Source organism: Sander vitreus, chromosome 20 (assembly GCF_031162955.1).
Source record: "Sander vitreus isolate 19-12246 chromosome 20, sanVit1, whole genome shotgun sequence".
NCBI classification, from domain to species: domain Eukaryota; kingdom Metazoa; phylum Chordata; class Actinopteri; order Perciformes; family Percidae; genus Sander; species Sander vitreus.
Genome location: NC_135874.1, coordinates 15,819,316 through 15,891,404, shown reverse-complemented (window position 1 = coordinate 15,891,404; position 72,089 = coordinate 15,819,316).

Below are 72,089 nucleotides of genomic sequence, written 5' to 3'. Positions count from 1 at the left end.
AAGCAGCTCGCTAATCTAACCACAGTAACTGCCTTGCATGTGTAAATTTCTTTTTACAGTCTGTCAGGCTTTAGCAAGACGCTTGGTAGCACAACTTCAGAGGAACTCCATGATGGCTGTAATTCATCTGCTGCAGTTTTCAAAACCTCATAGTTCACCTTGCTCCTCTGATCTGGACCCGGTATGGCACGTATTATTTAACAGGGAGATGAATGGCCGATTGGGCGTTGCTCATGTGTCATGGCGTCACTCATGAGAAATGACAGGAGTAGACTGACCGATCACAGGACAGTAAAGAGTAGAGAGATCAACACAAGCTCAACCAACCGCAATGTAATTTTGCAAGTCGTTAAATCACCGCCAGAGAAATATGAGTCCAAGGTTATTGAGCGCAGTGTGAGTGATGGAGACTTGGAGTGGTCCACAAGGCTCGAGTTGCTGCGGAAATGAGATTTAACATTGTCATGTCACAGACCTTAGCCGAGCAGAGAAGAAAAACATTTGAGTGGAACTGAATTGCATCTGTTGATGCAATGCTTGGGATGTTTAGTGGGTTTGTATTGGTAGAAATGATGAACTGAAACTCTATCTAATCTAAAAATGAATCAACCCACTAATGTTTCACCAGCGTTGCGTATTCTCTACAGCAGGGCTTTTTTTTATTTACAAGGATGTTGTGTTTATTCTGATGAACAGTACCCATCTACTACATAATGGGGAAAGGGAGGCAAGGAAGGGTGAGGTGATAGAGGTTGAAGATGTTAGGTGGAGGGGGAGTAGGTGGGGTACTCATCCAATTTGTGATGGACCAGATGCTGTACCCCCAAGCGAGGTATTTTACCCCAAACGGTACCTGTAAAAACTCCATCTGTTGAAATGGGCCCTGGAATATGTCAGCACTAGCTGAAGGCTCTCTTGCTGTGCTCAAGCTGGCTCTGAGGATCATGTGTTGTCAGCTGTACCCCATGGGCTGAGAGAGGGAGAGAGATGCTGCTATGGCAGTCTGACAGCAGGGCTGCCGCAGCCTGTACCATCTCTCCGAGTGCCCAAGAGGGGAAGAAGGGGGGGCAGAGAGAAAAGAGAGAGAGAGAGAGAGATCCTGTCATAACATGGAGCCCATGTTGTTGAATGTCAGTGTGGTGGAGAGATTGCAATTCATTTTTTGTGAATGTCACAAAAGGTGCCATATGCATACAGCTGCGACATTTGCTCTGTTGAAAATAATAATGGTCAGCAAGCTTCTGGACACATATGTCACCAGCTGATGTGTCTCTGATGCTAGAAAAAAGCAAAGTCAATAGGTTCACGGTCCATGGGAGTTTTACAGGGGCAGAAAAGATGTTTATGCCTGCACATGTATGTATTTAAATTGGCCTACAGGTTTTGAATTATGTGGGCTTGTCTTAAAACCCTCCTTTCAGTGTGGTTATGGGGTTAAAGTAATTCAGAGAGCATAAGTCCTGAAACTTGCTCAGAGGAAGCCTCAGGCTTAGTCTCATATTGTATGACGATGTGAGTTCTTGTAAACCGTGCAGTTAATGGGAATATGCCCGCATAAAATTACAACCATCTAATTCAGTCCTTTTTTGTGCTTTGTATATTATCTTGATAAAATATGTTCTCTTGACATTTGTCTTTGTCAAAGCCTAAATCTGTAACGGCAAGCAGAGTTTGACTAGTTGATTAAGTGCCTTTTAATCATTACCTTTCAAATAAGGCGTGGTTGAAGGCTGAGATCTATTACTCAGCAAAGGACCTGAAGGTGAGACTGAAACAAGAACCAGTCTGATCAGTTACTCAAGACTCAAGACAGAATGATCACGCTCACACCACACGTTCCCAAGCCTACACTTCCTCTGCATGGGGAGGCAAAACATTGCCTGCAATTTTCCATCCAGTCTTACGCAATTTAACCTCTCAAAATGTCCATCTTTATTTTTATGATTTTACGATGCAACAACTCATGTGGGGTAAATGTGCTTTCCTCCCTGATGCTGCAGTCATAAACTGGTAATCTGTGCTGTGGTTCTGTGTCACCCCACAGTAATCCAGGGCTAAGACTTTGGTTATTGCCAGATATCTGTCCTCTGTCTGTGTTTAGAGAACATTTATACCCCCACTAGCAAATAATTTACTAGGTTTGATTTGCAAATGAGGTGAAAAGTAGGATGAAACCTGGAGACTGTACAATGTCTACATTTCACTTTCATTTTGTCTTTATTTCCTAAAATTGAAACACTTCTCATTGGAACTAGTTTTCACACCTGCAGCAGTTCTGTGCATGTGTGTTTGTGTGGAAATAATCAATCCCCATAGCAGTAATCAATGGTGGGAGAAGTATGCAGTAATTTTAGTTAATTAAAAGCTGGGGGCCATCAGACAAGACTGGGTGTTAGATCCCCATTTTAGAGGTGGCATAATTATGTGTTAGCCATTTTGTAAAATGGCTGATGGGGATTTCCTGCCTGGGCAAGATAACTGAATATTCATCAAGCATTGTTAAATGGTGTTTGTAGACATATTACCACTTCGGGATCTTTACCATCGCTCTTCGGTTACTCATCCAAAGACGCATTAGTGGAGAACAATTCCATGGGCCGCAGTGTTAAACATAGTATTGTGCGTACATGTTAACAACTGAACAGAAGCATGTCTTGTAGACATTTAAACAAACAATAAATGAGAGGCTCCAGCAATGTGGCAGCCATCCTGGCAAGAAAAAAAACACCAATTAGCAGTGATCTGTTGAAGCTAAGTGGATTTAGAGTGAATGCCCAAATCAAATAGGAACACGAGGGATGAATTCTCTCTAATTTGAAGTCATTTTGATGGGCAACCTGAGCATGATGGAGCATATGGCAGACAATTCCAGTGTGTTTTGATAGTGTTCATAAACGGAGACCATTGCCATGCTTCATTTCAACCCAAGCACACTTTGCTAAAGATAAATGCAGCATAGAAAAATTAGGGGGTGTAAATTGGTCTGTAATTGCAGATTTCTCCAGGGAAAAACCTGCACACAAATCTTGTCCCAAATACACTTGCTCTGTAACACCTACACATATGTGCAAGTTATCTACACAATTTGCATTTGAGCAATTACATGCAAATGTCAATCCTTCTCCACTACAAATACACCTCTTAAACTGTTTAGTAGGGAAATGGTTTGCTCAGAGATTGCGGATATGCTTACTAAGTGAGTGTCTGCCTTTATCAGAGTTTAACCACACCAATCAAACTAATGCTGGTATATGTTCCAGTTTACATATTTGGTGTCCTAGATTACTGAGGCATAATGAAAGCTATAGCTTATTCAGTTACATACAGAATCATCTGTTTTTACAGTGACCTTAATTCATTACACCTGGTCTTGACACAATCTCAGCTGAACCAGGTTGTGAAATTTACTTGGACGTGTCTTTGGCTACGTTCAGACTGCAGGCAAAAGTGGCCCAAATCAGATTTTTTTTTTTTTTGGGGTCAAGTGACCAGGTCAGACTTCTTCAGAAGTAGTGTGAACACTCAAATCTAGCCCAGATCAGATTTTTTCAAATCAGGTTCAGGCCACTTCCATATGTGGTCCTGAATCAGACCCAGATCAGATTTTTTTCAATGCGGCCGCAGTGTGAACAACCAAGGCGGATTTGATGCGACTTTTACCTCAATAACCCTCGCTGTGCCCTCTCTCCCCGTGGGGAGGGGAGGGGAGGGGCCCCCTGCTCCCGGTGCAGCTGTCAACCTGGGTGGACTGTCCTCAGTGTACCCCAACCGCGTCCCGTCGCCAGGGCGGGGGATCGGCTCACATAAAAAAAAGGCGATGTCGGCAACCCACCCAAGCCGTCTTCAAACACGGACCAAGGAGTTTAACGCGCGCGCGAGTCAGAGGGTCGCCCCGTGGCGCCGGTTGAGGTGGGATCCCGGTCCCTCGGGGTCGGGCGCACCACCGGCCCGTCTTGCCCGCACCGTCGGGGAGGTGGAGCCTAAGCGTGTGCGAGGGCGAAGCCAGAGGAAACGTGCAAATCGGTCGTCCAGTCACACAGACCTCTATAGTAAATTTGCAGCCATAACCCCACAAAAGGCCAAAATAGCCAATTTGGCTCTCTTTCTCTTCATTCTTCTCCTCCTCAGCACCTGCTCATTAATGTTACGGCTGCCTTTTGAAATAAAAGTGAAAATGCTTACTTCCTCCATAACCTCCCTAACTTTAGTGCAACAGCGTGCTGCGTCTGATGTCATTGTTATTGTTCTTATGCGCATGCGGGTCATTTCAAAACCGCAAACGGTTCACACTGGATTCTGATATAGGCCACGTTTTAAAAGGTAATGTGAACAGCCTAACAAAAAATCGGATCTGAGCAAAAATCAGAATTAGGCATTAAGACTTGCGGCGTGAACGTAGCCTAATAAGACCTTGATTACAGCTCTAATTGAAATCCATGATGATAATTATGTGACATAATAACTACATAGCTTGTTATAAACATTTACACCAATGAGCGTACAAAGTGCCATTTCTGTGACTGATTCAGGGGGCTCCGTCTCCACGAGACGGTCTGAATTTACATGTGGCTGTCGCTCTCTGTTTGAAATGACCATAAAAAATGATATTGTAGTTCTTCTGTATTCAGCTTTAGCAAATTTGTTAAATATTGTTTGTTTGCCTGTGTACTAAATGTTTGCTTGGTACTAAGGGAGGGACAGCCGGACCAGCCGTTTCTCCATGTCCTCGCTCCACCCCGCAGTGAAGTACTTCTTTCATGTCTTGTCTTATCACATCTCTGGCCCGGCAGGCCCTGTGCATCCACTCCGGTTTGATGCTGGGCTCGACCTGGTCTTCTAATGGAAAGAAGGGGTGTTACACACATGGTACAGTCCTACTACAATGTTTTAATTAAAAGACCTTCTTCAGAGGAGGGAGGCTCAGACGGTGAGAGGTGGACCATAGGGTGAGAGACATCTGCCCTCACAAGCACAAAGACAGATGGACACCTTTATGGGGTCCTTTCATGCTAATTAATATGAAGATGAAAATGTCTGTCTTATTAGTGACCTAAAGTATGAAGGTGTATGATTGCCAGTTCCTATCTGGTCTTAAAAGATAATGATGGTGATATTATATATTTCCGTTATTGTCAACAAATCCCATGAAAAGATCAAAACCAACAATGTGTTTATCTGTCACGGTCCTTTTATTGGCCCCAAGCACATTTATTTCTTCTAGCAACGTAAATCTTAAATACAGGTCACAAATATATTTTCATTTTTATAGAAGGCTAAACAAAAATAAAAAAAACAGGTGGGCATTGTAGTTTTCAGAGACACACAAGAGTAAATTGTGTATTTGTTGGGGACTATTTTCACCTGTGTGAAGCTGGCCCCCCATGTCATCCAAAAATTATTAAACACTGCTATTTGTTTGTGCCGTAAAAATGATCGTTTGTGTTGTTAAGGGTTTTAAGTAATTAAACTTTACATTTTCTGGCCAGTGATGTCACCCAGCCCCCCATTTATGTCCAAATCTCCCCAAAATGGTCGCAATTGTTTGTGCTACGTTTGTGCTGATTTGTGCCGTTAAAAGAAACATTTGTGCTACTTTGGTTTTTACGTTATCAGGCTTTATTTGTTACACGGCTACTGTTTGCGCTGCAAAGGCTTCTGACACCAGAGGCCTGTACTACGAAGCAAGATTTGGCGTTAACAAGGGAACTTCAGGTTCAACCCAGGGTTTTCTGTATCATGACGGTGGATCAGTTGTTACCGGGTACAATCGCCGTGGTAACTTATGCTGAACACCTAATCTGCTCGGGAGCAGGTTATGTTGGAGATTAGAGATCAACCGGTGTAACCGGTGTCTGCACCGCCTACTGACTAATCAATACTCCATTGATAACGGCATCACCGTTCTTAGAAGATCTGGTGGAACTTGGTGTGCAGAGAGAGAGAGAGGGGTGTGCTCAGAAAAGTTAAAACATTTAGAGACCGACAACCCCGTTAACATTCCCTGATGGGTATTTTTATGAAAGATATAGATTTTCAGCGGAGGGAATTACATATAGGCTATTTATCGGCTTGTTGAGCCGTGTGTTGCCAATGCGCACATCGGTTTGAATGATGTTTTTATATTTTTTATTTGCTCTCAAGATTGCTTACTCAGTGCCAGGGTTGCAACTGACATAAAAGGCTAAAGCAACGGCAGTTTATGGAAAGTTATTAATTAATTAATTAAATTATGGTCAGATCTAGTGCCTGACTGCTGGGGAAGTGATATTAATAAGCGTTGTGATTTACGCATCTACAGCGTCAGCTATTTTTTTGCCAGCTTTCCTTCCTGTTTTAGGAAGCAGCGACTGTATTGCGTTTTGCCTGCAAAACCATGTCTGTGTTATTCATATTTATGTAGAATTATAGTTTGCTCTTCTTATTTAAAATATGCGGCTTAACCCTGGGCTGATTGAACTAGTTGTTAACCACGGGAGTGGTAACCATGCAGAGTTTTTTTGTGATTGTTGCGGGCAAAAATCCTTGATTATGTGGCACGTTTTCTTAAAAAATGCGATGGAATATGCGGGATATTTATGCAATTTTATGCGATGATATTGCGGGAACTTGCAAAAACTGTGGTTTCATCATGGCTTCATCGCGGGGTTTGCAGCTTTTCTATGATGTTCATGTCGCGTAATTACGTCACTTCATAACGTCACTTCAGAACGTTCCCATGGCAACGGGAAAATGGCTGCTCTTGTGTGAAGTAAACGCAACATTTTTCAACTTTCTGCTAAGATATATGTGACTTTTTTGCAATGAAAATGCAGGGATTATGAAATCATGCAAGCCCTGCATATTTTGCGCGGAAATCGGGAATTTATGCGGTGAAAGTGCGGCGTATTTGAAAAAATGTGGTCCCCGCATAAATATGCAGACTTTGGCTGATTATGCATTGAATTATGCGATCGCATAATCACGTTTTTCTGGAGGGACTGGTTAGTATTTTTTTAGCAGCAGGACAGTGGTTGTAGTATTGACTAAAAATAAACTACAATGCCCATGTTCATTCTAATGAAGAAACATATTGGTACAACACTGTGACTCACTAATGTGTTTTAATAGTTTTTGCACAACAGTGGAGGTCTGTGGCACAGAGGAGTAACATGTATCAAGCTTTGTCTACACAGGCAATACTTGTTAGGAGGATCAATTAATTATTGGTTTTTGTCTTTTCATAGGATTTGTTAACAAAAAGAAAAATGTAGAATATAGTCAGACTTACCCTTTCAACGTGTGATGCTTGTTACTGTTGCCTCTGAGGACTGGAGTTTTGTTGTAGTTTTGGTCATTTACAAAGATACGGCAGGCTTACTGCCCCCTTAGAATTACAATCAATTGTACAAATAATCTCTAATTTTAAATTACTAATTTGACCTAACAAGATCTGACAAGATTTTCCATTTCAATCAAATATTAATATAGCTTTTGTGCAGCATATACTTCTCTGTTTAGAATTATAATTGTGCAAGAAAATAAGACGGTATTAGTGATAATAGTGGGTTTCCTGTTTATGATGTAAAACGTATATGGTGAGATTATCTCATTGTTAATTCATAAAATCTTCAGATGAATAATAGATCATGTCCTTTTGAGACCAGTGCGTTTGTGCCTACCCTTGTTATTGAGAGAATTCCAGATCATATCAGCCAGCATGTTTCCCTTTGGTGTCCTACTGAAAGTCAAAACTGGCCACTGATCCATCTTTTTACCTTGGTATTACACATATCATACATCATCATATACTTGTTGTGTATTTTGTGCTCCTGTCTGCTGTAATATTTGGGATGTACATTTTCTGTACAGTATGTTACAGTATGTTGCTGAATATGTTGTCAGTCCTGAATGTGTCCTCATAAAAGGAAGAATCACTGACTAGAATCTTTTTTTTTTGCTCTGCAGCAAGCTGGAATTAATTCAGTGTTTCCCTCGGTGTGATGAATCATGAACTTGATAAACATTTCACTAGTTCTACATTTAAATTACTAAGAAAATAATTACTCTCAGCCTGTATGAAATACTGTATCTGATTATCATACTTGGTAATGTTAGAATGATACACTCTGCATTACGATCTACTATTTAAAATGGCAAAAATTAAACATCTGCCACATTTCAATTATTTCCACTTGTGGGTAAGAACGGCCCCAAGCAAACAGGAGGCTGTGCCCTATGCATCTTGGGTATGAGAGCCTGAATAATCAAGATAATTATCTCCCTCAGCAACAGGATTTTTCAAAAGGAATTACCATAAAGCATTGCTAATTTTAATGGGAGACCTAATGCGACTCAAATAATTATAGCAAGATGGAATGAGGGTGGAGAAGTAGAGGGAGGCTTGAATCATTCACCCCCATTTAGAGGAAGAGGAGGGGGAGGAGATAGTGGCTTGTATATAAAAAAAAAAAAAAGGTGGGGTCAGATCTATTGTCACTAATTGATTGTGCTGAAAGGCTGTTTAGCAGGTAATATGGGTCAGTGAATGTGACCAGCTGATCACTCATCTAGTAAATGAGTAACTATTTTATAGATTCTATTTTCTCTTTTGTGATTAGAATTGTAGAGATTGCACAATTTAGCAAAATTAATATTTCCAGTTTTTCATCTTTTTCTCACACACACACACACACACACACACACACACACACACACACGGCCAAAAAGGTCAAGCAATTAATCTAACCATAAACCACGATAAATTACCAAAACCAATTTTGCAGAATAATCCATAATATCAGTACGGGTGGCCAGGCTGTAAATACAGTGGCTGTGATGCATGGCTGCTGAACACTGAGGAGGAAATAAACTCTTACTGTTGTCCCTTTGGTGAAGGAATAAAATCGGGGTCAAGTTGTTTTCATTAACCCTCTTCTTGGTCTCACTTGGTTTCTGGTGATTTGTTGAGTTTATGTTTTGTGACATGTAATGCTAATGGAGTCCCTTTTTGTTTTTCCCCCTTTCTCTCTCTGTTTTGAGTTTCACCCTGAGGAGAATTTGCACCAGAGTAGGGACGTTTTTGTCAGCCTTAGTTGGATACTGTTTTTACATGTGATCTTCTTATTTATTTATTTTTTAAGATTTTTTGGGGCATTTCCCTTTATTTGAAAGTGACAGTGGATAGACAGGAAAGGTGGGAGAGAGATGGGGGATGACGCGCAACAAAGGGCCGCAGGTTGGACCCGCACCCGGGCCGCTGCAGAGGACTCCGCCTATGTGATCTTCTTTTAACATTCTTGCCATATCTTCTTAAGATTTTACAATAGAAACCACTCTTGTTTTTTTACAAGATCAAAAGTATTTAACCCAGTCACTCATCGCTGACAGACCTGATCTTCAGTGAGTGTGAGTTCTGAGTAAGAGACAAGCTCCCAAAGGCAGCCGTTTCAGAGCTCAGCGCACAATATCAGTTCACCCCTTAATGAAGCTGCTGTAATCGCACTCGTGCAGGATGGTCGTCTCTCATTAGCACTCCGGTTGGGGAAACGCTCTGCAACTCTTTGATGTTGTCAAAGATTCTCACCACTGTGTTCAGAACAAAGAGCGTCTTCCTCTAAGATAAGGGGAGGAGGACGCTTCCTTCTGCTGTGCCGAGGATGTCAGGAAACTGTTTATGTTGGGGAACCCTTTGTTTTGATTCCAAAACAAATTATAGAAAGAAACCCTGACTATTACTGTTATTTGCTTTAGGGAACCTAATTTGAGAGGGTGAATCCTTACCAAATGTGAAAAAATACAGCACTTTACCTCATAGGCGGGAAAGAAAATAGAATGTGTTGTCCCTGTGATGGTCTAGTGATCTGTACACAGGTTGTTTACCTGCCTTTCACCTATGATCTGAATGTGAATCAGCAGAGATAAATAGATGGAGGTGAAGATAGTTGCTCACAGATGTCTAAACCACTTGTATGGCAGTTTATTTTATGTTTTGGAACCTATTTGAGACATCTGAGGCATACCTGGCATTTGATAAGGCTCTTTTCCGAGGTTGTGTTTGAGTCAGGATCTTGTTTTCCACACTTTGGCTCTCGCTTCCATGGCTGCTGTCTGGAGATAATACTGAGGCTAGATTTGCCAACTTAATGCCACAGAGCAGTTGGAGAAAGGCTATGAAATGAGAGAAGGAAAGCAAATATTGTGAGGGAGTATGGGGCTAACTTGTTTTTCTTGACTCATTTTAGATTGTCTCAGGGGCTTTGGTCACACATGGGAGCTTCCTACGTCGCTGCTGATTAAAAAGCACCACCACTCTCCTGCCTTCAGTAGAATGGCTGCAGGGAATAATACCAAACAGAGAGGCTGCAGGGAATAATACCAAAAGCTTTCCTAATTGTCTGCATACCTGTAGGGCAGTGGAAGTTAGTCAGTTAGCCACACACTGTTTACTTCCTATGTTTGAAAGGAAACAATTAAAGAAAGGGGGGTTACAATGTAGCCATTTGTTTTTACTCACTAGAAGAAAGCAAGCTTTTAATACCCTTGTGATCATCCTACAAAAGAAACCAGCGTAAAAAGCTCTTTTCAGTCTTTGGAAAAGAACAAATATTTTTAAACTATGCTTTTGTGCTGCTCCCCAGGATTACAGTGAACACTGTTTAGCCTGCTCAATAATCATTGGCATCTATCTATCTGTGTCTTACATCTTCATAATATGTGCTGTAATTACATGGCACTTACCCCAGTTCTGAAGCCAATTAGTCAGATAAAAATGTGTCATTTTAAAAGCATTAAATCACTCGTCATTTTCAGTTGAAACATCCAGTTTTGTATTTTATAAGATATACAAGATAAACATGTCATTATTTTGTCTTAATTGTGTAGATTCATGCCATTTGTTATTTTGTAGGTGCATGTTGATTATTTCCATAAAGAGAAGGAGCAGAACTTGCCATCAGCAGTCTCAAATACTAACTCTAATGACATGATTTAAAACTATTAATTGTCATAGATGGAACTCTTATCATTGGTAGTTAAGCATCTTCAGAGTGACTGTGCACTGCAGAGTTTGGTATGCTTCAATCTGATGGTAATGTTCTTGGCTACGATGGTCAGGGATCAATGCTCTCTGGATAGATCATCTGCCAGTGTCCAAACACCCCAGTGCACACGTTAGACCAGTGTAATTGTACCAGGAGGAAATCAGCTCTCAGCTGAGGGAAATCAAGGTTTTAATTTAATTAGATAAGACTGCACACGAAGACATGCAATGTGTACTGTAGGTCTTTCGGTTTTACAAGCTGGTGGCCCCGGCTTGGCGGCTCCCTTGAGGAAAATTAAACACTGACTGCTCTACTGTTAACATGGAAATCCATGGGCTGTGCCACTAGAGTTAGCGTCACCATTCAAAAGCATTACAGTGTTCACTGACTGTCTTTGAATTATCAGATGAACATAATAATCAGGATTTGGAGTGACATTGCCACAGATCTGTATTCCCTACGTTAATCTGCCTCCAGAATTTCAACCACATGGATGAGCTTTCAAACGGACTCGAAATAGCTCTATTGACAGATGGCAGGCCTTAGACCTGCCGTGAACAGAAACAATCATTATATCCCTGTGGAGAAAAAAAGCCCAATTTGAAATCTTTTTGCTCTCTCCCCCCTGCTGTGTTGCACTCAAGCAGAAATGCACACAGAAGGCAAAACTTAGACTCATGTTAGTGTTACAGTATTATGTGTATCACTTTACTCTTAAGTCTCCCTAATTAGCAGTATATAAACATTAATAAATGGTTTAACACTATAATGTAGTTGTAAGCAGATATGTGTTTCATGTATTTATCAACAAGTATAACTGCTTTTATTGTAGTGTCATAAACCATTTATTTGATGCTTGTATACTGCTTAAAAATGCTAAATAGGGAGACAAAGTGTTGCATGATATTTCCTTTGGTAGAATTTACAACCTTCAATTAAAAATGTGTATCAAATCTCTATCCTACTATCAACAATTATTTTATCCTCGCCATCTGTTAAAGAGCTTATCATTTTGAGAAACTTCACTTATGTTCATATCCAGCATTATTGATGGCATATAGCAGAATTAGCTGCTGCTGTAATGTAGCTTTCTGCTATGTAACCAGACCTTTAGAAGCAGAGTGGAGCTCTGGATTTTACAGCTCTCAGTAGACAAGCAGGCTATCGAAAGAGCAGGAGACTCCTCTGAATTCTGAGAACAGCCACATTGTGACACCTGGGGGACTGGGAAGGATGTCTTTAAACTAGTCATAAATATTCACAGCAACTTAATTGTGCATGCTGAAGTGATATAAAGACCCTGCAGCATCACACTTGGGGAATGGACGCTACAGAACGGAGTATGTTGGCACCTCACTCGGACTCGACTTGTGAGAAACTCACAGGAACAGTTTGTGTTGGTTCGTGTCATGAAAAATTCCCAGTGTACAGTCTGCTCTTACACATTCAGCCCTGCTTCCATGCCTCCTGCCTGCTGGTGCTGCCTATGCAGTGGCAGCTTTCCTGGGACTCCACCTCTCACCTTCTGCCATTGTTCCTCCTTCACCGTTACCTCCCCCAGTTTTTTATTGACCCTGTCGCTAATTGCAGCCTGCATAAACAAAGCATGGAGGGGACTTGGCAGTATAAAATGCTCGGATAATTAGTTTTGCAGGGGGGAGGACTGTGTCTGTGGACATTGATCTGATGGTTTGCTGTATTGAATGCGTGAGGGAGGGACTCCCGTGATGGTGACAGGTAGCCTGTATCATGGATCACAGCCTCTCGTCAATACTACTCACCATCTCCAGTGGTCTGCGGTGGAGCATTTTGCGGAATGACTCAGGTGCTCATTGATTTGGATTAATGCAAGGGAGGCATTTGTTGTAATTTAACGTTATTTCGGTGTGTTTTCATTGTTTTTCTATCCTGTTGTCATCTTTTGCCAGCCTTGCATCATGTCTTGATTAGTGAAAACAGAATAGCTCTTCAGTAATGACTTAGAGAAACAGATCTATCAACTGATCAACTCTTGAAAAATGTCTTCCGGTGGCATTTTCTTTAATCAGGGTGGCTTTGTATTTGCACTGTTGTACCACAAGTATTTTTTTGCAGGTGGGATGCAGTTATCAGCATGGTGTGGCACACACCAGCAGAATCTAAATGGTTCATTTTCTCCTCTGTTAACATGGGAGGGGGAAGGGTTTGTGCAATGGCGTGTGCTAGGTATAGCAGAAATAAAGATGATGATGGGAGTGTTGGGGTGCAGGTGCATGGAGAGCAGGGGAGGTGACCTTGGCCATGGTGGCGACCGCAGAGAGGAGCCAGCCATCTGTCTTGGGCCATGAGCAGGTGACCCGGCATCATTGTTTAGTCTGACGGGGTACGCTGGGGTCACTGGGAGGGCCAGACCTCCTGGGTGGAGACCAGAATGGGGTGTCTGAGCTTTATGAACACTGACGATAAAGAGAATGAAGATGTAGACCAAAAGTGTACAATAAATTATGCCCTCCATTTTTTTTAAATGTTCAAACAAACTGTTATCTAGTCTATTATTTTGAGAGAATGCAGTATGAAATATAAGAACTGCTACACATCACAATCACAAGGAGTCCACCTCTGTGGTCTCTCTTTAATCAGAATCTTTTTTTTATACCAATGAAATAGCCCTTGTCATAATTATTTTTGTCATTTTGATGTGGCACCCCATAACCCTTTACCAATTTGTGAAGCGGAATTGAAAGCACTAAGAGAAGCAATTGGACATAATTTGCTCCCTGACTCGTTTCAAAATGGGCTTTTAATCTCCATTTTATACGTCACCAAAAACTGTAATTTCTGTATCAGTTTACCCCTGTTCTCTTCAGGCCTTCAGTTGGGAAAACATTTGTACTCCTGCTCTTTAATGGTGAGTGCAGCCTGGTAAACAGTTTGGAGACCTTTTTATCAACAACAGCAAAATAATTTTGAAACATCTGGAAAGTTGCCCAGTGAGATATCGGCCTTAGAGTTGTGTCTCTTCTATCAATATAATAGGACTAAAAAAAAAAAAAGTCACTGCTGCCATCAGCATGCTAACATGCTAACAATGAGAACATGCTGATGTTTAGCAGGTATGCAGTTCATCCAATAGTTTGCATTTGTTAGTGCCAAAGTAGTGGACTGACCAACCGACTGACATTGCCATCTATAGAGCCACACTGGTAGCATAGCACAAATATTATAATTGATAATGTTAATGAAACACTTGGGCTCCAGTTTTTAGTAAATCATAGTTGTGTGATGAGTTTATTCACTTTAAGAACTACTTGAAAATCTGCATTAGCAGTTTGCATTAATCATATCATAGTAATGTATCATCTGAGGAGAAATCAGGACTTCAGTCAGGTTGTACTGCACCTTAGCTCACACAGTTATGGAATTACTCATAGAAATATAGACATTTTGGAAATTTTTTACTGAGCATCAGTTTTTTCTGTCCTCTGTGGTCTCCAGGGAAGGTCCTACGACCAAATGGTGTACTCGAACCAGACAAAGACCTTTGATGAAGCAGTCAGTCTGACAGGGACATGCAATCAAGGTGTTGAGTGATGGGAGGGCCATAATGTCTGTCCTTTCAGTTTAATCACAACCCCATAGCTCAAGTTTTACTTGGCAGTTTCAATCATCATCCCTGTTTCCTTTCACACAAGACTTGACCCTCTCAGCTTGCCCCTCTCATATTCTTCACTCTAATGACAAGTTTCACTTCTCACCTCCTGCTCATTAGTCACCTTTTGTAAGCAATAACACCATTGCAGCAGGGTCTATAAATTCACAGGAATATGGTCACATAAATGGGTAGCTTTTTTCGTAATGCTCGTAAAGCCAGCCCAGTCTGTGTGACTATGACCATGGTGCAGCTGTTTGCATGATTAGTTAAAAAGGAAAATGGAGTTATGTGTTAATTACGCCCAACTTCAAAGGCTGAGCTTTCAACTTCTGGACTCCAGCTGGACTTGAAATTCAAAGAAGAGGTTGCAAATAGCAAATATGAGAGAGGTCAGAGGTCGTGGTGGAGCTGTGTTCCGTCGGCTGCTAAGCAGATAAAGAATGACAGCGTAACAAGAGCTTCATGAAAGTCACCATAAAATAGGTTTACAGCTTTGCATATTCAAGCTGGCCTCTTCACATCTCTTTACTCCGTCTGCAGTGTAATGACATTGAGTTCTACAATACCAAACACACCAGAGCTAGATGAGAGGAAGGCTGAGCAGTTACGCCTCGCTGATATGGCTAAGCCCGGCTCATTCCTGTTACTTCCTCTGTTTTACAGGAACACTTTCTGGTTAATTGGTGCTGTGGCTCTATTTAAGTCAGAGCATTCGTTATTGAGTTTGCAATGATGTGGCCTTTCTTTGAACCACAGCACAGATTTAAAAAAAAAAAAAACTTCCTTTTCTCACTCTCATTTTTAACATGTCACAATTCATTTTTACCAGCAAGTCAGCATGGGCCCTCTCCAAAAATTAAGGGAGGGAAAATGTTAAAAAGGCTCGTTTCCAGTGTTGCTGCAAAATGTACAACAGCATATTATTTCTATAGGGTTACTACACTTTTTAAGGAATATTTCGACATTTTGGGAAATCTGCGTATTCCCTTCATTTTTTATAAAGATTAAACATATGACATAACATGCAGGGGTTTGGTTTAGATGGCCAAAGTAATCCTCCATTAGCATTGGGTGCTTGCATCTTTAATACTGAAAATAACACATCTAGATTATATAAATATTTCTACAGTGCACAATGATTGATTGTCAGCAGGTGGAATAAAAAGCAAACATAGTGTGTGTATATATAGTGTATGTTGCCTTGCGCTGCACGTTTACACTGCGGTTTAACTCAACTGGAATTTGTAGCCTTACAGGTGTGTGGAGCTGCATTGGTTTCTTTAAGCTGATATGTCTCAGAAATAGTTAATTTCATGGTTGGCCCAGTGCACCTGTATTGTATTGAATTAGGATTAAGCCTGTATAAATGCATAGGTCTTTCTGAACAGCACATACCTCTGACATTCTCTGGTTGCTCTGGGTCCAGTATGTGTGAAGTGGTGTGTGGTGAATCCCACTTCTTATTCTTTTAGCATGGCTAGCACCCCTTTTGATTTCTTAGGCTCCATTACTCTTCAATCTAGACCATGCTTAAAGGCAAAATGTATGTGAAGGGCTGCCAGCATATCAGAGAAAATGATAGTTTGGTTTTATGTTTGAATACACAGTGCCCTATGATGCTATGATGTGCTACTTTTACCCCCATAAATATGTACACCATAAAAAAGTGTTGCTTTAAATAAAATGTTAATTTAAAATGTAATTATAGTGACATTTAAAAGCAAAAGAGAAAATAAACACCTCTACACAGTAGATTGGGTCTTGATTGGACAGTTTTATGTCTTAGATTATAATTCATGACAGCATGACCAACCACATTGCAATCCAAGGCAAGTAGTAGTATGAGAGCTGCACATAGTGAAGCACACTGTTGCTATCAAATTAAAGTGTCCATGACCCTTGTGGCCAGCTCACACATGGACATCCATCCAAAACACATTGTGCCCTGTGACCGTAATCTTGACTCTTGACCAGGGTCATTGAACTTGACAGGATCCCGACCTTGTGGAAGATGGAACATGGAAGACACACTGACCCTGGCTTTTAGCACAAGTGATTTTTATATGCACTTCCACCTGACACAGATGAAGAGCTCCCTTTTCTTTTCTTTTGAGAGACACACACATAATAATGAGAGTAAGAGATCAGTCATTTAATCTTGATGCAATCTATTTGACCGTCATCCTCACTTTACCAGTTTTAATAAATATAATAAAAATTTGTCATTTAAAATTGGCAGATAGAACCCAGCAAATGGGCCACCTTCCTGACTTTTGTGTTCAGATAAAAATAACATTTGAAATGTGTTGATGCCAAACACTGGCAAACCAAGAGAGAGAACAATATGAAACAGATGCCACCACAGATGGAGGATAAACAGGCACATACATTTCTGTTACAAAGCAGAACTGTCACTCGCAGCACTAAATGATTATTGTGTTTGTGGCGAAGTAGGGATTCAGAGCCTGTTGTCTCGTGGGTTTCATGGCATTCTGTACATCTGTCTTGCTACGGAAAATAGAAAATCTTCACCATAGTCTTTGATGTAGTTAATTTGACCCACTAAGGCAGAAATGATTTTTGCCCTATGCTTTATTCTCGCTGAATCTTCAGCATGTGTAGTGGATCAAACCTTTTGGGTCTTCCAGCAGTAGTACAATGTTACTATCCAGTAGAGCATCCAACTGTTTTTGTTCTTGGACTATAATAATGATCTGCTATCAACAGTGGTGGAAAAAGTATCTTTTACTTAAGTAAAGTGTGAATACCACACTGAAAAGATACTCTGTTACAAGTAAAACTCCTGCATTGAAAATTTTACTTAAGTAAAAGTATGTAAGTATCATCAGGAAAATGTGCTTAAAGTATTAAAAGTAAAAGTACTCTATGCAGAAAAATACTCACATTTTAGAAACTGGAAATGGTCCAAAACGTTCTGTTTAATTGTCTGATCATTGCAGCTGTAATTGTAGGGCTATATATTGTTGGGTAGTTAAATTTTTAACAAAACATCGTATTTTAGAAACTATATGTGTTTTTGTGTGCAAAAGTCTTAATTTGTAAAGTAACTAGTAACTAAAGCTGTCAGATTAATGTAGTGGAGTAAAAAGTCCAATATTTCTCTCTGAAACGTAGCGGAGTAGAAGTAGTATCATGAAAAGAAAAGACTCAAGTGAAGTACAAGTACCTTAAATTTGTACTTTAGTACAGTACAGTAAGTAAATGTACTTAGTTACATTCCACCGCTGGCTATCAAAGGCATAATTTACCAGAAATTACTTTTAAGTAATGATACCTGCGTAAATGAGCATTTCTGTGATTCTTTTTGCAGAGGATCTATGCTAACTTGCATTACCAGTGCAGTTTGTGCATGGTGTGAAAGACCAAATCCAAAGATGAGCTCTTCATTTATTGAAGTACCAAGTGACAAACGTCTTTGTAACACACAATGCTCGCCTTGCTGCTAGTGTAGCACGCCCTCATACTCTGCTTCTGACTGGCTTGTAGTGCTGACCTAGGTACTGCGCATACTCCCAACAAAGACTGAACAGACGTGAGAACACAGGGTGAAAAGAGAAAACAATATTTAATCAACTCATTCAATTATCCCTAATGAGTTTATTTTACTTTTGTCCTTGTGATGAGTCTTATTATTTCTGCAAGTGAGAAACCCAATAGATTTTAATATGTTCACCTTAAAAATCCACCTCTCCTCCAGTGTGATGATTATATGCAGGAAGTTTTGATTAACTGCCAGCACAGATATGAGGTTACAGTTACTGTCATCCTGCCTCTGTATTTATTATGCAGACTGTGTATATTTTGGCCACTGTGTGTTTAGAAGGGGAGTTGTGTGGAGTAGGTGAGACGAGGTCTGGAGCTGTCACCCATTGAAAAGCCCAAGGGAGCACAGGCAGTGATTTACGCTCTGGCAGGACACCCGCAGTCTTCAGCATGGTGTGTTATGACATGTAATCACAGATAGTCTTTTGGTGTTGCTCCTCTTTGTCTCTCTCTTTTTTAGCACTATCTTTTACCCTGCATCCCTATGGCTATATGGTTTATTTGAAGCTTTTGGAGACCTTTTGTTTAATGCTATGAATAAATTTGCTATTTGCATGGCGGTTGTTATATGTGTAATGGTAAAGAAGAACCCAGGGGGGTTCCAGATGTGCATCTTTACAGTAAAAACCAGAGGCAGCACATATTCAGTTAACTGGAGGGATTATAACAGCCGGCAATTCTGGCAATCGTTCTCCACCAAACCCCTATAATAACTAAAACTTGCATACATGCTGGATTTAAATATCTGTAAAGGTAATGTTTTTTAATCTTTTCAAATATGACTTGTAATAATTTTATGTTTTGTTACAAAGGTAAATACTTATTTTGTTTCATTTTAGTCACCTTACATATTGGATTTTTACCATGTTAAAGTTGTAGTTTTGTCTAAGTTCCTATTTGTCAAAGAGTGAGTTAAAACAATGGTGATTGAGCATATGACCCACTGATGAAAGTGCGTGTATTTGCTGCTTTGCCAAGTAATACAATTTGAGTGTCTGGGGGGACTTCCCCGCCCTAAATTCACAGTTAGTGACGCTTTTTACGTTGGTCAGCACAGGTTGGTCTGCCCAAGTGGAGCTTGTCACTGCCTATTATGCTGCGTTCCATTGTACTCGGAAATTGGGAACTTCTGATTAGGAAAGATGCAAAGAAACTGTACGTTCATCTGTGCCTACATTTCATTACTGCTGACTAACAATGGCGGACCAACAGACGGAGAAAGAAGATCGTTCAACTTTGAGTCCAAAGAAAAATAAACTAAAAACTAAACACCCATAAGAGGACCGAGCTGATGCCGGCTGAGATCATGTGTCAACCTTTGCTGGTCAATGTGTGCAGCTCAGGTGGGACACAGACACCTCTGGCTCAGTCTGTCCTCCCTGTAATGAACCCCCCTCTCTCCACCGAGTCACTTTTCGGGACAAACATTCAGGAAATGATAGCCAGGGTGTAAGCCACCCGTAAAGCTTCAGAGCAGCTGGGCTCTCATCTCCGCCTGCAACAGCAGCAGCTCACCGGCTTCACTGCGGAAAAAATCGCACCTCCCTGATAGCCTCAGTGAGTAATCCCGCTAGCTGCATTAGCACTGTTGACTGTGTTAGCACCATTAGCCACATTAGCTTGCTGCTGCCTCCCCGGCTCTATCCTCTCCATCGCTGCACATGTCCCGACACGGTTCTCATCTTCAAGGATGTATTGGCTCTTAGCTCATCTTAGACTACATTGCTATCAATGTGGACTGGAGCATGTGAAGGCATCGCGCAGGCGAGAGCTGCCAATCTACCAATGTCATACATTCAACACTGTTCGTTTTCGAAAGGAACTCTGGGAGATGAGGTCCCAGAGGCCCGCCTGCAAAGCTGCCTCTAGAAACAACCTAACTCACTGACTACAACTTGAAGGGTCATAGAAATGTCTTCAAAGTTGGTGTAACGCTATAAGCAATATTGTTTTGTTGCTATGTAGCTATACTTGTCATATAGAAGAAAAAAAAAATTGTTACCTTTGGAGTGACTTATGCAGGAATATTTTCAAATACCACTGGAGTCACGGTGGTACATGAGGGGAAAATGGCTTCAGTATGTTCTGCGTCAGTCTGTAGCCTACTGCTGTAGGTGCTATGTGTCTCTGATTGTCATCTCCTCTTTACAGGTCACTCATCAGGGAGCCAAGGTTTGGCTCTGACTCTAAACACAGCCAGCACTCAACCTGAAGCCTGCCTTCTCATCTGATCTGCTGACTCACTCTGGACATAGTGGACCATTGAGTCCAGGAGGGAGGAATACCAGGAAGAGGTAAACCATGTAGCTGAAAGGCTTGGAGATGACAGGTGCAGCAGTACAGAAGCTTTGCTGTTTTTTTAAGCAGAGGGTAAGCACAGGGGTTACAAACACCCACGCACAAATATTTTAGTGTGCAGAGAAATATTTTTGTGTGTAGGAGTTTGTAACTGTAACACATACAGAGACAGAGAGAGGGAGAGCACAAGAGCATATTTTCTATTTTCCATGCCCTGGGCGTTAGACATACCAGAAGCGACAGAAATCTCGCCAAGTGGGATAAGATCATAAAACTGCAGAGGCACTCTCCTCTCATTTTCAACTAAATGGATAAAATGGTGTCAGCATGTTAGTGCGAGCCCCTCTGGATCCGAAATGCTGGCAGGACTATAAACTAAAGCAGTTACTCCATGACAGACACTGAATCCTTTCCCATCAAGAAATATTTCATTTGAAATGGTGTAGCAATTGCAAAACAATATCAGAAAATAAAGTAGGGCTGGGAAACATTGACAAAAATATTCTATTATTTTGATACCTTTGAACTGGATGCCTCAATATCAATGTTCATCAATTCAATGCAGTCAGTTAGATAAAGCACTATTCCTTCATTCCTTAGCTATACTGTCAGTTAACTGTAATGCCACCTTAAAAGCCTTGAAAAAACTAATTTAAGCTAAAATCAAATGATCTACAGCTTTGTACTGGTTGTTTGCGAGCTATACTGATCAGTAAAGCAGACAGCTGGCTTACAATGCATTGATTTTGACCAAGGCTCCCAAAGCCTCTTCTATTACTCTTGGTTCTTTGTTAAATACTGTGTTACAGCCGGTTGTTTACAATGCGACAGGGAGTTTCCATCAAGACCTCTGTAAAAGACTACTGTTTAATTCCTTTTTCTCAGTTTTGCTGATCGTGATTTCAATTACTGCCCCCCCCCTTCCCTCTGCTTTACGGGTAGAAATTGTACTGTCAGTTTTCTAAGTCATTAGGCTTTGCGTTTACCTAGGGGACCAACAGGGTCAGGTGTCACTTCATGGTCTGGGCACAGATGAGAAAGGAAACGAGTGAAAGAAAGGAGAAAAGAGTGATAATGATAAACTGGATTAAAGGACATCTAAAGGTGTTAGATTCTGTCAGATCGACTGGAGAGGTGTCAGTTAGCAATCTACACAGTTTGATGAAAAAACCTGATAGAACCAAGTCACTGGAATTGGTTTGCACTCAAATGTGAGATCATTTAAGATAAAAAAAAATCTTAACATAAGTCACTGTGAAATGGCTGTTATCAGATTACTGAAACGCATTACAGACCTCAGCACCATAAAGAATACATCCTTGATTGTCAAAACAGAGGTGATTTCGTCCACCAAATCTTCTCGCTGTGTCCTACATTATTAAAACGCCTGCACTGCTTCCAAAATCCCTCAAATACTTTTCAACAAGGGACCAGTTAAGAAAGGTTATCGTTCCCTTAAGGCAGCAAACTACGTGTCTTCGCTCTTCTCTGCTTTTCTGTCATTTTGGTTTTGACAGTGCTGAAGGCAAGTTTAAACTCCATGTGCTTGCTCTCCATGAGGCCACACAATCATCTGGAGCTTGATAGCGAAGCCTGACTCTGTCTGACACATTCTGTGTCACCATATTGAGTGTGAGAACAGGGTGGGAATGGAAGGTACCTCTCCAAAACCTGCCCTGGAGGCACAACGCAACAGCAGCACAGAGATCAGCTGCTGGTGCTTAGTGTATTGCAGTGTAAGCTGTCATGTTAGCATGAATTGCTGAAAAGACAAACTAACGTAATTTCTAGGGCTGTAATCTCCCAGTCGACTAGTCGATTTATTGGTCGATACGTTCTGGCTCGACCAAAATTCTGATTGGTTGATTTTTTGCCGTGTTAATTTCTTCTTTTTTTTAATTTTTTAATTTATTTTTATTTTTATTATTTTTTGCCGTGTTAATTTCATCAGGTGGAAAGCACTAACTGCTAACGGGGGTGTTTTCAGAGCACCCCTGTTTCACAGGTAACAGTATGTCTTCAGAACACCCCCCTTGTTTTCACTTTTTGGATCAGCCCAACCCACTGGAGACAGAATGAAGAAAGTACTAGAAGGCCTTGGTCTGGTGGTTTGCTGAATATTTATTTAATCGTGAACGTTTAATTTATAGTCAGTCCTCCTCTACCGTGTCAAAGACATCGGCAGTGTGGCATTTTACAAAAATAGATAATGGAAAAAAAGTCGAATGCAAAGTTTGCAAGCAACAGTTTGCATATCACAGCTCAACTACAAACATGGCATATCACCTAAAAACGGTAAGCTAACTTGTCTGCGTTAGGTTGCCCCGTCTGTTTTGAGTAGGCTATATGAACATATCAGAATTGGCATATTCTAATGTTTTAGTCTAATAATCGTTTAATAACTGCAGGCGCACCCGCCCGCAACTACGGTAGCATCCCCCAGGGTTATCCGCGAAGCTGAGCTCCTATGTTCAGCCTCGCTCTGTGCAAGGACATGCACAGAGCTGCTGAAATGATAGTGTCTGTCAGTTATTATAACATATGACAAAAACAATTGTCTTATTGTATATTATTGTATAGTATTATGTTGCATATTCCTCAACAGTTCTTATGCTGATATCACTATTTGACATAGTACTATTTTCGGAAATCATAGGCTATGATATTGCGGTGGTGCATGTGATGCAACACTGTCAGAGCTGACAGACAGACAGACCGACTCGAGTGTGTCATTTCAGTGCAAAATAATTAGGTTAAAAAACGATTTAATATACTGAAAATAGCCTACTAGTTTTTTATGTTTATTTATAATTCATTTAGGCGGACAAGGCTACCAAGTACTGCGCAGCTAATTAATCTAACGCTTTTTTTTTTTTTCTCTCTCTCTCGGGACTTCAGTCGACCAAGATTTTCTTTGGTTGATTACAGCCCTAGTAATTTCATGTAGACTCATTTGCTTTCTATTTTGTAACATTATCGACTTCAGCTAAAGCAGTTAACTGTTTAACTAAGCTGGATGTGAGCTGTCTTCTTTATTAAATGAAATACTGTTTTCACGTTATGCGTTTATGTGGATTTCGGAAGGATAACTGTGGAATCGTTCAGTTCTGCACCATCTGTGCCTTGAGGAAAGGGTTTGAATGGGGCTCACATGATTGAGTGGCATCTGCTTGTCAGAGGCTTGCTGCAAATATTGCTGCATTCAAAGAAGGCAGTACTCCACGTGCATGCCAATCAGGCTAATCCCCTCCACCTACATGCACTCACACACAAACATGCTTTCTCTTGCTTTCTCTCTTCTCCAGTGTTTCTTTTACAGCGTATCCCCTGTAGGTATGGACATGTATGCCCATCACAACAATCATTCATGCATTGACAACGCTTGAAAACAGGCACTAATTAAATTTTCTCTGCGTGTACTTTGCACTCAGTTTGGAAGATATCAGTACATTTTGTCAGAGGGATTGTCTTACATAAACATGGAGGTAAACTGACACTGCCGCTATTTAATGTGCGTTCACTCTCTGCATGGCTGCCAGCATTGATTTACTCACTCCCAAGTTGTTGGGTGTGTGTCAAGCAGGGTTTTGTTTTTCTGTTATTTAAAGTAGCTCACATCCACAGAAACACAGCAATGAGGAGTATTCTGTCTGCTCTTTTTAAGGCTATTGATTTACGCAAGAAATGTGAAAAGGACCTCTGCCCAAGCTTATGATCATCTTTGGTGTTGTAGGTGTAATTGCTGGAGGAATGTGTGTGTGTGATCATACAAGCATGCTCACATGCATTTGCATGACTGTCTTATGTGTATGCGCAATACCAAAAGCCTGAATAAAGGGGTTATGAACAACTGTGTCAGCAACAGTAGCTTAGCTACGTACACACAAAGCAAAAGCCCATTCTCCAGAGCATCTTCTCTGATCTCTATTTTCTCTGTCATGTCAAGACAGTAACAGGTGTCTCACCTAAGGCAAAAACACTGTATCACTGTCTTCCCCTTTATCTCTCTGTATGTGTGTGTGTGTGTGTGTGTGTGTGTGTGTGTGTGTTTGTGTATATATATATATATATGTCATGTGAAAAAATTAGGACACCCATGCTAAAGTTGAATTAAAAAAAAAAATCACCTTTTGGAAATTGATCTTAATGCCTTAATTACAAAAATAAGGAAAAATCCAATCTTTAAGGACACCCATTTTCTTTGTGAATGAATAATGTATCGTAAACAAATAAATAAATGTTCTTCCTTAAAATACAGGGGGCATAAGTAAGTACACCCCTATGTTAAATTCCCATAGAGGCAGGCAGATTTTTATTTTTAAAGGCCAGTTATTTCATGGATCCAGGATACTATGCATCCTGATAAAGTTCCCTTGGCCTTTGGAATTAAAATAGCCTCACATCATCACATACCCTTCACCATACCTAGAGATTGGCATGGGGTACTTTCCATAAAATCATCTCTCAATGCAAATCAAACCAGCTATTAGGCTAAATAAAACCATGCCAATCTCTAGGTATGGTGAAGGGTATGTGATGATGTGAGGCTATTTTAATTCCAAAGGCCAAGGGAACTTTATCAGGATGCATAGTATCCTGGATCCATGAAATAACTGGCCTTTAAAAATAAAAATCTGCCTGCCTCTGTGGGAATTTAACATAGGGGTGTACTTACTTATGCCCCCTGTATTTTAAGGAAGAACATTTATTTATTTACAATACATTATTCATTCACAAAGAAAATTGGTGTCCTTAAAGATTGGATTTTTCCTCATTTCTTTTAATTAAGGCATTAAGATTAATTTCCTAAAGATGATTTTTTTATTCCTCTTTTTAGTCAACTTTAGCATGGGTGTCCTAATTTGTTCACGACTGTATATTTTGTTGCAGCTCTCTGGGATTAAGCAGCAACATCGTACGGAATTTGGTACCCAGGCATGTCTCTGTCATGCTATTATACTCTGCCAACCTTGTGGGTATCCTCTGCGCTGTAGTTGCATTGGGATTAACCACATGGTGCTGCCTAGCTTGGACACATTCCCAGCAATGCACTCATGCTGCGCTGGCTGGATGAACAGAAGGTCAGAACAAGCCACAACATTGTGTAATGCTTGCGACAACACCCAGGCGGTGCCAGTAACTGGAGACCAGATCAGGCGCCAGTAACAGCCCTGTATCTGATTTAGGTGACTCACCTGTGTGTTTTAGTGATTTTTATTAGATTTTATCTATTTATCTATTTAAGGTATCGCACAGTGAGCCTGTACAGTGTAAATATTTTTTTGCAAATAGGATTTGCTCCGTGATATTATCTAGCATCCCTAATGGTAGATGTGAGATTTCACAATGACTGCAAATTGCATGGTGGAATGTGACATTAACATGAAAATGTGACGATAAGGAAACAGTCTGGGATTATTTTTGAAATTATTTTTTTTGTTGACAAATGCATCTCTTCCTTCCTCTGTTTACATTGTGTGCTGTATGAGTCATGTTATGTGTTTCTGCCCTTATACCTTCTAAACCCTCTTCCCTCCTCCACATCTCTGCTCTCTGAAGCAGGTAGTCACACTGTAAAACAATAGAGCCTCTCTCCCTTGATTAAACACTATATGATTAATTCACATCTCAGCGCTGTTTGACAGAAGGATGTGTCTTTCACAGGAAGCTGACATCATTATCTGTCCGACTCCTGGAGCCTCATGTTCATGTACTCGAAATGCAATTTAAGATTAACAGTTTTTGTCAACATAATTATGGACACAAAAAAGGTAATGCCCTCATTAACCATGCAACATTAGTCTATACCTTTTTTATAAATACCCCTGATTTCATTAGTAGTTATATGTCCTTGCATAAATAGAAAACAAAGCATTGAGTATGATGTCATCAAGTTTAGCCTTTTGTACATTTTGCTCCATTACAGATCTCAACGTACAACACATGCAAACACATCCATCCATCCATCAGCTGATTACTCAGTTCAGACAGAGCATCATCTTTTTTCCCTCAGTGATTTTTATTTTTTCCTTCCAGCTTCTCATTTTTACATCTCATATCCTTAATGTCCCACTGCCCATGGTTTTCCTACGGCTTTGCAAAATGTTGGATAATCTAATATTTACAAATTGGTTATTAATTACCACATCAATTGAAGAGATAAAGCTCTGACAATCGGACAGAAGAAAGAAAGCATAGCTATGCCTAAGATCAGTTAACGTCCTGAGTGGATGAAGTTAATGATGCAGTCATAACTCTTTCAAAACTGGGTAGATGGTGACATAATGATCCATGAATACACATTTCCATGTTAAGTCCATGTGTGAAAACATCTATGACAGCATATGGCTTCTTAAATCTAACATTTAATATTTGCAATGCTTTCAGATATACAGTCAATGAACTAAAGAAAGTAGAAGTGTTCAGCAGCTAGCATATACAGTACAGTGTTGATGTTATCTTGTTGCCAATGTGGTATAAAATATTAAGAAGTGTGTTTTGGACTGCTGATTGTACAAAACAAGACATTTGAAGATGTCACACTGGACTCGTTCTGTCACGTGTTGTCAATGTTGTTTTAAAAAAATATATATAAATAAGGTAATCGATTTATCGAGAAAATAATCTGCAGATTCAGCCTTATCTGAAACATTTAAATCAAGATCTGCGCAAAATGCAGGCCTACTAACTATAGGTTCTGTAATAAGGTGCAACATTATTGGGTCCTAATATTGTTTTCAGTCAGATAAACAGGATGCTTCGAGGTCATTAGACTCATAATAGCCTAAGCATGGTGAAGGCAAACGCCACCTGGCAAATGTCATAGCCAAGTCAAGTGACAGAGGGGAAGGCCATGTTTATATTGAATCAGCGGTAATTGTGGTTGATTGAGGTATTACAAACCAATTGTGTATACATTCATGGGATCCATTCTGTGCAAACTGAAGCATACTCCAGAGAAGCACTTAAGCAATTGAGAAAATAATTTTAAAAATACGCTGCCTTGCTTGTTTATTTCTGTAATTACAACCTAACTGTCAGGAAGAGAAAGTACATTTAAACAGTATTCAGAAATCAAACTAATTACACTAGGAATGGAGTTGACGGGTGATGTTTTTTGTTTTGTTTTTTTCCTAACTCCCATTTCTTCTCTGAAGCCAGTCAATAAATAATCTGCATAACTTTACTGCATCATTATTTAATGTGCCACCTAAAGGTCTCCTCTCCTACAGGTCGCAGTCAGTGTGGGTTTGATGTTTACTACTTTGAAATTCACCACAGACGCAACCAGTCCTAAGGGATTTCACGTGTGTGTGTGTGTGTGTGTGTGTGTGTGTGTGTGTGTGTGTGTGTGTGTGTGTGTGTGTGATGAAGAATGTTTGTGTTTAATATTTTCATTAGACTTTTACCCAAGTCTGTCTGTGGGTGTTTCTATACATCAGAGAGAGAGGCCTCAAAAACCCTCCCAGGCCAGTAGAAACGATCTGCACCCCTAAATTGCTTACAGTCGGTCTATCAGTGGGGAGGGGAAAATATGGGAGTGAATTTTTAACGACGAAAACAAATGAGCCAACACAGGCACACAATTAGGGGGAAGTCATGGCTATGTGTCGTCTTTAGATGAGCAACATGATGGCCTCTTTACCCCTAGCGGGGGTAAAGCCCTGCCCCAGGAGATGGCTCATTAGGGCTGAGGAGGAGAGGAGGGGCTGCTGACAGTCAAAACAGTGGGCGTGGATAGAGGAGGTCGCTGCCACTCAGGGAGAAGAGGGGCTCGGCTAAAGTCCTCTCATAACGAGGGCCATTCTGATTCTGTGGAAGACATTAGCAAACGCTGCGACTTACTGCTGCTACATCATCATGTCACACAAAGGACAGCTGCCATAAGGGCTGCATTAACTCTAGTGGCAAAATGTTGCTTCAATTTGGATAATTTGTAGTGCGGTGAATTATATTGTTTTAATCTTGCATTCCACACCCTGTGTGAATATTGTGTAATTGTATGCATTTGTGCCAGTAGTAACTGATATTTTCTGACCACAGATGTGTCTTATCAATAAAACTTACAAACCTACAGAGAATTAGCACAAAAAGAGAGAGAAAAGATTATATTATTACATTCTATTGATCATCCCAAAAAAAGAGGGAGTGTGTACGTGAGTGAAATTCAGTATGGTTGTAATATCTTTGTCGATTGACAATAATGAAAATGATGCTTAATGAATTGTAATTCAGAAATGTCACTTACAGAGTTGGTCTCAATCACCGATATGATCATTAGATGATGCAGCTCATTAATCATGATATGGTTGTCACAGATGATGCATTCTTTGAATTGGTTGCATCTGAACTTGGTGAGAGGGATTTCAGAATAACAGAACAGGAACTGTACTGCACGCAGATGCTTTATCTGATTATGTTACTGTGAGGATAAAGTGAATGTGATCTCCGTCACAAAAGCCTTTGTTCAGTGGGCGCAGCAGCTTTTAGTCCCATTATGGGACTGCACATGTAGCGCACTCCTGGGTCTTTAAAAGCTGGAAGAGTGCCACCAGATGGTTAAGAGCAGAAGTGAAGATGTCATTTGCCACTCTGCATCTTTTTTAGTGATTCATTACAGTGAGCTCTATCTCATTCTGCCAATAATGGAAGCAATACTCGCTAAATTCCATAAGTTACTAATCACAATAACGCACTCTGTATTGTGTATCTATGTTATGTATCCTAGTTGTTTTCCTGAGGAAGGCATAATGCAAACAATCAAATATATCTTACAATACATACACATTAATCCAATAAAAGAAAATGGATAGACTTACAGATAAAACATACTGTTTAAAGGTTATATGTTACTGAAGGCGAACCACTTTCAATTTTCTTGTAAATTTAAACAAATCGTTTCAATATTGGAGTTTTGAATAAATCCTGTTTGATTTACCATAGTGTGGTAACACCCGTCACAGCTCACTAGAAGTCCCAGAAATCTGTTGTTGTGGTTATAATAGCTTAAACCAAGATTTCCCTGTGGAAAAGAAGTCCCTGATCTCCTGATGCTTCAGTAATGATTTGTCAAACTTTCTCTTTGAAAATGACCGCCATGCTTCACTACTCTGTTGATCAAAGGAACTAAACCCAGACTGGTTCATTTGTTTTCAGTCTCTCTTATTGAATTACCCTGGGCTGCTGTATTCAACAACATTTGCATACTGAGTATTAGCTTTGGAACAAACTGGGCTTCACACAAACAAGTGCATACAGCTTAACTTCAGCAGCTAATTAAGAATTGAGTAAGCATCTCTAATCTGTTAAACAAAAAGAAATAGTATTTTCTCATCTAATTAATATTCTCAGTTTAGTTAATTAAAAATCCAAACGAGTATACACTAGTGAGTTTAGTGTGAAGTAAGACTGACAGGAGTTTAACACCCGCATAATCGCACCACCCTGAGCCAAGTAGAAAGTAACAATAAGAACTAATGGGCTATTATGTGTTTTTGTTAGCTGAAGTCATTTAAAGCTTGTGTTTCCAGACTCCATTGGTAAGATCTCTCATAAAGATATTACCAGACATAACTGCGGGGATTTGTATAAAGGTAAATTTAAACTGTTCAACTTCAGCACTCTGCAATTGTCTGCTTCCGACACCTGTAAGACTAATTATAACCACATTAGCTCGCCATGAAAGAGCCGCATGAAAGTGTTAGAGGCTTCTTTTCATCAAATGGATGCTGTACGTTTTTGTGACTCTGACAGTGATGCACACTGCATCAACTGTGAATCAAAGCTAAGTGCCATTTCATCAGCATTTAACGAACATGGATCTGGACGGTAGGTCTACCCATTCATCCCAGAGATATTCTTTAGAAATGAAAAATCTACTAGCTCCAAGGTCCCTTTTTTAAAACTGATGCGTCAGCTCGGTAGTCATTCTTGCTATTTTCTTGTGGTGCACTCTCAAGGACACACACTGCACAGCAAGTTTATGGCTAACACTCTTCGGGTCTTGACCTTGGACAAAATGGCTACCACCTCCTATCAATCACCAGCTCAACCAAGAACAAGAGAAAATGATGCCGCTAACAACATTATCACAGCACTTGTTCACATCTCATTGATTTGACAAAAGCCATCACTCACATGTCGCATGGTTCAGTGCTCCATTATAGGAGGGATGGGCAGCACAGACGATTGGATAATACAGTGGTCTCAGTGATCGGATTTTAAACCTATTTCTTCTTACCGTCAAGGCCAAAATTTCACTTTACAAATTAAAGCAATTAATACAAAAAAAGCTCATTGTCTTTAATTTATTGCAGGGATAGTTAGTTTGTATGAATGGTATTGTAAGGTGTTCCTGTTACATTGTCCACTCCCTGTGTGGGAGATGAACCTCATTGTCATTATTTGTAAATGATCATAAATGTGAGCTTAGCCGACTATCATCTCCTGGGGCCTCATTTATAAAACTGTGCGGCGAATTTGAGTCAGAAGTGGCATATGAACGAGACATAGGATGTGAGTACGCACAGAAATATTCAGATTTATAAAAACGTGCTCACGCACGTCCTACGCCGGTTTCCCTTTGTAAATCACATTAGACTCTAAATATGGCGCAGCTTTGGCGGCTTCATGTCACGCCCATAGTTTCCCTTAAATAGTCAGTGAAATGCCCCAAATTAATATTCATTCATACCGACATGATTAGAGAGGAAAACAAAGCAAAGGACTTTCACTCAATGTGAAGTTGTACTTCTTGTTAGAGAGGTGGAATAGAGGAAAATATGTTTGGAGGGAACAGTGTGGGCATTACTAATGCCAAAAAAGCTGTAGAGTGACAACGTGTTGCAGACGCAGTTAATGCCACAGTCTCCGAGGTCGGACCATGGCCCAAATTAAAAAGAAATGGTCCGATATTAAAGTTGATGCAAAAAAATGCCTAACGCTACCCCGAGAAAGTGTTTTTGCCACGGGACGCCAGAGCTGACCCCTCTTGAAGTGGGACAGGCACAGCATGGTTTCTCCGAGTGCTCCTCTGTAACGCTGGACCCAAAACAGCACAGAGATCCAACAGGACAGCTCGAGGAAGTCGGAACCAGCTCTGAGGCCACTCATCCTTGTTTGCCATAAAGTCTTGCTGTCTGTCTCCATTTTCCACATCTTCCAACATTGCAAAACCAGCCATTGGCATGCCTTTTTATACCCATCAATTTGATTGTATCCAAAAAGCTAAAGGTGTCGGAATTAATCTAATTGTAAATGACAAATAGTTCTGCGCAAGGAGCATGTCATTAGTAAAACGTTCTATTGCACCTTTCACAATGGTTAAAACATGCTTTAGACCTACAATAAAACAAACATTTAAATAAAAAATAAAATGATCTAAAGCCATAAAAAATAAACACTATGACTATGTATGACTATATTAAAACGATGTGCTCCGCCAGACAGAGGCATCGAAAATGGCATCATTGTAAACATTATTTGTCCTGTTTATCGTATTATTCATGAGAATAAATTCCATAACAAGCCAATATAATTACAGAACATTTGAGTTTTTTTTTGCAAATATATCTTGATTTGAATTTACGATAGTATCTTGTTTTATTTTGTACGTTTTTCACCACAGATGGATCATTGTGTAGGATATTAATTGTAAGAATGGCTTCGTGAGTTCTTCATATCATCAATGAGAGGCAATATTTCGATTTAATTTACACAATGGTCTTAGTTTCACGTGTTTCATCCATCTGCCATCAGTGTCGCCGTTTCTCATTTCACCTGTTTCTGTGCGTACGCCTGGGTCAGCGTGTCCGTGGAGGACCGCACATGTTCCCGTCAAGTTTGCTTTTTATAAATTCTAATTCTTGCATAGAAGGCGGCGTACGCCTTCTTTTATGCGTACGCCACGTTTATAAATGGGGCCCCTGATCACGGTCTCGCATGTGATGGGTCCATTGTCCATATTAAAGATATGACTTTAAGATAAACAAAGGTGTACCTCCAACAATTTTGTATTTCCTTTCTATAAAGCTGCAGGACTTGTGGTAGAGATTATAAAAAGAGAGGTCAAAATTGATACAGCAGAGGCAGAGATATTCTGACTTTTAGTAATAAAAATCTGAAATATGGATCCTACACTTCCCATAATGCAAGTTGATTGTTGTAGTGCCCCATAATATTTTCTTTCACCAGCAAGATGTGTTTCCAGTGAGGCCTGTAGTGGCAGCTTGCAGGATGTAAATAGTTCTAACTCATGTAGATCACCATGTCCAACTTCAACATGCAAGGCTATTCAATGATGACAAGGCTCGTAGAGAGTGAAAAACGGGTTATTCCGTGGATATGATGAAGATGAAACAAAAAAGGATCCATATGCAATTGGTTTCACAAAACCAAGATAAGGGATTAAGCCGGGATTTCCCCGTTATCCTGGATGAATTTAGCCGTGACTCGGTTTCACGAAAGCGGAGGCACATAAATCACCATGGAGATTTATTCTGTGCAGCTAGCCTGCTCCAGACCAGACTAACAGCCAGGATTGATTTAATCCTGGAGCCTTTTCTGTCTTTATTTTCTATGTCCATATATACAAGGGAGAAAGGCATATAATATGTAGAGAAGGAAACTCTACCTCTATAAAAAAATAAAAGAAACACGAGAAAAAGCGTGGCAGATAATAGGCTAGCGGACAGACTGAATTATAGTCTAAAAATATACATAAATACAATATATTTTACTGCTCTTAACTGAAACTGAAAATGAGTCACTGTCATTTGAAAAACGGTTGTACACTTTGCATTAAAAGCGAGCAGTGGAAGTTAATATGACTTAGGAAATTTATATTTTAGCCCATGAGAGAGAGGGAGGAACAGCATGAAAGAGATATTTACACATCATATTCTAGCCTAGAAAATTGATCTTCATGATAAATTTCCTGAGTAACATTATCTTCTGCTTACTTTTAAGGCAAAGAGTACAACTGTTAATTTGTGCAAATGATTAGTAGCCTAATCCTTGAATGGAATGATTATGACGGTTTCAATTCAGAGCAGTGGTCAGTTAATGTATGTATTTAGGCTACTTACGCGGTCGGTCCGTGATCGTCTGCTACGCTTTCTCTCGCTGTTTCATTACAGCGGCCGTGTTTCTTTTCTTTTTATACAAATAATGTATTTGCACCTGAGTACGATGGCCGCGTTCTCACCTCCCGAAACGAACCGCACCAGCGGTGCAAACAAACTCTAGTGCAATTCTACCGAACTAAACGAGGCAGGGGTGAAAATGCCCTTAATAGTGCAAAATGCACATCAAAGCACATTGTACAACATGACAATTACCTGAATTCTAATGTATATTACATATTTTAAATGTCATAAAAATATTTACTTTTGCAATGGGAATAAAATACAAAAACTGAACTATACAACATGGCTCTTACAAGGCCATAGATAGGAAAGTGTGCACATCCCTGAAACAAACCTTCTGCCTTCCTATTTATACTGTAAGAAAGACTCTCCAATTGGCCTGTCAAAAAAGCTTTTGCTTTGCTGCTTTTAATGTTTTGATTACTTATTTATCAGAGCAGGACCCCACTCCCTCATGCTCCATCTCTGACATAAAGGCCACACAGTGCTCTGTTTTTCCAGGGGACAGTGGCACACGCCTGCTACCTTGCGGGATGCTGATGTCACACTATTCATCATCTGCTATTGAGGCGATGAGGGAATGGATTCACCTACGAGGATCCCCAGCGGTGGCTCCCTGGACAGCCTTCCCGCCCTCTGATTCCCACTGCGGTGTCCCAGGGGAGGTTTCAATTAAACAGCCTGAATGTTTGGGACATTTTAATCCTCCTTCCACCTCGTTTATCTCTTTACCCACACCTCTAGAGCCCAGACAGTGCATTCAAGGATAAAACCATCTCTGTTCACTGTGTGTCTTCTATATGGAAATTGGAGGCATTGTGTGTATGGTATTAGCCTTCTTGTGGCTATTTAGAGGCCGTAGAGAGTGTTTCTAGATTCAGTTCTGACGCTGCTGATGCTGCAGGTTTTGTTAGACTGAAAGAACCTTCTTTGCTCTCCCAAAAAGGTCACCCTACCCTACCTTCAGCCAATAAAAAAAATTGCAATAGCACACCCTAATTTTTGTACAGTCCCTAAAGCTTAACATGACCTGATAAAAGTACAACTTCACCCACACTTATTTGGTGACAAAAAAAGAAATTGTGATTTTTAAACTCAAACCGATTACTTTCTGACTTCCTGTTCTTCTTTTATGGAGAAGTATTGTCAAGGAGCTACTTAGTTCACATTTTTATGATAGGGACGTTATTCAACATTTGACATTATTTCTCCACTTCACTGAACTATAGTGATGTACATGCTACTTAAAGTATGTGACTTCAGAGAGTTTGTGAGGCAATAACAGGATGTCACCCGTCAGCCCGTTTCAGACCTCTTCTCAAGGTCATTAAATATTCATGTCAAGATTGACATGTTTGTGAGAGAGAGAAAATTGATGTGATGACCTTTAGCAATCAAATTGAATAGGTATACCATAATGCTCTTTTCTAAGACGTATATTGAGCTTGGCTTCAGATTTGTGCCTCATATAAATGACTTGATGGTTTTACAGTACGTGTGCTTTGCTCTACATAGCTACTTGGAGACCATCTTTGGCAGGCGATTTTCTGAGAAACGGCTTGTTAATGGTCAATTGATTAGGGCTTAATGGGAGTATTGATTGAGGTGATTTGGAATGTAAATTTTTCATGATATGTTCTGAAGTCAAACAGAGGAGCTGGCATGTCTGTGCAGGTCATGTGTTAAATGTACATCATTAGTGTTCTACTTTCAGCTCCTAACTCAACTGCCAACCGAAGCATGGGGAGATTAGGGCCGAAGAAAATGAACATGAACAATCTTCTCTGTTATCATTTAGCTCCTCAACTATCACTACAGTTTTTTGTGATACTCAAACAATTTGTATTCTTGCTCTCTGCTGTCACCGTGCATTTTTTTTAATTTTTTTATAGATATGTTTTTTTTTTCCTTTGCCAGTCCAATCAGAGAGACAAGCATTTCCTATGAGCTTTTTAGTATGCATCTCTGCGTACATCAATACTTAATGTATCTGTTCTGTTCATTTGCACTTTCCAATTCACAGTCTAATGCACACTTCATTAATGAAACCTACCTGGCTTAGTTTTCTCAGAAATGTGAACAGATGCAGATGCATTAAAAGTTAAATTTATTCAGATCACACACACCACTGTTTGACCACTTTAATGTGTTGTTAATACCCTTTTAAGTCAAAGGAACATAAGATACATTGTAGATCATTTTGTATTGCACAGTTTCAGTTTTGTATATATTTTTTTCATTCAGTCTCCTTCTAATTACAAGTATACAGTATTGTCTAGCAGTCTGTGTGTCAGACAGAGAACCATCTGAAGACAATCAACGTGTCTGTGGTAAAGGATGAGAGTGCCCGCGAGGCAGTGGGATTCATCACTCATCTGACACTGTTAGGGAAATTTAGGAACTTAATTTTGTCGTTTCAGGCGGTTGATACAGCCAGTGATTCAACATTGTTATACCAAAGACTGATGTCTCCTCTATAACTGATGTGCAGACGGGCAGTAATTCCTCAAGGAGAGGGATGGTGTCTCCTGCTGGAGTTAATGATGTCATCCTGGTGGTTGATCCTGACTCTTTTTTTCTTTTTTTGTACTACCCTTGGTTATAATGTCAATGTAAAACTTGTTCAGATGGTATATAACAAAACTAGTGAAACAATTGAGTTGATTTATTGATTTCCAGAAAACGTAATCATTTTGATAATTGAAGTCTTTTATCAAGCAAAAATGGCAAACATATGCTGCCTTTAGCTTCTCAAATGTGAAAATGTATGACTTTTCTCTGTTTTATATTCAACTAAAACTGAACAGTATTCACATTCATGAAGGTAGGATTTAATGCTTAGCTGTTGTAGTAGACTGCATTAGTTCTAGCTAGGTGTGCCTAATAATATATTGGCAAATGAATGTATGTGCAGATGAAAGGCTAATGCAAATTATAAGTTGCACCCCTAACAAAACATGCAAAAAACTTAATTTGTTAAATGCATTTCCCAGAGCTGTTATGTGGAGATGACTCCATGGAGATGGTCTATATTTACAGCTCAAAACTTACATGTATGCCAAATTTTACCATAGCTGGACAATGATCTGATTGGACAATGTGACTGCAGCCTCTAGTTGGAAAGAAGAAAGACCTGCCGTACAAATCCATTTTGACATTGCCCAGGGCTTAAGATATGAACGTGGTTGATCTTCTTATTGCTGTTCCACTTGTACCTGGATCTCCATTTTAATAGGCTAATTACTGGGCAGCTGCCTTGGCGGCCTGCGTGTGCCTCCGTCAGAGGCCTAGGCTGAATGGGCTGCGGCCTCTGCCAGTAGACTGGAGACAGCTGGCTGTGTAGCTTTCCAGAGATGTCAGAGGAACCCTCCTCTAATCCTTGGCCCCCCTGCTGGGAGCCTGTTGTTGGAGAGGCATCACACAGAACATATGACACTGTTGATAAGAGGGACTCCATGCGCTTTAGTCAAATTAAAAAAGGATCACTTTGGGTTATTAGCTAACTGTTTGTCAAAACGTTATCGCTTTCAATACGATACTTATTCAAAGATGGTTTGGTGGCGCTGATAGCGTCTGGCTGTCACTGGGGTTTTCTTATGAAGCAAGTGCAGCATTTCATGAAGTGGAGAGGATAGACAGTGCTTGGATTTAATAATTTATACTCCTCATCCCAGTGTGGATGAAGTGTGTGTCATTCAGAGGTGTGAATGGTGTCAGATCTCAGGGGGATTGCTGTTGGATTTGTTGGATTTTAGACCAAAAGAAAGAAAAGGCTTTCCACATGATTTCCCATGAAGCAGATTCCGACAGCACAGAAAACTCCTCTGCTTCCACTGATTTGTATCATATGATAGCGCTGTGCGATAGTCAAGCAAAGGTCTGTGCCCATAATAGATAACCATGTGCAGGATCTGAAGGAAATTGCCCATTGGTGACCTTTTAGTTTTGTGTTTATTTCAATATGTTAGGTTATATTAGCTGTGGGATCAGATGAGCTGTACAGTGAAAACAGTCTGGAAGCACTGTGCTAATTGCTATGCGGTTAGATAAGCATCTTGGAAAAGGTCCAGACATGAATTATGAGCACAGTCAGATTTAACTACCTACACACCGATGCAACTTTGAACACATGGAAGTAGGACCTGGGAAACTCTTATATTTTGGCTAAACAGACCCCTGCCTAACTGCACACAGAACCACACACACTGACCTACACATACACCAAGTGGGTGTTAGAATATAACTTTCACCTGTCGAGCAGCAGCATCAATCTCTCTGGAAAAAAAAGAATGAGACCCATCAAGATGAGAGCGATGAGTGTACGGTGGCTGCCCATCAGTGAATTAAACTGATGGGCTTGTGGAAAAGGATATATGTTTGATATTAAGAATAATAATAATAAGAAAAAAAATGCTATAAGCCTTTTATTCTAAACTAATAGTAGTATGATTCATACAATACATGATACAAGAAGCCCTCTGTAGTTAAGAATGAGGTACTCACAAAGAGAGTACATAGATGGCAGCTATGGTAATGTCAGAAAACACCCTATGCATTACTTTTACCTTTGTAATAGTCCTGTTTGAATAAAAAAATATAGATGATTTGAAAAGATGGTGTCAAAACAGCAGAAAAGCTTGTGCATCAATAGACATGCACAGAGCGATACCTAGATATCAGGAGAACAAAAATGCCTTGTGTTCAGAGGGGGGCTCAGCAGAGTCTGATTGATTTGGCTGCAACAGTGACAACAGGCCTCCCCTGTGTTTCACTCTGCATAATTCTTTGATTAATGCCATGCATCCCAAAATCGCTCCACTGCAACACAAAATCAAATTAAATCACCTTGATCCAATCTGTAATTGATTGGAAATGTCAAAGATGGGGCAATATCATTAATAACTTGTAGGATTTTTCAAAAATGTGGATTAAGTGATTTCTTTTTATATTGTGTTTATTTGGCCTATAATGCATTTCATCATGCTGCTCGGTGGTATCAGGTCTTGGTGGTATCTTCACAGTCGCATGTGAAGTATCAGTGGTGAATATCATCTTTCTTCTGTGAGTCCCTATTTCACAATGATGGATGCTTGTGTCACCGCTCCCCACAGGCCAAATTCAGATGCATGTTTCGTTGTAGTTGGTTGTTGTGTACCAAATCAGAAGCCACAGATCACTAAAGCATTAAATTAAGGCACTGTATTTCTCTATCCACTTCACAGTGTATGACTTTGTTTCAAATCAATACTGTAAATTATTGAAGGCGTGGGATGGGGATATGCCAAATGATATTCATTGAAGGGAATCATGTTCTCCTGGGCTGTCAATAAAGCAGCGCATGTTCTTTCACTCCACTTCTTGGCAAGCCTCGAGTGGATCGGAAATTCCTACCTTGTCGGATAGTTTTTTTCATGAATAGCAATTACAGACTTTTATAATTCCGTCCAAGAGTGTACTGCCTCAATGATTGATCTTCTTAAATCTGCCTATTCTTACCAAGCCCTATGATAAGCTGACATTGCACAGTAACACATAATATATCAGGAGCCGAAAGGTGCGTCTGTTTGTCCTATTTCAGGCTCTGCAGAATCAGGTAATGCTTTTTTAAAGGTTATTTAATATCTGTAAGTGCAGTGGAGAGTGGGGGTTGTCTGGAAATGCCAACAGAAGAGAGCAGAATGACATAAAATGAATATCAGCCAGATGCAAATTCAAAAATCAATACTGTATTTTAGGTTATAAAAAAAACCATTTTCTGTATGTAGATATTTTGAACTGAAAGCTATTAAAACTCACTGAGCAAGCTTTAGTTTGCAGGAGTGGATAAAAGGGATGTACAAATAAGAGTAAGTAGTTGTAGTTGCAAAACTACCAAGAATTAAAGACAAAAACCAGCTACAGAATAACAAATAAATGTCAACGAGAAAGATGGAAATTAAAAAGTTTACATTGGGCAGTTGGTTTTGTTCCAACGATTGCTGCAAACTGAATGAGTATACATTCAGTTACCAGTTTATTAGGTACATCTAGCTGAAACTAATGCAGTCTGCAACAGTGCTGCAATAAATCCTACATTCACTTTTAACTGAACTAAATGGGTAGCCAGTTCGTGAACACAGATTATAAACGATTCTTTCTCCCCATAGTCACTGAAGCAAATATTGGACCCATATCTCCCGAACATTCTGACACTAAAATGGCTTTTTTGAGACGGACTAGAAAATTAACTTTGTTCAAGAGCCGTCTTTTTCTCAGCATCACACTCTCACCAGATCTGGCAAAACAGATATCTCTTTGGGTGATGAATAGTTTGGTTGGGGGAGAGGCCCATTTAGGAGACAGGAAGTGTACCATTTCATACTGTACCATTGGTGCAGTTTGTAATGCGTCATCTTTTGTTATAGAGTATCTTTCTCTTAACTTTGTACAGAGCCAGTCTTTATGCCAAGCTAAGCTAACCAGCTAAGCTAACCAGCTAAGCTAACCAGCTAAGCTAACCAGCTGCTTGCTTATTGCATATTAACTTTCAGAATGGTATACAGTGAATGCAGTATACAAACCCTTGGTGACCCGACAGCCTGTCTGTAGGGCCCATGATCTCAGAAATTAGATTTTTTTTTTTTTTCAAGCACCCCCAAGTGGTCTGATTGACCAACATTGGCATTGTGTACACTTCACTCTCACTTTAAAAAAAGTGATCTTATTTTAAAATAACTGTACTAACACTGTGTGAAAATTAATTAACTAGTCTAATTAACTAGCCATTTCTTATTTTCTCATGACCATAGCCTGTGGAGTTAACTGTAACACTAAGGGCAACAGGAGTCCTCATTTCAACCCCTTCCTCTCTGTACAATTCAATTATGTCTTTTTTTCCTGCCATCACAGTCTTTTCAGTCAGGATAGCTTGCACCACAAAACCTGAGATAATGTGTGTAAATGTGGAATCATTAGCCTCAGAGGCACCGTGTGTCAGCTTCCTCTGAGCAGGTTTAGGTTTGATGAGTATCCCTCATCTCTGCTGACCCACCATTTTTAAGAAAGTGCAAGGTAAACAAGTGCAATATATTCTGGGCTGTGACGGTCCAACAGTTCCTTCACTGATGTCTGACAGCCATTATTCTAGCTGTCAGTATTATACACATAAGTGAGCAGATGATGCCTTATGAGAAGTAGTATCCTGATAGAGCCATCAATATACACATCCTTGTCCTCATTCACTCCGTTACACCATGTTCCACCACTGTGGGTGTGGGTGTGGGTGAAAGGGAGGTTCATAAATAAATTGACAGAGTGTGAGATCTTTGAGCATTTTCTGCTGGAAATAAGTGACAATGTGTCAGCCTCTGTGCGTCCTCTGTACCACAATGCCCCATCTTGTCTAGTAAGAACATCATCATGGACCTACACTATTGTAGCCATCAAGAGGTACAAGAGGCCACACATACCATTTAGTTTCATGGTTTGGTCATCCAGATTTTGGGGGATTATAGTTGAAGGAAAATTCAAAATAAATATATGGTGTGAAAAGATTCTTAAGAGGGTTATCTCTATGCACCATTGCTTATGTGGGCCAATGGCAAGCACAATAACAAACGGTCATCTCTCTTCATTTTCTTTTCTAAAATCCATATTCTTCTTGTAGCTGAATTGCATTGTGTAATCATCTCCTGCTGTGAGCTTGGCCATCAAGAGGCGCGTGCCACGTGCTGCTATGCACGTTATTTACTCTCGAGCATGCTTCTTCGCACTCGTGCCTCTCTGTCTCACTCCCTTTCTTCCCCCTTTGTCCCCTTAAATGTGCAGGAGGAGATAATTTCTTGGCTTTCCTCTCCGCCCATCTTGAGTAAATCCTGGCTGACAGTTTAATGGCCCTAAGACATGTGGGTACAGAGCAAGGCCTGATCTCTATACCCGGCTGACCGACAGATAAGCGATGGAGAAGGGATTGAAAAGCATGGGAGATGTGTGTGAAATGTTTGAGGTGTGTCACTCTTTTCTGCAAGCCAGCAACCAAGTTCAATCCAGGTCAACACACAGAAAAGGGCAGGAAATACAATATAAACCAATATTCTAATGTAGCAGTCTTACTCAAAATGTGGCAGGGATGCCTACTAACATAGTTTGGCAAGGGAAAAATGTCGCTCTTATTAAAGGAATAGTTAAAGACATTTTGGAAATGCGCTTATTTGGTTTCTTGCTGAGAGTTAGATGAAAATGCTGATACCACTCTCTTGTTTAAGTCATTTATCAAGCAAACATTGGCTGGTTCCAGCTTCTCAAATGTGAGAGTGTACCACCTTTCTGTTTTCTATTTCTGAATTGAATATCTTGGCGTTTGAAATGTAGGTCAAGACCAAACATGCAATTTTAAGGCTTAGGGAACTGTAATTGGCATTTTTTTAACAGTTTTTTTACATTACAGTGACTTAACTATCAATTAATTTAAATTGAAAAAATTGACACATTTATCAATAGTGAATATATTTAGTTGCAGCCCTAATCTGTATGGTAAATACTAGGGCTGGGACGATATGCCTTTGTCCCGATTCGATTCTTTTGCGATACATGGGTGCCGATTCGATTTGTATTGTGATTTTAATTTATTGTGTACAGTATTGTGATTTGATAGTATTGAGTATTGTGATTTTCTTTTCCTTCTTTAACAAAAACAAAAGTTGAGTAGAGACAATATATCATGAGAAATTTCTAAAAACAAATTTTTTTTAAGATTATTTTTGGGGCATTTTAGGCCTTTATTATATAGGACAACTAAAGATCTGAAAGGGGCGAGAGAGGGGGAATGACATGCAGCAAAGGGCTGCAGGTTGGCGTCGAACCTGCGGCCGCTGCGACAAGGACTGAGCCTTTGTACATGGGGCGCACACGCTACCAGGTGAGCTATCCAGATGAGCTAATTGTTTTAAAAACAACAATGCATGTTAGTCTGACATGTATTTCATTTGTAAAGAAGTATGTATAAGTGTGTATAAGTATATATAAGCATGTATTTTCTGCATTTTCTGCTTTCAGTCGGACGGATATGACCGCCGTCAGCGGTACCGTATAAACAGAAAATATTTAGGTGAATCATAGGTAAAAAATAAATAAATGGAAAATATTGATTCTAGGGAAAACAATCGATTTAAAAAGTTGTTGCAAAAAAAATCACGATACATACGATTTTCGATTTCCACCCCCCCACCACCACCCCTAGTAAATAAGTAGCATGTCAGTTTTTGTACTGTCAAACAAATTTGTTATTAAGTGTCAATTTGTGAGCATTAGAGGTGCTGGTGCAGATTATGTTACCTTTGGACAGAACTGGACTGATTCCTGTCTTTATGCTAAACTAAGATAGCATAAGCATAAGCTGCTTATGTAACTTCATATTTTCCATACAAACAGATTGGTATCAAGTTTCTCATGTAACTCTCAGCAAGAAACCAAGTAAGCGCATTTCCCAAAATGTCAAACAGTGTCTTTGAAGTCTTTCTTGTGCCAATATTACCAATGAGGACATTTGAAGAAAGACACGTTTCTTCTTTTAATAGTAATTTGGACTATACTAATTACATAAAATGCAGCCACAAACTATCAATGAATAACATTAACATTGAAATCCAAATGTGATTTTACCGCACAGCAACATCAGGGTTTTAAGAGGGATTTACATAGTTTAAGATTCTCACTCAGCAGCTTACTTTGACCTAACACATGCTGAGTGACAGCTTTGGCCCAACATATGCATCTAATCTCAATTATGCTGCATGTGCACATTGCCACAAGATAAGGAGTGCATACTCCAAAAATCATGGAGAGGAGTGTGGTTCGATGCTGCAAGTAAAAAAAGAGTTAACATTCTGGATCCAGCGTCCTGTTATCCATACATTTGCATGTGTGGCCATCAGGTATCTTTTATATACTGTATGGTCATGTTTGTGTGAGTCGGCAACACTAAAAAGTAACAAAACCATCTTGCTATGCAGTGGGTGTTTTTTTTTTCCCTTCGAGGGAACTGATCTATAGCAAATCTGTAACAAATTTAAAAGCATGTCCTCTCCAACGAGCACAACTGGAGGCCCACATTGTTTACATGAAGAATTCCTTTTGAAGTTTATTAGCTTTTTAACTGGCTTTATTTCTTTGATCCCTTATGGGAGAAAGTGTGCTTTATTGTAAATACAAACAACCACTACTACTTTCTAAGCTGCCTTGCTTAATTGAGTTTGTACCTTTTTGTTTGACAGCAGAAGCTAATTTTGCATTCTGTAGGATCTGTAAGACATTTCTCTTTTTCTTTTGCATCCCTAGAATAATAAATAATGTCTAGGCAAGTCAACTGCATTGCTACAGTATGTTCATATGTGTTTCCCTACTTTGCAGGTAATTTTGAATTCTGATGACATTAATGTGGCATTTTTGTAGGCTAAGATCCAGTGAGAGATCAGGATTGCTCCATCAAAGCTGCAACTGTATTTAAGTAACCCCCACTTTAAATCTGTCTGTGTTCCTGGGAAGAAACTGTCAATCTGCATCTGTGTCAAAGACAATGTGCAACTTAGCTGAAGTGTGCAGGCCTTAAAAAAGGTTGTCAGTGTGCCTCTAATCTTTTGGGATGCTGTCCAAAACAAGAATAAGCTGTAGTACAGATTGACAGTCTTAAAATATCTGTTAAGAAACTAAGGTGTTTCACACATCATTAAACTCCAATGAAAGATGAAAGAATATGTTGGTGACGATGATCCTTCATTAGCTAGAACTTCCTTGCCAAACAGGAAGGAAAGGTCTTACTGCGAAAGCATTGCACATACACCAGCTGAACACACTAGATGATTTACTGTAATCAAAAGTTTAAGAGCTAATTTGGCTGGGAAATCCTGAAGCAGGACCCCAGGGTATTGAGTTTCATATCTTCGTATATTGCGTATATGGATGGTTAATTGTTTGAGTGAATAATTACGGCATTTCAAGATTAGCATCAACAGTTGGCTCATGTCCAAATATGTAGCAATGTGACTCGAGTGCTGCATTCTTTGGTCTTAATGTCAGACAGGACATCTTTAGCCCCAGCTCAGACCCCCTGCTGATTTCACACAGTCAAGTCATAACATTCAATTTGGTTTTGTAAATGATGCACTGGTGACGTGGTTTCTATTCAAGGCAGCCTGGTTTTTAATTACCGTTAATTACAATTTGCATAAAGCTTTTTAGCAAACGGCTCCTGAAGCGCCTGTAATGATTATACATGTAAATGAATTGTAATCTGATAAAGGCTTGTGAGTGTTCAGAAAAAAAGGAGTCTGCTTTTGAAAAGCCATCTTGATAAGGGAAAGTCAAATAGAAAAGAGCAAAATGAATGTGCCTTGGTTCAGGAATGTGACACAAAAAGAAATATATGTTTGCTCAGATGTTTTTTACAAAGAGTGGAGAAGGGGTTGTGTTGCTCACATTTCATGAAACCTAATACATGTAAAGTACAATGAAAGGTGGTGGATATGGTGGAGTGTGGAGCATATTTTTGTTAGATTGTAATTATTTATGTTAGTTATTATGTTTCATTTTCTTTTCATGTCAAGTAGTAATTGCTGTTAACAGTCTGCATTGGACATTTGAAATTTGCCACATATATGCTGTTGCACTGGCTCAGTAAATTCTCATTTTTTGACGGTTAAACTGATTAACCCAGTGTAAATATTGATTTACTTTGAAAATGCTGAAAAAGATGAGGAGGACTATCTATCAAAGACCTCATCATGGTCCACTTACTATTTAAAGTCTACATTACAGAGCTACTCAATCACATCTAAACTTTTCATGATCAACCAAGCCCAAATTTCCATCTTGTTTGTCACATTGTGTCTAGACTCTCACCTCATCTATTTGTCACCTCCTTCTACGGCAAATAGTGCCATCAGGCTTCATATTGTTAATCCGAAACAAACGAGATACCTCCATCACTAGCCAATCAGCACTGCTAATAGGAGATAGCCTTCACTCATGTTTTCCTTGGCCATGTGTCTATGCCAAACGCTGTAGTTAAAAGGTGACACTAAATAAATTGGGCTCCACTGAGATAACCACGGCTGAAAACTGAAATCACATTTGATGGCAGTCATTAGCTTGGCTCGTTGGCCAAATACATCATGCTGTCATGTTTTTGGCCAACAGAACCTATTAAATGCCATTAGTTAGGAGTATTTCAAGGCAGCAAATTACCCATGTGCTACACAGGTTTCTGCATTTGTGTTTTTAACATGTTTGCTTTGATGTTGATTGTGAACTATAAGCAATGTATATCTTTAGCTTTTGGAATACACTCACACAAGTTAAGACTATGCAGACTGTGTATACTAAAAATGCATTTTAACATTCCAATTAAAATGTGCGCTTCCACTAAGAAAGTATACTTAAAATCACAAGGGACACCTTCTGCTATTAATTGTTTTGTTACACTTGTTTTGAAACAGAAGAAAGGATTACTGCCCTATTCTGAATACAGTGCCAACAGGTTACCCTCGGTGCATGCCAATGAACTGACATTTAAAATGCATCTCAATTTCTGTATCTGGTCATGCTGGAGGTCATTCCTTTATCGCCAACCAATAGGTATGTGCTTGAACCTCTCTGACATGGCTGATAAACAAGACAGCTCTGACAGACAGAAACCTCTGTGGAGCCGATGTCGTCTGGTGACCCTCTTTGGCCCCTTGTCCCATGTCAGTGTTTGTGATGCCATGGTGACAGTTACTGTCAAGGGAGGAGCCTTCGACCTTTGCTTAACTAATGGATCCTTCATCATCCCTGTGCCACTAGCATGAGCCCTGTGTTTATTGCTCTTTATTTTAAATTAAATCCACAGCAGTGCCTATCCATCATGGTCGCCCATGACCTTTACTGCAGGTGATGACTTGGCCCTGGAGAAGGTGGTGAGCAGGTTTTAAGCAGCCTATCACATCAGAAGAGACACTTTCTTTGAACTGTTGACTGTCTCAGATATACCTTTGCAAGTAAATTAATTGTGGCTGTCATGTTCATAATCAAATTAAGTGTTCTTAAAACTGGTATCCTTATGGTTTTATTTTACATTTCTAATTTATATCATCTATCATCTGTATAGTAGAGTATCACAAAACCCACTCTGTAGTTGCAGACGTTCTCTGTTCCCAGCTTTGGCAAAACATTGATTGGCTTAATGGTTTGTCAGGTTGCTCTTGTTTTTGTTGACGGTGCCAATAAAGTGAAAACCAAGTAGAAGAGATGCGTGACAGATGTATTTTTATGCATAAGCCCAGTTGCATCACAATTTTCTGGCTAGCTTATATTTTCCAGGTTTTGAAATATTTAAAAATCTAAAGTTAAGTGACCTTCCACAATAGTTCTACCCTTGAGTTGCCCTTGAGTGATGTCCTAAATAGTTGGGAATGCTGAGCGCTGCTGTACTTTGGTTTCCCTGCTGAATAAGAGAGTGCCACAGTACTCCATGGAGATTATTCTCCCCATTCCCTTGGCTCTACTGTCAGCTATCAGCTATGAGGGGAGAGTTTCCCAGGGGCTAATAGGACCTGCCCTTCAGGTTTTTCCAGGAAAATTGAGAGGCTAGAGGACAGCGCTTCCTTACTCCTTTGCTGTACTCACCTTCAGTAAGACCTGAGTAATATTCTACTATGCATCAGCACCTTTAATAGTTTGTCATGTTGTACGTAATGATCTTAAGATCAATTCAGGGTACTTGGTTTCCTTGAACACAATGTAACACTAAGTATCTTACAGCAATATAATTGGCTGTAATTGTGAGCAGTGCATTTTTTTTGCAAGATGTTGCATTGCGAGATGTTTTTTACTTTGCTTTTCATCTCTTCGTAGTGATGGAAACAGGTGTCCAGAACAAACCAGGACGAGAGGCCAGTTACAAAATATACAGGGCTCGACATTAAGGCTTGCCCGCTTGACAAGTGGATTTTTTTTGTAGGGCAAGTGGAAGAGAAATTTACTTGCCCCACTGGACGAGTTAAAACTGAAACTAAATAAAATGCCATGTTACTTCACGTTATGTGCCACTCATTATGTCTATTTTACCGATACGGGACACGTTTGTTTCTACTGTTTCAACTGAATTTTATTAATGCTGATAGTGTTTGGATGCCTTCAACGGTTTGTTTGAATTCTGCATTAGCAAAACACAAAAAAAAAAATAATAATTATAAAATGATAAATCTTTACTGTCATTTAGTTATTTTACTAAATGACAAGTGCCTCGAAAAGTTAATGTTGAGCCCTGATATAAATTGAGTTTATATACTAAGTTTGCATGAATTAAAAACACTTAATAGGAAAAGGCCAACCGCGCCAGCGTGGAGCTACACAGTAGCGACTTTAGGGGGAAAGTGCAATGGCTCACTTGATATAAATAGCAAAAATGCACAGGAATAATTTAGAGGCTATTAATATGCTTTAGGACCCAATACACACAATAAAAGAGCAATGAGCTCCAATAGAACAAAATACCAATGCACACTTTAAAACCCACACATTAATTGTTCACTACATGCAGGGAATAATAGAAGACTTAACACCTCAATCCACACTAGCAGGCAATAAGGGGTCTCTAAAGCTATATCTGAACTTATAACCAACTCTAGAATTGCACAGCGCCCGTCAGCGATATTGCACTTTACCCGTTAATAATAATATTTAAAATGAAAGAAAACGAACAAACCCAACTAAGAAAAAAAATAAAACCTCTACAAATAAATGCCCATTATTCTAAATTAATGTGGGAAAAAAACAATGACAGTCAATATTGCACTCGAAGACAGTCCTATAAAAAAATCAAGACAATATTAGACCACTTTCCAGCATATTTTAGGACACAATGTATTTCATAAAATGGTCGGACAGTATGCCGTACCTTTAAGTCATTTCATTCAGACCAGGAGCATGTTTTAATGTTGTGATGAACGGATTAGATTAGTTTCAACTTTATTGTCATTGTGCAGAGTAAAAGTACAAAGACAACGAAAGGAAAAACAAAGACAATACACTGAACATCTCAGTTACACAGTTACATTCTACTATGTTTGATGAATTTCACAGTTCATAGCTTACAATCATTATCTCCGCTCCAAGTTTGAGCTCATCTAAACAGCTGACTGGAATTGTTTTACAGCGCGCCTATACCTGTCTTCCGTCACTGCAGTCTTCTGCACTCTATGAAAACAAATGCACTTCCTAATTGAACAACTTTTCTTACACACTCTTACGTTACATGTTGTAGATGTTTAAATGAAGACGGCACCTACCGCAAGGCGAAATGTTTGGCCTTCAGACATTTACACCCCGCTGCACTTCCTGATTCTGCGGCCCGATAGAGAGAGAGAGAAAGGGAGCGCAAATTACCGGTGTCCCTAAATAACCTTCGCCTTTCCCAGGGTACCCATCTTTAAACGTTATCATTTTTTGCATTCATGTATCCATTTCCCCTTTTTGCAAATTGTTAAAAATTGCAATCTTTCAACTTTTTTCTATTTTTTTTTGCCTTTACACATGCACATTGTAAAAGCTCAGCGTTCTATGAAGCGGAGTGTTTCTATGGTGCTTTTGTTTTGTAAAATGGAACTCAAAGAAAAAGGACAAATTACATTTTGCAGTGAGTGGTTTAATGTCAGATTGGAGGTTGCAATTATACCTGTGTGGTGCAGAGATTTTATCCATAAAACCCACTTTGCAGTGCTTTTTGGGGTAGTGAGAAGTCGTTATCTCTGTAAATGGAAATGTGTACAATGGAAAGCGTGATAATACAGTAATTGACAGAAAGCTGTGCATTTATTCCAGTCATCTGATTTGGATGTGGAGAATTCTGTGTTTTTAATAAATTCCCCTCAGGCTCTACTGGATGCTGCTGCTTTTCTAGCAGGCCAATGCTTTGAAAAAGCAATGTAACACAAATGGGAACTGCCAGCTTTGCCTTCTTATGAATTAGCAGCATGGTAGTAGTTCTCTTTAGTGCAAAAGCAACTGCAGGAAGAAAATATTTTAATAATGCCATCTGACTTGTGGAACAGAGGCTGGCTGTGCATATAGTACGTATAGTTGTGTTCATTGGAGCGTGACTTTTGAAGAAAGAAGCAGCAGGGCTTTCTTCAAAGTCTGGAAGCTTCTGTCAGTCACTTTTTTATAGAGCCAGCAGAACAATGAGCAAACAATCAATAGCCTATCATCTGCACGTTTATCCGTGTTTTAAGCCCCCAACGTCTCCTTCCAGGCAGAGCTGCCTGGAAGGCACTAGGATTAGGCAATGGTTAGGGTTAAGGTTAGGGTTAGGTGCCTTGAAGTCAACGGTCGCAGCGCTGCCTGGAAGGAGACGTTGGGGGCTTAAAACACCATCAAGCCATCTGCACCATCAGGAGCTGAAGTTATCACACCCTCTTTTTAAACCCAGTCCAGTCTGACTGATATTAAAAAGTCCTCAGAAATTTGTACATTCACCGTAATGAATGAAAAGGAATGAGAGGAAATACCACAAAGAATGGCATTATGATGGCAGCTATCTCTGTGTCGGAAGAGCAAGAACAGTCTCTCTGTCATTTTCTTCTGCAGCAATGTGTCCCTGAGATGCTCATGTATATTTATTTTTAACCCTGCTTATTTTTAGCATTTGACATACAGTAAATTGAGATTCTAGGGAAACCCTACAATATCAGTGTCACACAGTTCAACAACAATACAGTGCAGCCTATAAGCATTGGGAAAGTGACACATTCAATATAATTTAGTCCAATTAAACATCACCACTAACCACAACTTCAAAAGTGACCATAGATTCTGTGACAAAAAAAAACAACTAAACATAAGCTTTACAAAAATAGGAGTTATTTCAGCGCTGCTGTATTGTGTTACATTCAATTTCTCAAGTGCAACTTAATAACGGAGTGTGAGTGTAAGTGGTGTTGTTTCAGTTCATTGCAGAAGTAATTTGCAATAACATACAGTACGAGGTTTACTGCATATAACCATTTTGAGAGTTGATTCCTGTTTTCGTCTCATTTTATATGTGGGCTTTTATATATGAGCGTTTCACGTAATTTTCAGTTGTTGTTCTCTAAATGATACAGTGCACAAAATGTTTGAGAATGACTTGTAACAGGCTTCTTTTAAATAGCCCTGCTAAAGGCTAAATATTCAATGAATATTTTTCATTCCTTATGTGGCTTTTTACTACTAATTTGCTATTCATTTTAAGAGCATGTTGGAAATTGCTTTATGTTTACAAGCCCATAGTTCAGTGGCTCAATGGTCAGATTTATCGTTGAAAATTGAAACTAATGAATATGCGAAACAGAGATAAAAGCTTCTGCACTATATGTCCTTTTATGAGCTCCAGGAACCCTAGTAGAGTTAATGAGAGTGAATACAAGGCTTTAATTTATTATTTAAAATGACAGTTATCTGCTTCATTCCACTCTCGGGTAATAGTTCTTTTTGTGTTTTAGTGTGTATATTTGGCTGTATAATGAGTTTTAAGAGTACTAATCATGCTAGATGTAGAAACTATAATTGTCTTGTTTTTATTAAAAATTGTAGTCTTTAGGTAAACAGACTGTGTTGAAATAATATTTGATGTCGTACAAAAAGATGAGAAATGGCTTTAATAGCAACAGTTATTGTTGCAGGCTTGATATCGTGTCCTAACCCTTTATTTAAAATTGGCTAAAGGCTGCTTTTAGTAAGAACTTAAAATGCAAATATATAAATATGATTCTCCAAGTGTCTGCTGTCACTGTTGATCTATTGGTAAAGAGACATCAGAGCAGGTCCGATAAGCCAGACACTGCCACAGAAATCCCCAGTGCCCAGAGATAGGGCTGTTACCCGCTCCTTTGGCGTAATCTCTCCCACCGTGGAGCTGGCGTGTCTGTGCGGATGAATTGGAGCGATAGCTGTCCACTCTTATCTTACAGGATTTGGTCCGCCGGGAAAGATTTGGCTGCACTGGGAAATGGAGGCGGCTCAGTGGAGCTGACCATAACTCTCTTTATGGTATGTTCTGGTGACCCCATGGCTCAGTCAGCACAGTACAGCCACAGTTAACACACACATACGGGCTGATAGATGTACTATACACAAACGGCGTATGCAATAACAAAGATAGTCCTACTGGACTGTAAAGCCAGGTGGCCATATATGTTCTTTGTCCTCTGAGCTGTATCTCTCTTCTCTATCAGCACTCTTTGCTGTCTTACCATAATGGACTCGCCTAGGATTTAAACGTCAGGTCAACACCCTGTTCCCAGACTCATCAGGATACAGGATATTGAAACAGATAAATGAAAAGGAGCTGAGGGATAGAGAGATGTCCAGGCTGTAGATTGTCTTAGAAACGGGATCCAGGCATACTAACCCAATATTCCAGTTGGACACTTTGAGATATACTGTATTGTCCTTTGAACGATTGGAATGCTTATCTTTAAGGCCGATCTTTTCTGGTACATTTGTTCTGCTGTATTATAGTGTCGGAATGAGTTTTGCTCCAGAGAAATGTAACATAAGTAATGTTTGACTTACAATGTCATCACAGAAAAATGGGCATCGTTGATTGTGTTGGAGGAAAAGTGTTTTGGGTTAAAAAGAGTCTTTGTTTCTATCCGTCAGTAAATGTTAGTAAATTATACAGCAGAAAATATCCCCTTTAGTTATTAAGGATTTCTTTTCATAATGGACTGCATGAAAAGCCCAAATGTAATACTTGTGAAAATTAACATGACATCAGACTTTTCTCTTTATAATTAATGTCCATGAGAAACACTAGACTGCAATAACAAGTACAGGTAGATTGCTATTTAATTAATTTGTATTAACTTGATTTATAATTCGTACTGACCTAATTCTCAATATTTGTCTGTCTAAACCATTCCCATGCATACTTTGCATCAGAAACCAAAGAGAGATGTGTTTTATGAAACACCATTTTATCAGTCACAGGTAATGAAACCAAAAAGGTCAAATGGGAGATACAGTAACAGTGTGTAGCATGCCTTCAGCAAACACACAGCAGCCGAGCTACTGACAGAATCCAAGTACAGTATTACAACATTATGAGTTGGCTGTTTAAACCTCACAATAACACTGTATTGATTTTTTCCCATGATATACAATATATAATTTCTGTTTTTCTAAGAGTACTATGGATTAAGATGTCAAATAGTACTATGTACAGAAAAAGACAGACACAAAGCTGTTGTTGACATCTATTGTTCTTGGCCCATGTTGGTTTTTAAGAATGTGCTTGTACTCAGGCTTATTATTATTACCCATGCCCTGCAGCTCAATGATCCCTCTGACAAAGGACTCTGGGGTGGGTTAGTAAGGGGACAAGGGTGCTGAATAATTTGTACGTTGAGCATGTCTTCAGGAGAAACAGGAGAAGTGCTCACACACATCTGATCTGGCCCAGGGCCACAGCCCAAGGAGAGAGAGGTATTGAAATAGTGAGGAAAAAAAAACAGAAAAAGGCTAAAAGGTCTAAGTGTTTTCTCCTTGGATCACCCTTTCCAGTTTTAATGACAGGATTCTATATATCCCTCTCTTGTTAAACTGGGCGACCTGTTGCTGTTGTTTTACCATGAAGGGGATAAATACTCACATACACATTACCATACTGTGCCACAGACCGCCACTTAACCTCAGGTCAGATGTATCTACTCTACATATTATTTAAAGCCTACCTTTCATTTAACTTTGCCAAAGACACATATTTGAGCGTCATCTTGTGATATCTCCTCGCTCTCTTCTCCCTCTCTGTACAGCCAACTGAACTGTGGAGTTAGGAGTGAATAAAGTGTTTATTCTAAGGATCACAACACTGAAATATCTCCCCCTGCTGAGTCTTTAAAGCCAAAATAACATTCTGCTGCTGCAGGCTTTTGCACTTATGTGTAGTATGACTGCAAATAACCACAAGATTTACTCTGATACTGTCACTAAAATAGTCTAATTTGCCTTAGGAGGGTCCTATTACCTTAAGTGTTCATATATAAACATGTTTGTGGAGGCTGACAGGGAAATGGTTTTATATGTTATGTAAAAATGTGGGTGCAATACATGTCTATGTAGAATGATTCAGGTGTATTTACACGTGTTCTTTGCATTGGATCTCTGGATATCCGTTTAGGAGTACTGAGATATATATTGACAAATAACTGGTAATGTAATACCATCATAGTCATAGTGTGAAAAGCTCAGGTTACTGTTAACATTTAAGATGTCCTTGTTCCAATAAGCCACGACAGTGTGACAATGATCCAGTCTACAAAATAAAAGGACACTGAAACTGAAGCAAGTAAATAGAATTCATTTTATTATTTACACCTGTGTAAGTCAAAATGTCTTTTGTGAAAAAAGGCCTATCAGTGGTGATAAGTTGTGTCAAAAATCTCAATATGCTAATCCCTATAGTACACTATTAAGTGTTGTATTATATTAGGGAGTAGTGAATGAGGTAACTGGAGAGTGATGTTGAACACAGCCTGTGTTTGATTGGCATCCTCTTAACTTTGTTGTTAGTTTGGTCAGCAGCTTGTGAAGAACAAGTAATCATGTAGTCCCAGCATGGTACTTCCTATCTTTAACCTGAGAAAAACCACAACAACGTTATATATTATCACTTTATAATTCCACTGAAAGTTGATACAATAATATTGGTAATATTGAATTATCCCCCAGCCCTACAAAAGGACAGACTGCAGCTATTGAAGTGGTTATTTTGGGTCCCAGAGGACATAGTCTTGCATTGCCAGACCGCTCTCCACAGCGCTGTGGAGGAAGGTCTTGCTAGTCCACACAACATTCCTGGATAGGAGAAAAACGTGCTCTGGTTTATTGGCATTTCTTTAAACCAATCACAATCGTCTGGGGCAGCGCTAACGGAGCATCTGCAAAATAGCTTATGGAAGGAAATTGTTTTTTACTCCCAAAAAAAAGATAAACATAATGTGATTGTGGGTTCTAGCTCAGAGGATGTTTCCCGAATCGACCGGAGTTTAGAATGGCAACACAAAAAAGTGGAAGGTAAGGGACATCCAGCCAAAAATGAGGGACATCCAGCAGAACCTCCCGCGGAAGCAGAACTATCCCTTAAATGAAACACTACAGAGGACATGGCAGGCTGAAAGCATGATTTAATCAACGCACTATTATATTAAGCATATATATACATATATATACATATATATATATATATATACATATATATATATATATATATATATTCCTCATATACCATCAACATACCATCATCTTTAGCACCGCTTGACAGTTATACAGTAGATATCTTGCTGCCGTTTCACAAGTCTACACGAGGAACAGACTGTCAGCTGTTGGCTACTTCTAAACTGTTAACTAACACTAGTATTAACCAGGCTGCTGGGAGTACATGCTGCCACCATAGCAGTGGCTGTAATAATTAGGCAGGGATTTCTTCCTCCCAGTCTGGGGCATAAGGGTTGCTTTTTATGCTAATAACCTGGGCAATTAGCCTGTGGAAACAAAACTAAAAAGACCTCATCGACATTTCCCCTACAAAGCCCCCACCAGTTGACATGAAGTCGCAAACACTCCTATGACCTCTTAAGAAGCCCAGTAGTTTAAGTTGACTTCTTCAAGGCCTGTATCTCTAAGCTGTAGGAGATCTTTCATGTGTTTCCTGAGATTTTGCGGTCATGCCTGCAGGACAACAGCAGCCACATATCTGACCAATCAGACAGGAGATCCACTGTTGGGCATCACTGATCCAAGCAGCTCCTTCTTGATTGACTCTTCCAATGTCCTGAGGGTGTAATTAGGAGGTAGGTCAGAAAAGGTCCAGCGATGCCTGTTACCCCCAGTGAGGCACAAATGACCCATCATCTGCTGTGACAATAATGACGTGTGTGCTGGTGGAGCGGTGATGACAGGCAGCCAGCAGTCATCATCATGATCACCACCACACATGAGAAGATTGTGGGAATACAGCGTAGTTGAACTCTGCTTGCTGCTGTCAAAAACAAGGGCTTTTATATTCAGGGTCACTACCTAAATCTGCAGATAAACATTAAAAACAGAGGTTTTTGGTTTGTACTATTTCTTCATCTGATACTGACATCTCAGTCTACCCTATCCTTAATTTTATTATCATTAATTGTTGCATGATGAGATGTTTCCCTTCTGTAATGTGTTTGTGAATTCTGTGTGTGCTGTGATCAACCCCCAATGGGGATTGAAGGCTTCACAAAGCATGTGTGACCCCCACCCCCAGCTGCTGCTTGCATAGAGCGTAATTGGAAAGTGTTTATGCGCAGTTGACATTTAGATATTTGAACAGGCTTTCCCATAATCCTTGTGGGGAAGTGGAGGGGAAGCTCCTTTTTATTGGCTTGTGACATTTATGCACAGTGTGCCATAGTACTACAGTAGGTGCTATATGGTTAAATGTTATATGGCTATATTATTATGTGTACTGTTACTACTTTGTATGGACTGTGCTGATTGTAATGGTGACGTGAGAAGCAGAAATACTTTTCTCTCAATGATTTGAGCGTCTTTTGACGCAGGGATGCTACTTTTGATGTTTTTTTCTGACCGATAGCCAACCCTTGTTCACCGATAGTTACCATTAACCGACAAGCAGGCAATGTTGACCAGGAGGCTTCCGGGAGGCTTGTTCATACTTCCCGCAGCTGCGGACTTGTACTGCTCACTCAGCTACGAAGTTGCATGCATTGTCGTGGACACACGCAGCCACTTTTCCTGTCTATGCGGCCGGTACAAGTCTACAGCTGTCCATAAATGCGGAAAGTCTGTCTGTGCCTATCTCCACCGCATCCACCTGTGAGGTTGTCAGTTGTGTGTCTGCCTGCCATACTCTGTGTTGGACGGCCGGTTTAACCGGCAATCACCATCGATGTAGTGGCATGTGTCATGTAGCTCTCTGCTGTAAGCGTTGTTCAGCAGTCGGTAGTGTAACAAACTCTTTAAAATTATTGAAAAAATATTTTTTAATAATAGCCATCGTTTCATTATATTAATCGGTCAAAAATCTTGATTATTAACATCCCTTCAGTAGTTTTAAGGTGTGTAGTTGTGTAAAATATCTATAGTCAGGTGATACACTTTGTGTCAGGATTTATGCATTATTTATAATTTAGTAGAGAGTATATCGACTATAAAGTATCGACTTCTGCTATTTTTACTCCATTGCTCTCAGATTTCCCCAACATTTATTCAGATTCAGAAGTGAGAGGAGGACACAAAAGGACCATGAGTACCAATTTCAGAGAGAGGGCATTTATTTGATAGGATAGCTGAAGACATTAAGAGAGAGGGGAGATGACATGCAGCAACGTCAGAATTGAACCTGCTGCGGCAAGGACTGAGCCTCTGTAGATGGGGTGCACGCTCAACCAGGTGAGCTCCCCAAGCGCCCCATTCAAATTAACTTTTGCTCCCTATTGTGCCCACCACCAACTGCTCAATGATCTGTACTGAGACTGTTGTTGGTATTTCAGAAATGATAATAAAAAAACTATTGAACAGTTTTTTTCATGAACTTCATAAAATCACTACATTTTCACTGACACAGTAGTCAAAACATTTAAATAATTCATTCAATAATATGTATATCATAAACATACAGCAAGATGACCAAAGACTGAATTAATTCAATTAACAAGGAAAAGCAGAGGTGAATCCTTGAGGTTTAAAGGTCTTAGTTGCACACTGGATCATGGGGCTGGGACGTGAATCCAGCTCCTTTCTTCAGATGTCGTGTCCCCTTCTGTCCCCCAGTGTCAGTCCACTTTAAACACTTTTTAGACTTGCCATGAAAAGAAGTAGCTGTAGAACTTGTTTATATTTCTCCTTAGCTGTTACATTCCCTCTGAGTCTGCTTGTCCTGTTCTTTACATTTTCCTCTTCTTGTCCTTGTTTCTTGGACTTCAAACACTATAAATTTTATGTACAAGGATGAAGAGGTCAAACTTGCTGCAGTAACAGACTGACAGGTCAGTCTACTGCAATATGTCTGATGTTTTCCTTGGTTCAGCATCAAACAAAAGCAGCCCTACAAAAAATATTGTCTTGGCAGGGCAGCAGGGTCACTGACATTTCTTGTCAGCAGAATTCCTTTTTAAAGACATGACCTAGATATTCAAATGAATGTGTGAATGACTTTTTGTCATCGTGTTAATAACCTGACCATGTATCAATCATCATGTCGTTAATTGGCCAGTCTTAAGGACAAAAAAAAGAGAAATTGTTGCAGGCAGTTTTGGAAAAGACAGTTGCCAAGTAGTAAATCATAGTGTAAGTAAATAAAAGCAGCGCATCTGTTTCATTATGAGTGCATGCCCTCTAATAAATCTGTTGGAGGAAAGTTGTGCATGCAAACAGTGCCCCTTGGTTTTTTCCCGCTCCCTTTCGTGATGATAATCATAATATTTTGGAGTGAAGTTCAAGATGCTGTAACCTGAATTAATGATCTATTTTATTCAGTTATTTTGCTCAGTTTCCACTCTAATTTCTGGGTCACCTGTACTTTTTTGCATGATGTTTAAAGAAGCCACCTAAAAGCAACAACTCTTTTGTGACTCTATGGTTCTGCTGCTTGAAAATGTGGTCTGTAACCCTTCAAGTACAGATGGAGCTTGCTTTTTTCCAACTCATACCAAGGCTTTGATATACAATTAACTTCTTGTATTTTCCTTTTTTTCATTTTTTTTTCAACCTGACTATGGTCCAGGTCTGTACTGGCAGCCTTATCTCTCTGCAACCCCCCATCACAGCACAGCAGCCAAGTCGTAGCGCATAACAAAGAGCGATGATTACATAGTGATCCATAGCTATTACCCAAGAGGTGGAAAACATGAGCCATTCCAAGCACATGCCCTTCAGTTCACCACCACTGCTATCCATGCATTTCTTCACAGCCTGGGCTGTTCTTCCAAGAAACACTGACCACTAATGATAGTGAAGCAACACCTGAGCATCCTGAATGACGGCGTACACAGGCTCTAGCGGGAACGAGGCTACCATAATATGATCCAGATGAATGGGTTGGCAGCATTCCTTCCCTGAATCTCAAACCACAGTATCTTCTTCAGGCTGCTGTCATACAGCATTTGGGCTTGTAGCCAAACGACGACATCCACATACCTGAAAGAGCCTTTAAATATTCCATAGGGCATACACAGATCAATACACTGTGTCAACAGGGTTAAAATTTATGTGTATGGAAATACAGTAAATATATAATTTTAGCAAAGTGTATTGACACTCCTGTAAATTTGTGATCGCTCGTACTGTTTTTGTATGATGACTCATGGGCAATTGGTCGGAAATCACATCGATTAGACGCTGGGTCCAATTAAGGGGATAGCCTCCACATAACAAATAGATGTAATGGATAGAGGCAAATAGTTTTATTGTTTAGAAACGTCTATAGTTTAGCTGTAAATTATCCTCAATTATTGACAGATTATTCTGCATGTTTCTCGCAGCTGATTTCCCTTGAGAATTAAACAGGCTGCTCAGAAAACAATGCTATGCACCCATCTAAGTTTCAATTCAAATGTATTCTGTTTGGCTGTGATGTGTATAATCAAATGGAATGCAGTATGTGACTAAATGCAAATCCAGGCTTATTTAACAAAACAATTCCATTTTACATCAGAGTAAGATTGTTCAAAATCTTTTTTGTGATTAAGTAACTAATATAAAAAAGAAAAAATAATAATTGACCCTCGCATAACATTTAAGTAGTAAAACTGCAAATATAAACTGTTTGTCTCCAACTTTCTGAATTTGGCACTTTCAGTCAGGATGCTCTGTTGTCTAGAAATAATATTCTGCAACCATGATGCCAGCTGACATGTAGCCAAAGGGCCATGGGAACAGGAAATGGCTACTAACTAAATGGCTAAACTACTGAATCTTGTCAGATAAATGAGTAATGGAGAGGACTGGCTGTGTTATTAGAAGCATCGGAGACTAAATTGCCTCTAGCTGGACACCCATATCAGATAGTGAGAGTGGATGGGACAAGGAGCACTCTTGCTGTTGCACTGATTGACACGTGAATACAATTTAGGTGTTTGAAACAGCACTCATTAGGATTCCTGAATGGACAACATGGTACCTCTGTAACCTCCTGCTGCTCGAAGATCCATAATGGGCAGTTTCGAGAATTTGAGTATCTAATACATGCACATATTGTATGTACACAGAAAAAGTTATCCCTTATGTTACATTGGACAGGTGCATCATCTGGAGTATATAGCTCCTGTAGTATGTATCTATTTACATTATAGCCTGCACTGTGAGGAAACACAGATCAATTTTTTATTGGTTTTATATTTTTAAACATACAGAACAGACAAACACAATTGAAGACAGAAATTATTTTAAAAACAGACTTTTAGACCATTACTTCACATTAAGAACATTTCTAATTTACATTGCCCTTAAATAATGTTAATATTTACATATTAAGCTTTGTCTACATTATTATATTATTAATCGTTATATTCATTTCATATATTAAATTCAGCTGGCATTCATTTCATGATTGCAGGAAAATTCAGCAATGGCCTGTTCCGCTTGTTTGGATCCTAATTTTTTCAGGTGATACAAACTTCAGGGAATTAAATTACACTTCCCTGATTATGCAGGGATTGAGTTCTAGTAAATGGCTTGGAGCAAGTGTAAACATTGCCATATTGTAGCTCAGTGAGTCTCTGTACGTTGTGTGCCTTGTTTATCAGCTTCTCTGAGCTGCAGTGCTTGGCTTCTTGGAGACTCCCGCCGCTGTCACTTGTTGGGATCAGCCGAGCCCAGATTAATCTAGGAGACATGGTATGCACCTCTTCATGCTTTTTTGCTCCGTTTAAAACTTGATAAAAAATTCACAATCCCTCCCATCACAATTTAGAACCGCAGAGGAATACTACAGTAATGAGTTTTTTCCAAGGCCATTTGATTGCCGTTTTCCAGGTGGAAGATGGATATGGTGCGGATGCGGTCCCTAAAGGCCCCCAGGCTATAGTCACTCCACAGTCTGATTTAAAAGGAGACTTCTGCAGACTGGAAAGCAGACAATGTGGCTAATGGGAAGAACCTGTGGAGACTAAAGTCTGAGATAAAGAGAGAGGAGGAAGAGAAAGAGAACATGGCAAAAAAAAGGGAAGAGCAGGGAAAGTGCTTCCAACTCCCTTGTGACACACAGAATGAGCAGCGATCAGGAAAAGTATCTGCTAGTGTCCGCTACTTCTGAGCAGAGAGTCTCACTTGTGAAGTGTGAATATCGACCAGCCAAAATGCACCATGTGGGATTGCACTCATAACAGGTGGCAAGAAGTCTGTTTCCTGTCACTTGGGGATGCTGTGGCTTCTAATACCAAGCTGAAACTACAGTGAACCCTATGTTCTGCCTCCAAATCTAAATATTTTCTTAATTATTGATAATATCATAAGAGGATTTGCCAACACTAAATCAGGTTAGGTTAGGTGGTGCTGTTAAGGAAAGCCATTCATCACTGAGGCTTGCTTCAGCTATCGGGGTTGTGTCTGTTCTTGTCAGGTAGATGCTGGGAACAAGCCCTCAGAGGCCCATGGGTAAATCTGTCCATGCTCTTGATTCACTGGGCCATAAACATTGCAGGGACTTTGTGATTACAGGGCTTCGGTTTGAGCTATCTGGGTTTGAGTTGGGTGCAGGTTGGGAGGGTAGTGCCAGGGTGCTGTGAAAGGATCCTCTCAGAGAGGACAGGCACCAACACCGCGTACTGTGGTGGGAGAGACGCTGCATGATAGAACAGGACCTGAGGTTACAAGCTGCACAGGCCTTGAAAACTTAACAAGATGGCACATTTGTAATTATCATGACTATTATCTGTAGCAAGAGCTGGGTTTTCATCCAAAGCATCACACTTTTTTCTGTAACCCAGCAGGTATTTTTATATGGCATAGTTTGCAAAGGGTAAAGTCTGCCTCCAGGGCATGGAGGGAAAACTATACTGCAGATATTCCTGCAAGTGAACTGTAATTGTACCAGAAGCAAAACTACAGTATAATAGTGGACTTGAGTAAAAAGTGAATTTCATCATTCACTCTATCCCCTAGAACAGTTTAGTTTGTATTAATAAATATATCTTAAAAACAGTTTTAAAAAATTAACTTCTATGCACAACTGGTAAAAAGTTAATGCATTAATTTCAAAAACTAATTTAACATTGAATATACAAAAAGACAGATCCAATTATTAAATCTGTTTATTAAAGTTCTAAAGTCTACACTCTTGAATGCATTTCAATGAAACATCTGCATCATAATACTAAATAATACTATCATTGGAGCTAAATATTATGATTGTGGGTATCATGCGATTTCCAGTATAGCACATGGCAAAACAGAATGAAAAAACTGCTATGTGAAAGTTAAGTGAGAAAGGCACTCAGTAACTGCATCACACAGTGTGAGGTCACCATACATGAAGGGTAACCTATTGAAAATCAATTTAAAGAGCCCCTATTATGCTTTTTGGGATTTTTCACATCTTTTAGAGAGAGCTTTCTCTCCCACAGACGGCACTTTTTCTCAACTGCCAAAAAACATCTCACCCACATTTCTGTTTGAAATTCCTCAATTAATGATGTCATTAATTGAAAAAGCCAGCCTAGTGTTTCATATGTGCTGCTCATATGTGCTGCCTGAGTCACCCAGTGGCTTGTTTGAATTTGGTTGACCAATCAGAGCAGACTGACTTTCAGGAAGGCGGGCCAAGAGCTCAGACAGAGTGTTTCAGGTGGGGGCACTGCAGCAATGGGCAGCGTGAGAAACATAATACGTTTTTTGAACATCAAAGCATGTAAATCTATTCTAGGAGACCCCAAGAGGGCAAATATAACCCAAAGAGTACAAATGTGACTGAGTATAATAGGGACTCTTTAAGGTTTATGGCCATTGAGCCAGGAAATATGCTGTCTCCAAGGGTCACCATATTCTCCAGTTATGATCACACGCATTAAACACACTGAATACATGCTTTTGTTTGACTTCACATCTCAAAGCAATATGTGTAGTCCAGCCATGGATGTTTTGCCTAGACAATGGTAACAAAGGGAATCTAAATAAAAATAACTTGATTTAATCTTCCATATAAGCAAAGGTTGTCAATTTATACTTCCTATTACTGCAACAGCTGCAGTGCCAAATGATCTCAACATAAACTCCTCTCTCCTTGACAACGACAGCCTATTCTCTCCAAATGGTAATTTTGACACCAATCAGCAGCATGTTGTGTGCCAGAAAACACAGAATCTGAAGTATTTGTTTTCTATTCTCGAGGTTAGCCATCTCCCCTTGCTTGGCTTGTTTGTATTGGATACATGTAGCAGAGTTTTGCTGGATGGCAGCTGAGGAGCCCTGTAATTGTCCCTGACAGAGTGAGAGAGAGCTACTTTGAGATCAGCATTGTGCTGGCCATGTCAATCAAGTGGCTCGACCCAACTGGGCGGAGATAGATCAGCCAGTGATGCAGTCAGAATAAAGTGACTCTTCTGTAATGGTCTGTCGCCATACCATTTTCTAGGTGACAGTAAACATTTCTAAGACTGGCAAAGGCTCAGCTGTTGATGGTTGGTTGATTGTTTGTGGCAGTTTTACATATAGTAGTTCTAATAGTCATATGGCTCTGGGATAGCAATGTCTGTCGATCAGATTGCCATTCAATTTGTTGCAGATATTCCTGATCCCTAGGATTAATCTTAAGGACTTTGGTCATCCCATGACCTTATAACTAGTGCCACCATCTGGTCAACACTTTCAGTTATCTAGTAGAATATTTACTGGATGGATGGAACATTTGGTACAGACATTCATTATTCAGAGGATGAATTCGCATGACATGAGGGAATTAACTGGCTTTCCCTCTAGTGGCACCATAATGCTCACATTTGTGGTTTTGAGTGAAATGTCTAACAACCATTTGATGGATTGGCATTTGGACATTTGGTACAGACATTTATGTCCTCCTCAGGATGAACTACAATATATGTTGTGTAGTATATTAGAATAATATCTCAAATAACTTAATTTCTGTCTAAACGTTACATTTTAACACGCATAATGACATCACTAGGCAGCCGTGGTAAAGCGGTTGTTGGGAACGGTGATTGAATCATAAAAAAATCACATGGAAGAATTCCATAACTCAATTTACTCTGTCCTTTGTTTTACTACCATAATCCTATTTTACCATTTTACCATCTATCGCATGCCTGCATTGCGCTTAAATAATGTTGTTTTTACAGCACTGTAGATATAGCAGAGTGAGTCTCCGATGTGTTGGCTTTATCTTCTTTATGTGCCCATTTCTCTCTTTAGGGTATCATTACTGGGACAGAGGAACAGGGAGCCATCAGTATGTGGGTGTAGGTGACCTTCTCTCTTCCTGCTGTGATTGTTTGTTGTCAGGTCCTGTTCGAGGGACAAGTGAGCAGTGATAAGAGTCGGTGAGAGAGCACACGCACTGCAGATAGAACGACCTGCCACAGAGAAATCAGGAGAGAGCTTAGACATCTTCCATCGAGATACACTTCCTTTTTTAATTATCTTTGTAGAGGGAGGCAAGGAGATGTTTTCATTCACCTAAAAACCACCAACACTCTCAATCCTTAAGACTGATCTTCACTTTGCTATTACTGTCTTATCTTAAGCCAATGAGGATGTGATAGGGGGTGAATTTGCTTAGTGAAATGTGTGTGGTTAGAGACAAAGGCTGCTTGTACTGTTCCCTAGCACAGGTTAGAGTATTTGGTTACAGTTATGCTTTTGCTGCCATGGCAAAGGAGGACACACTCATAACTCTGTGGCAGTCTCGGTGGAGTGAGAGATCACAACATAATTTCCAGACAGGAAGGAACTTGCTGGTGGAACATGCGTCAGGCTGAAGGCCACTGAATAGGCGTGAACATTAACACAAACACTGCCAGTCAAAATGACTGATTACCTCAGAGGGCGTGCTGTGAAAAGTCAATTCAGCACTCAAACCCCCTCTATCGCCCAGCATTTACATGCTGGCCCACAAGCCTTCACGCACCTCTCCCTGGGGTGTTCAAAATGTATAATCATTAAAATACTACCACTGGTTGGCCTTCATTGTAATTTCTGTAGTGTAGATTGAAACTTTTTGTGCCCAAGCTGTTGCCATTTGTCTTCCACAGCCACACTTTTAAGAGTGAATGCATGTTTTTAAATGTTCCTGCATCTATTGTGGTGTACCACTGTGATGCTAAATTAATTTTTTACATGGACCACACTTATTTAAAGCTAGAAATTGTTCCCTGAAAACAGAGCCCTAGTTACAGTATAGCATCAGCAGAGCTTATAAATAATACAAAAGCTACAGGATATGACGTACTCAGTGTAATTCCTAAGCACTTAGATGAATGCAGACCTAATGAAGTTAACAAACAATAACCTCACTGCTTCAGCACAGTGTCTCTGCTACTGGAAGTGCTCACATACAAGTTGAGTCTCACTCCCAGTGGACTTGGTCGCGGTTTCTGTTCACTCGCTCTGTATTTATAGCCTGTTTTCTACCGGAGGAGGACTAGCTGTCCTCAAACTGCCCTTCACATCTGCAGAAACACTAGCCTGTCCCACAGTGCCACCACACAGCCAGACCCTGATACATCACATTATCTTTTGTGAACTCCCTGACACTCTGAGCCTCTCCGAAATATTACAAGAATACTGCATAGCACCCTTTTGAATTAAAAAACGCTATACATAATGAAGATTTGCCAGCACAAACCCTCTCTAACCACATCTGGTTTGCCATCATTGAAAGCACTGTTATTTTTAAATATTTGGAGGATTTCTTTGCAATATTAGCAGCATTTTGGCTATCAAACCGCTGTACAGCTCTGACATGCTGACAGTTATCTAGTTGGGTCTTAGGTGGAAGAACAATGTTAAAGTAATAGTTTAATTTTTTGGAAATATTATTATTAGCTGTCTTGCCAAGAGTTAGATGAGAGGAATGATACCAATATTATCTGTACTCTAAATATGAAGCTACAGCCAGCAGCCAGTTAGCTTAGCTTAACATAAAGACTGGAAATGGCGGGTCCGAACTGAAGGTAATAAAATTCGCCTACAAGCACCTCTGAATGCTTGCTGTTTTCCCGTGGTTTTAGTCTTTATGCTAAACTAACCTCCTGGATCCATCTTCATATTGAATGGACAAATATGAGAATGGTATTGATCGTTTCATCTAACTCTTAGCAAGAAAGCAAATTAGCTTCTTTCCCAAAATGTAGAACTATTCCTTTGAGAAGCCACGGTATAATCACCTAATGTATTCATAGTCCAGTGAAATGTATAGAATTTATTTGGCAGGTCCACCTACATACATTTTCCGTTCCGAAATTATAGGAATGCAATGTTCCTCATTTGATTATTTGCAGCAAATAAAGACATTAAAAGCAATTCATCTTTTCTACCATGGCCTGTAGCTTATTTGCATTAAACAAGGTTTTTTTAGGTACATAGAGGGGTAGCAGAGGACATTTGGCTTCACCATATTGTCATCTCTTTGTGTTGTTACTGTTCAAGTTTCATTGGATAACCAAGCTCTCTTTGCTTTTCTGCTCATTTCTGATCTATTGACACATGAGCCCTCAAAGAACTGACATCTTATTTGAGTTTTAATTTAATTTCCATTGTGTCCCTCATTGTCCCATATTATAGCAGTGCAAAACAACGCTTTAACTCCATGTCCATATGGCTTCTTTCAGTGGTTTGCCTAAAGCCCTTTCCCAGTGACCGTGTCAAACTGCCTTCTGCGGATCATGGACCTTTGACAGGAGAATAGATTGCATGTATTTATATTTCACAGAAAAAATCTGCAGTCTGTTGCCCGAGGGTTTGGTTGCCTATCAACGTCACACAAATGTGTCACACTTTCATCTGTCATCATGGACAAGAAGAATGTTTCAGGTTTCAAATGGAAGTGTACAGTAAATAGTCTCCAGGCCAGGGCTGCTATTACTGTATAGTTACCCTATCCATCTATCCACTGCCTCCACCTCTTTATATGGGATAAGCAGTATACTGTTATATTACCTTAAATATCTGCCAGTTATGTGAATTATAGTCTTACCTAAAATCTCAAATTTTGGTTTACTTATTCCAAGGAGCTCCTGGGAGAAAAAAAGATGTCCCTCTGCATATCCCCCCCTATGCATCCTATCTTACAGCTTGACAGTGTAATCATGGACCAGGACAGCGTTTTATACTTTTTTAATAACCACCAGTACTGCTTGACCTCTGTGAGTCCCCCAAAGGCCCCACCCCCTCCAGCCATCCACCACCTCAGCCTCAGGACCAGGTTGACTGTCCCCTCATCAAATCTCCCTCCTTTCTCCCCAAACATTCCTCTAGCCTCCATCCTCCTATGCTGACATGCTCAGATGCTCCAGTAATGTCATGTAGGTCTAAAGGTCATGCCTGACCTGTCATGGTGGATTGGGACTCAGACATAACAACGTTCATTGGGGACCACTGAAAGGCGTGCCTGTCTACCTGTCAGTCATTTGTCACCGTTAACAGATTGAGTAACCACATGTCATATGTAGAGTTTAGACTTTTGCACTATTTTGCATTTGACACATGTAACTGATAGTTTACTATTAGATGTTATCCATCTAAACTAATAAAAAAAAAAATTTAAGCAATAAATTACGAGGCCAGACGTTTCCTCACAGACAGATGTTTTTTAGATTGATTGATTTCTTCTAGAAATCTGAAGGGACTTTACCAGAACAAAGATACAGTGTGTGATTGAAGTGGAGCTCAAAGTAAAGGAGGCAAGGATCTCTTTCTGTAGCCTGTTCAACATCCCTGATCATTATACTATACACATACACACACACAGGCTAACCAAGCAGCAGATAGCTACTGTACTGAGACCTTTGTTTTGTAACCCTTTTTGTTTCTGCCCTAAAGGATTGCCAGTACTTGTCAGTCTTCACAGGAAAATATCATTACAGCTGTGCTGTTATAAAAAGCTGTAACAATATCTCATGTTAGTTGACTAAGATGAACAAAAACTAACATGCAGTAAACTTGTATTACAAACATAATGGCTCAGTCACATGCAAAACGATGCGTGTACTCTGCAGCACTGCTTATTAATAATTCATATCTTGTTTTACAATAATATCTTTATGCAGAGTATCAGAAAGATCCCTGATTCTTCTCCATATGAAATGCTGTTTGTTCAACAAGCTCATTCATTATTGCTATGAATAGTTTGTCTAATGACTGCACAAGAGGTGGTAGCGCCTTGGCACAAAGGACCAAGTTGCCCCTGTGGAGAGCTGTACGAGACCGAGCTTCTGAGTCAATACAATGAATACTGAGCCAGGTCCTGGTAGCGTGGTCGGGGCCTGAGAAACTCTGCAGGCATGATGATGTGCGTGTGTGCGTGCGTGTGTGCGTGTCAGTCACAGGCTCCTGGTGATTGATAGGGATGTTTCTTTTTCCTCTGGATTCTCCTGACAGGTCATCCATTCTTAAACAATTTGTCTGTGCTCTCAGAGCCTCAGAAGACTGAGAGAAAAGATGGGCCACACAACTGACAGTAGCCTTAATGAAAGACTCATCGGAGGCATTGAAGCAGGAGGACATTATGATATTCTGTAGGCAACAAGTATAGGGGTGGTAGAGCTCTGGTCAAATGAGGCCGCTTCAGAGAAGTAGCCCTCCCAGATTCCTGGAAATGGAGGAGTATCATTTGAGATGGTCAGAAAGGAAAATGGAAGGTGATTGCAGGGCACTTTTACAGAGGGCATACAACTGATGCATATACTGTCAGAGCAAATTTGCCAGAGAAAATAGAATATTTATTGCCTAATAGGAGTAATAATTTAGTTAAATGCAATAAACTGAAGTGGGATTCAGTCGTAAATGGCTCTTATCTAGTTTCAGTGAGATATATAGTACATTATATATTGGAATAACAGTGTGTCTGGTAGCACACTGGATAGTTTGTATACATACCAAGTGAAACCAGTGAGAAAAAGCTTTGGGCTGCTGTCAGGCATGGAGATTTATAGGGCGCAGCTGCAGAGTTATCTTTGCTTTCTGTTTCAGCCCTGTAACTGCAACCTAACCTCTTAGCACTGGCTGACTCTCTGTGATGGATGGATGTGTTTAAGTCAGGTTAAAAGTCCACTTCCAGTCACTCGTTGGGGCAACCAGACTTTAATCTTGAACCCCTGCTAGGCTGCCCATTATATAGCTATTCCTGGGCCTGATGAACAAAGTGAGGAGACTTGCTCCACTGAGTCGAGGCTGGTTGGATGAAATCTTGGCTCTTATCCCACTCCTCAGGTTACCCACCTGCTCTGATCATGGCCATTGTGCACAATTACATTAGCTGTCCCTCTCCACTAATAAGGCTTGCAAATGCATGTGAAAGATGGAGCAGAGTCACCGTTACGTCATTTTGAATTTGTTCTGACTCTCTGCGCTGTCATCCCCTTGTTGTAAGTGATTGCTTTCGTTTTTCCGAGGGCTGGCTGTGCGTTTCCTGGCGAGAGCGGGCTAATGACAAAGCCAGGTAATAAAGGCAACATTACCAGGCTAATTAGGCTACAGACCTGCTTTGGCAGAACAAATCATTTCATCATCTTTCACAATAAGGCATCACGGCTCTTTCGAGTAGCAGTATTTCATGGCCAATTTCCTGCACCTCGGCTATATTAACCAACTTTTGTCAATAAATCTCTCCTCATATCCATATTTATTGAGCTGAGAGTTGGAGGCCAGGAGAGCTAGGCCCAGATAATGAAGACAGTGTTTCAGCGTAGAATCAAATCCCTCTGTGAGGTTTAACACATCCACCTGATACTCATTCTTCTATTGTCTGATGCATACACAGGTCTTGTAAAACTGACTGGATGTCAGCGCCATGTCTTGGCTGTCAGATGGCAATACATTACTTTGACTTGCAGTAGTGCTTGTGTATGTTTTGTTCATTCTTATGGCTTTATGCAGTAAAGAACATCATCCAGACCTTTGTAAAGTACTCTGTATTTAGTGTGGAATATATTCTGCATACAGTACATGTTGTCGTGGTGTGTGTTGGTGCATTTGCTAGTGTCAAATAATCCCCTTCTTGATCAAACCCACTCCCAATACACACATGTGAACTGCTGTGTCCTCCCAGGAATGTTAGCAGTGTGAGATCCCCAATCCTGCTCTGATTGAATCTGGCAGAATCCAATCCTACAGTTTCTTTGAGTGGAGATAACAGGTAGGGTTTTTGTAGTCAGTGTATGCCCTCAGCATCCACATCCATGCATGGATAGTCCTGCTCTCACTATAAGCGAAAGAAGGATTATGTGTCTTAGCCTTTCAGAGTCGTTTTCTCCTCCATGTCTCTCCTATTCTCCCGCTCTGTCTCTGTGGAAGGTCACCTGAAGGAGGTAATCCCTATTCCTCTCTGTTTTTCCCTTTTTTTCATCTGAGAGGCTTTGTGGCCAGCGCTAAAGCCCACCACTGATCAGCAAAGCAAGAGCCAGCACACAAACGAAGAAGCAGAGGGGAACAGTTCGATGCATGAGATTGCTGCCTTTTATCCTCTTGGTGTGAATAGCAAAATAAGTGCCTCACTATAAAGCTTAAGGCGATGCTGAGATTTGAAATATGTATGAGTTTTCGGTTTTCTAATACATTGTGCAAACTTACTTATAGGATGTGACCTGCAGATCCCTCCCTGATTCAAAGCAAGTGTGGGCATGTGTGGTGGCGAGGGACAGACTGTGTGTTCTCACTGCATTCTGAGAGGAAACCCAAGGGATCAGAAGCTGTATTTACATTCAGCTGTTTTCTACTAGAATGTATGCCATGGTATAATTTGTTGACATCCACTTCTACAGTACATGTTTGTTGAGGATACAGCTGGAAAGCTCCACAGGGAAAGCCTGCCTGCTAGGATGTATAGCTGTTGTAGGTGGCTTGGTGTAGCTGTTTGACTGGGACAGGGGATTGCACTGTGCCTCAAAGCTTCCTTGTGCACTCATTCAAGTGTACATTGGTTGTTTTTGCCAATTTGATGTCAGAGCCAGTTGGCGGTGATGATATGTGCCTCCACCTCAGCACAATGACTGATGGGATAGTAAAAAAACAAATCACCTCTGCGGGGGAGGAAGGGTTAGCCATCAGAGTTATGCTACTGAGAAACATTACCCTCCTCTGTATGTATATAATGAGACATATTTAAAACAGCAATCACCCCCTCCTTTGAACTTCGGGTCACAGTGCGGAATCAATCCCTCAAGTGACTGAAAAGAAAAGGCCATTTGTGTGTGAAACCGAGCATATTAACCAAGGTCACACACGCTGCACACACAGTCTGCATGTGGAATGGATGTTCTCTCAGAATTGCTGAGCGCGATTACATCTATGGCTTTGAATCACATTCAGGCTCTAAATCATCAGTCAGGTCATTAAGTGGACTGCGGGTCTTCTCCGAGCTGTTTCTTTCAATTGAATTAGAGTATTATTCTGGATAATTTGGTTTGGAGATTAGCACTTCATACCGGCTACAGTGTCCATAATTGCTTAAGGATGAACAAGGAAGAAAGAGACGTTGGAAGGAGACATTTCAGTGGATAATTCCTAAATGTCTGCAGAGAAGTAGCTACAAAAATGTGTTAGACATTTACAGCGTTTTTAAATTGTAGTATTTAATAATTTAGATTCAGTATACTGTATATTGTGTCATCAAGGTTATTAATCAGAGCCTATGCTAAAATATTTCAGTTAGTTTTTCCTGATATGATATGTCAGTTGGGGTTTGACACACTCAAATAGAGAAGTTTGCTTAGAGAACTTTGGTGGGAATGGGGTGCTCTCATATCACTGTTTCTCCATATTTATGAAAGATTTACAGCTATCAATGATTCAACTATACATATAACATATCAAAGGCAACACCCACAAACACAATCAATCACTACCACTGACATTGGCCAGGCAACTTTTTATAATTGCATCAGTGAACCTTGAGATGTTATGACATGGATTAATTAAATAAATGCTGCTTCAGTCGTTATTTCATGTGACGTTATGATTTATTTTTCTATTGCATTTATATTTTTTCAAGTGATGAGCGTGTGATAAATAGACTTCTGGGAAAAAACGTAACAAATGTGTTCATGTGGATATCGATGGTTGGATGTGGAGTTTTGGCAGTCATTTAAAAAAATCATCTGTTTTTGGTCAGGCCCAATCAGGTTTGGGTTGAGAATCAAGTTATAAATCCAGCAACAGACCTCCATTAAATTGAGCACTTTGGGCAAATGTTTTCAGTCAATAGTATTCTCAGTCAAT